The sequence below is a fragment of the Gobio gobio genome, assembly GCF_949357685.1.
Source record: "Gobio gobio genome assembly, chromosome: 9".
Lineage (NCBI taxonomy): Eukaryota > Metazoa > Chordata > Actinopteri > Cypriniformes > Gobionidae > Gobio > Gobio gobio.
The window spans coordinates 9,872,994-9,945,082 of NC_137115.1; the positions used below are offsets into that span (position 1 = coordinate 9,872,994).

General features: G+C 39.6%; 1 protein-coding gene across 1 annotated transcript; it reads left to right on the forward strand.

Annotated features, from left to right (window-relative positions):
- Positions 1–8,392: 8,392 nt before the first annotated feature.
- Positions 8,393–56,832, forward strand: cdon (cell adhesion associated, oncogene regulated). Its single transcript, XM_079825355.1, has 19 exons — positions 8,393–8,784; positions 25,248–25,387; positions 25,560–25,838; positions 28,191–28,337; positions 28,430–28,573; positions 28,826–29,116; positions 29,580–29,849; positions 33,182–33,465; positions 34,086–34,260; positions 36,631–36,744; positions 37,905–38,111; positions 39,186–39,367; positions 42,303–42,408; positions 45,787–45,909; positions 49,056–49,247; positions 50,527–50,822; positions 52,472–52,551; positions 55,653–55,915; positions 56,146–56,832. Exons 2-19 carry the CDS (start codon positions 25,315–25,317, stop codon positions 56,298–56,300), a joined length of 3,381 nt encoding a protein of 1,126 aa, XP_079681481.1. The 5' UTR covers positions 8,393–8,784; positions 25,248–25,314; the 3' UTR covers positions 56,301–56,832.
- The last annotated feature ends 15,257 nt before the right edge of the window (positions 56,833–72,089 follow it).

The window sequence follows — 72,089 nt, forward strand, 5'->3', positions numbered from 1 at the left end:
GGCTCAATCCGAGGGGCGGGATAAACGGTTGTCTTTCAAACTCCCTCTGCACGCAATAGGATAGCGCTACAACCAACCAGAGCAACGAAGAAGGTGAAGCGGAGCTAGTTGAGAGATTAAACTTTTGCCATATCCGGTCGGCAAAACTCCGAACACATCTTCCTTTCTTAAGAATGACTTCAGTGCCGTTCTTTGTTCTTTTCTCAAAGAAAACCTTAACTCCAAGTCTTCCAGAGTCACGGCCAAAGCCGATTTGAAAGACCGCTGTTCGCCAGCTTCTTTGTTTTCAAGTAGCACGCGGAACAGCCGCAACTCTGCCGTCATTATGTTAAGCCCACCCACCGACTCTATACACGATGTGATTGGCCTGACTAGAGTTTGGTTTTTCCAGCTTGCAAGCCAACGGAGAGTTGCTAGACGCCCTGGCTGTAAATTATATTTGCTGGCACTAGGGTGCGTCTACATTTCTAGGCTATCCTAAAACAGCTGTCAAATACAAATGTTTAGTTTAGCTACTTACATCTTGCACTGTTTACTGTTGCACGACTCACGTGCGAATTCGCGCTCAGCAGCTTCTGTGAACATAAAGCCCACCTACTTTAATTTGATTGGTCAATGTGTTAGTACTGTATTAGTCAATTATTTCACAATATTTATTATATAAACCTTGGAAAAATACAGAGGTCCGGACCACGTTGACCTCATAACTGGCTACGGCCATGCTAGTACAGTGTAAAATGTGTTTTAATTGGGGGATATCAACTTCTTTATGAGCTTATTAGTATATTAACACTGTAGTGTAGTATTTTTGTTTTTGTCAATTAAGTAATTTTAGTAACCTTAAAGCCAGAATTAAATGTACTTTAATACACTTTTACTGTGCACAATTCATTATCCCAAAGAAATGATTTGCATTTGTAGTGTTTTATCAAAAAGTAAACAACTTTCTCTGCCTCTTTGATTTTCCTTCTTGTCTGATATCATTTTTGAAACCCTCTCGCCTGACCACCTGTTATTAAGTGAGCAATTTTAATGATCTAATCAATTTAACATGGATAAAATCATGAATATGCTGTTTCACAATGCAAAACAGATAACATCAGATTGCAAAAAGGACATGGCATTGAATGGCATTTTATGTTTATTTTACCCATTTCTGCTGATGCAACGTTACACTTTCCCTTATTTTTGATAAATGACGTTTATTCTATTCTACTCTAAACAATGTATATTCAAAGTAACTTTATATTATTGTGTTCAGAATTCATAAACATTGAAATCCCGTACAGTAAGGATGAGTTCTTCCAGACAGGATTTAATAACCTAACCTTTGACATAATGACACACATTCCTGTGTGAGGTTGAGGATTCTCCCAGGTTTGATTTAGCTGTGTACTCTGACCTCTGACCCCTGAGTCTAACCCAAAGCCCTGATGGCACTCCTGCTATCTCTAATGACCTTTTGATAGTGGGAGAGGAGGAGAGACAGTGGAGCATCACGGCCCCCGCTGGAAAAGTCAACACTACCCTGTCTTGCTTTGCAGCTCGTAAACACTCTGTTGACAGTGATCAGATCCTGATTATCCCGGGACACACACTCACACAAAGCAAACAATAAACAGGACCGTGGGTTGAGCACCTGACAGAAGGGGGTGTGAGGTTTGTGATACAGTGGCTAATTTTAAGGTCCTTGGCATTAGGAGATGGAATCTGAAGGATCTTATTTTTGGGTCTGTTTGTGTTTTACTGTTCCACTAAAAAAGCAGCGGTGAATCTCAAATTCATTGAATTAAAAGTAAAAGAAGAAAAAAAATCAAACGAATAAATACATTAATTAATTAGCATAATATTATTGCAGTACTACAAATAATAACATAATGTAGTATAAACATTTTACATTTTTAAGTAGCCTACACTTCATTGTTTTTTTTTGCATTACTGTAATGACAATTGATTAGCATTGTGGGAAAATGTGCCTAATTCTCATGAAATATAGGCTACAATTTCAAGGCATTTTTTCCTGTTGATACTAGGGTAAAATATGACCACAAAAGGTTTATCTCATTTGCATACACACTAAAAAGAAATTCAGGGGAGAGGACCTAATATCAAAAAAAAAATTTAAAGTTGCAAACATTATTTTGAGTTCTGTTGAAATTGTAATGTTTATATGATCAATAAGTTATGACAACATGTGTTTTTATATTACTGTACTCATCAAAATAAGTCAAGCAATTTGTTATAAGTTATACAAGATTCAACAATTTTTACGTCAGTTTAATGTAATTTAAGTTGAAATATCTTAAACATCCAAGTTGTTTGTACTTTTTTTTTCAGTGTACATCAACATTTCCCTGAAAATTCTGCATTAATAGTTTTTTATTTTTTAAATAGTAACTTAATGAAATTGTCTGGATAACTTAAAAATCAGCCGGTGGATTTTTTAATTCCCAGCATGCTTTGCATAGGACTGGATAAGGAAAATATATGTTGAAATGAAGGCCCTATTTTAATGATCTGAGCACATGGTCTGAAGCACATGGCGCAGGTGCACTTAGAGCGTGTCCGAATCCACTTTTGCTAGTTTGATGACGGAAAACACGATCCAAAACATGGTCCATGCCTGGTGCAAGGTCCAAAGGGGTTGTACTTAGTCTCTTAATGAGTCATGGGTGTGTTTTGGGTGTAACGTGTAATAAACCAAATTAGAGTCTCATCTCCCATTGCCTTTAAAAGCCAGTTGCGTTCACACCATGGCGGATTCGCTAAGAAAGCCTGAATGCTTTTCCAGAGAGGAATCCTTTTATTTATAATATTTAAAAATGTTTGTGTGCTGCTGCGCGTCCCTGTGTTTGTAATAAGCAGAGTGTAAACGCGTTGTGCACCTGCCTATAGGTGCATATTACTAGCGCACCCTTTAAATAACACAAAAAATACTGCGGACGTTTTCAGTTGCCTCAAAATAGCAATGCACCAACAATGTGCCAGAACACACCTCGTTTTCAGACCAGCACACCCATAGGCGAAGAGATGGGCACGAGTGCATTTGCTATTTAAACAACATGGCGCTGGACGTGAAAATGATAACCGCGTCGGGTCAAAAAACACTTGCGTCACGCTTGATGTCGCATTGCGCCGGGTGTATGATAGAGCCCTAAGTGTTATTTTATGTGCTTTTAGTAAAGGGAAAGACTTATTTAATTCTGTAAAAAATGTTGTGGTTGTCATTGAGCTGAAGAGTAGAGCTCATGTTGTGAGTGGCTACATAAAAGTGTATATTGAAAATATGAGGGACAAATAATACTTGTTTATTAAATTTGCATGCAAGTGACAATTGGCATGTGCTATAAGTTAACAGTTAATTTGAACCGATATAGATCAGATTAATTGGTTCCAGAGCCAACACTCAATTATGTCCATTTTTTTTGAGTATATGCTACAAATTATGAAGTTCCAAAGCATTAGTTTTTAAATTGAAAAGTCACTAAAAAGTCACAACATTACCAAACACTGATTAGTTCAGAACTCATAGATATGTATAAAATAAAGGCTTTTCAGAAGCACACATGGCCATCATAATGGTTACTCATTCTGAACTGACATGTTGGTATGAGAAACAGAGACTGCAGGACCAGAGGGGAATCTCTGTAGCCGGCTTCACTTCCCAGCATGGCTCCGGCCTCTCTAAGTCTCTCACTGCTGTGCCTGACCCCCTCCAAACTCTTTTGTATGAAGACCCCTGCTCGCTGTGGACTGCCCGCTTTCTGGCCTTTCACATGAGACTGTGTCAAATTATTCCCCTCGAACACCCCCTCCTCTGAGCAGTAGCTCTCTCTTTCTCACGTGCACGCACACACTCCCACCAGCCCAAAACACAAAGCCAGAGAAAAGAAGGGCAAAAGAGAGGTAATGAACTAGAGGAGGAAAGATTTCCGACCTGAAGAGAGAGATGTAACATACATGACCAATGTGTGGAAAGGTCTACATCTGCTCTCCAGGAGTCTGGTTCATGCGAACACCTTTGATTTCATTCCAGGACCTGTTGAATCCGTGCAGCCCAATACAGAGGCCTTTAGAACCAGCGCAGGGCTCACGGGCAGCATGCTGCTCTTGGCTTGCGCTGAGCTTTTTTCCTTGACAAAATCCCATTCAAGAAGACGAAAAGCTCAATGCGCTGAGCTACAGAGAGGTGAGAGGAATGGAACTGCTGGGGCAAAGGCTGATAATATGGGCTGGAAATCATTTTAAAATCAGATCCAGAAGCACAATGTGTGAGGATAAATAAAGCTACATTCTTAAACATAATGGTTCCATTTGGTTGTTTTCGCAGCAATGCCATAGAATGAGCAGTTTCGGTTCCTCAAAGAACCTTTAATGAACAGTTATTAAAAGAACTCAGTATGAAGAATAGTTTAATAATCTAACAAATGTTTTCCCCCCCCCACTATGAATAAGCTTTTGTGGATGTTAAAGGTTCTTCACTGAACCATAGATGCCAATACAGAACCTTTATTTTTAAGAATGTAGATACATTACACATTAAAGCTAGATGCTTGTTGTCGCCAAATTGTTGCCATGTGGTCACTAGGTGTTCTGAGTGGTTCAAAAGAGCCCACCTCGAAATTATATGCTATTCCTAATAATAATTCATATATATGGCTCAGTTTCCATTAAGGGGTTAGTTCACCCAAAAATGAAAATGATGTCATTAATTACTCACCCTCATGTCGTTCGACACCCATAAGACCTCCGTTCATATTCGGAACACAAATGAAGATATTTTAGTTGAAAGCTGATGGCTGAGAAAGGCTTCAGATAGGCCTCCATTGGCATTCAGTACATTTACACTCCCAAGACCCATAAAAGGCACTTAAAACGTCGTTACAAAGTCCATCTCACCACAGTGACTCAATAATTTTACGATGCGACGACAATAGTTTTTGTGCGCAAAAAAAAATCAAAATAACACCTTTATCCAACTTGTTCTTGTCTTCCGTGTGTGCCTCCACGACGCATGCGCCTATAAGAGACTTCTTTAAAAACGTTTAAAATAAATCTGAATTATTCCAAACTTTTGACTGGTAGTGTACACCGATCAAGCATAACATTATGACCAGGTGAAGTGAATAACACTGATTATCTCTTCCTCACAGCACCTGTTAGCGGGTAGAATATATTAGGCAGCAAGTGAACATTTTGTCCTCAAAGTTGATGTGTTAGAAGCAGGAGAAATGGGCAAGCGTAAGGATTTGAGCGAGTTTGACAAGGGCCAAATTGTGATGGCTAGAAAACTGGGTCAGTATCTTTCAAAAGTGGTCCAGGAACAGTGGTGAACCGGTGACAGGGTCATGGCCAAGGCTCATTGATGCACGTGGGGGGCGAAGGCAGGCCCGTGTGGTCCGATCAAACAGACGAGCTACTGTAGCTCAAATTGCTCAAGAAATTAATGCTGGTTCTGATAGAAAGGTGTCAGAATACACAGTGCATGGCAGTTTGTTGCGTATGGGGCTGCATAGCCGCAGACCAGTCAGGGTGCCCATGCTGACCCCTGTCCGTGTCCACCGCCGAAAGCGCCAACAGTGGGCATGTGAGCATCAGAACTGGACCACGGAGCAAACACTACAAAAACCTATAAAGTCATATTTAGCCTGGTTATTATTTACTGAAGTATAATAATGCTTATTTTCTCTATCACTACCTCTGATAAGCACCATGCTCTACCACATTTTCTTTATATGAGCCACTAGGAAACTAGTTCCTTCTGAATGCAGCTCATTTTTCAGTTCATATTTATAATATGCATTAACATTCAGGTTAAATAAAAAAAATCTCTATTATTATATAAAAAAAACTTTTAGAATATATATTATTTTATGTGAGGATTGATCTGGTCATCTGCACTTCAACACTCACAGCGTAATAATAATAATAATAATTCAATATACTAGGTATGAGCAATAATAATAGTGATGCAACCACCACTAAAAAGTTCAAAAGATTTGATCATTATTTCACAATATGGATTGACAACAGCTGTAAATCTGTTTCAAATAAAAATCAAAAGGGAGAAATGCGGGGAGCTGGGGGCATGTTGGCATGTCCAGATCCTCTCAAGCAGAGTAAAAAGCAGCAGTTGTCAGATAAGAGAGTCTTCACAGTCCAACAGCTCTCTCTCTCTCTCTCTCTCTCTCTCTCTCTCTCTCTCTGGTGTCAAGAGTCTATAGGCTGCTCAGCTCGGCACAGCACGTTTCTCAGCAGACCTGGGAGGAATTGAATCACACCTTCCACTGGAAAGTGCTGTCAGAAGGCAGGCAGCACCTGCTGTCCTCCGGTCCGGGTGGGCCGTCCCATCACTAGCCTAGTCCAATGATTACATGTGCAAAGATGATTACGTTATTTACACATGCCCATGCACAGAACAGATGACCGTTTCTCGCATAAGCTCAGGCACACTGTTGTGTTTTCATGATTTACGGGGACTTTCCATAGACTTAATGCTTTTTATACTGTACAAACTGTATCTTTTATCCCCTCACACTAACCCTACCCATCACAGAAAATGTTCAGCATTTTTACATTTTCAAAAAACATCACATAGTATGATTTAGAAGCTGTTTTCCTCAAGGACAAGGATTTCGGATATATTGCATCTTTGTGGGGACATGTTGTCCACATAATGTAGACACACACAAACTAGCCAGCCATTCCTCCCACACCTGAACTTCTCCCCACACACCCTCATCTCACAAAATAGTCCCAGCCAAACAACATAAGCTACATCCAACCAATGATCCTGAGCCCAGAAATTAATCCACAGGATGTAGTTATACTCAAACAAGGCACAAACACACTCATTTTAACAGGCGCTATAAAAGCAAATGCAATAGTTGCATGCTGTTCTTAATCCATGTTATGGTCTTTTAAAACTCTGTCCTTTTTTGTAACTGTCCTTGTTGGTGAATGACCGAGGAATGCGCTCTGTACAAATATATCACATTCTTCCTGAAAACTCCTGCATTGCTGAGGATTATAGAGGCATGCAAACAGGGACACCACCTGCCAATCGCAACAACATCTGTCTGAATAATGCTCAGTAAAAGTTCACCTTTCACAGGTTTAGAGCAATGGGAAAAGATATGAAAGGAATTAATGAAATCAGCTGTAGATGTAAACTGATAGATCAGTGAAATTTTAAAACATTTAGTTGCATGACGAAATAAATAAATAGTTATTTTTAAAATACTTGTGAGCAATGTTCTATTTTTATTTGGACATTTGTGCTTGTCTGTATAAGGACTATTCTGTTCTTCAAGACTATTTAAGCTTTTTAAAGTTTCAAGGCTTTTTCAAGCAAGCCAAACACACTTTTCAAGTTAAAAATTATGTTTCAGGCACATCATTTTCTAATCATTTTAATTCTGCTTCTTTTAAATACAATATGTATTACAATTATAATTCCTGTTTCATACCGCAAATAAAATTCAGGGATAGAATAGGAATTTGAAAGACATTCTCAGTTCAATTCAATAGGGCGCACAACCCAGACAAATAAATAAATATATATTTTTGTGGAAACAATGATACCATTGAAATCTTTGCGTTAAGATTAAAAAGAGAGAGAGAGGAATTAATATTTTTATTCATCAAGGATGCAATGAATTGGTCAAAAGTGACAGTGAAGACATTTACAATGTAACAAAAGATTTATAATTAATAAATACATTTATTTTAAATATGCATTTTAATTAAAAATGCTTAAATACTGTTCAATTGACTTCCCAATAAACATAGAACGTTCCCCTAACGTTCCCATATGGTTCCCGTTTGGTTATTTTTGAAGTAAAAAAGAAATTTCTATTCATCAAAGAATCCTGAAAAAAATATATTTTCACTATTTCCACAAAAATTCATTCAACATTAATAATAAGAAATGTTTCTTGAGCAGAAAATCAGCATATTACAATGATTCGAATGAGTAATGCTGAAAATTCAGCTTTGACATAGCCTACACATTTTAATATAGCCTATTCAAATAGAAAACTTTTAATTTGTAATAATATTACTGTTTTTATTGTATTTTTATGTACTTTACATAAACCCTACATAACCCTTTACATAACCCTAATGAAATACCCTAGTTTTATTATTTTAGTTAAAACCAAATATATACATATCACTATTTTAAATGCAAATAAATACTGAAGTGAAAATAATTTTAGTCAAATGCAGGCTGAGGATGATAGGGGTAGTAGGGGTGCAGAGCATGGGTATGTTTCTAATATTCATTAAGTGTACACACACACACACACACACACACACACACACACACACTGAGGCAGTAGGGCAACCCCCTGCATACTGAAGCTCTGCCCTGCTGCTGTAGGGCTGGAACATTCCTACTCTGACGAGCTGCTGAGCAATATGATCCCCTCTCTCTCTCCGTGTGTGTAGAAAAAGACAGTAGTAGTAGAGAGAGAGAGAGAGAGTGAACGTGTGCAGGGAAAAGAGAAGACATAGTGAAACAGTTAGACGAGTAGGGTTCACTTACTACGAACTTCACCGGGACCTGAAGGGTTGAGTACGTACTTTGACTCGGCGGCGGTCACGCGTCTGCAAGTCCTGGACAGAAAGCAAGCGAAGCGGCATATCGTTACTCTTTTCCCCCCGTTGTTTTGCACTTTGCGCCCGCGTCTAATGGAGGGCCCCGTACGGATCTGCCATCAAGAGAATGTGTTTCACTGCTAGTGTGTCCGGCTGCCAGCAGCTTTTGCCCTCCTGTATAAGGTAAGACAATTACCGCCGTGGACATGCAGAAGAGCTTCTTCCGCTCAAGTGTGTAACAGACAGTGCGAAGAGTTCATGTGTATTCACTTATTTACCCTGCACGAGACGCAGCTGTCTGCACAGCAAACACCATAGATGATGATGAGAGAGTGTAAAGTGCTAAACATTATTTTTGTTCTGGAATGCATGGAGATACTTTTCCCCTCAGAACGCGCAGATGTGAAAACAAAGTTTTACACCCAACTCGACCTCACTGTATGTGTAGGTTACATGTCAAAATGTAATGTATAGGTAGCCTATATAGTTCCAAGTGAATAAGTTTTGTTTTGACATACATAAACAACTCTCTTTCGAAAATGAATGTACAAACAAAGTTTAAAGTGTAGAAATCAAGTTTCAAGAGTTAAAACAAACTATTTGAGTGTTGCAGGATGTACTACCACAGAAGAGTAGACCGTGTAAGTTAGAAACAAAGTTTAAAGATGTGAACGTAGTTGAATGTATAGGGTAAAGGATGTAGAAACAAAAATGTAAAAGAAAGTTTAAAGTTCCTAAACAAAGTTTCAAGAATTTGAAACAAAGTTTGAAGTGTATAAACCAAGTTTTGAGTACAAGTTTACAGAGTGTACATTTAAAAGTTTTGTTTGTTTGTTGGAATGCATAAACCCCCTTTTTCCTGAGTGTAACGTTTCTAGAGTCAGACTGTTCAAACTGTGTAAAAGTGGCAAGCGTAAAAAAACGTTCTATCCCATGAATGAAACCACTTCAGTTTTCCTGAGTTGACTTTAATTTCTTTCCTGACAGTGACTTCAATCATTACTGTAACCGTATGAACACAACATGATGTTCTTGTTGGCCTTGGGGGCGCTCAGATTTATCGGTGTAAATATGAAAACATGAAACTATTGGAACTGTTTTCCTCTGTGACTAGTGTTTTGTTTGTATTGTCAGTGTGGCCATAAGCTCGTGTGTGTCTTATAGGGAAGGTTTGGATGTTGAATGCGTAAATCACTTAACGTAACACTGCTTTTTGTTGGCATTCCTCTGAAGTGTCTAAGTTGTCATCCACCTTATGTAATGAATGTATTTCTAATGGTACGTCTTAACTAACATGGAAAGAAGGTCATTTCTACACCTCTGCGGCTTGATTTGAGCCATTTCTTGATGAAAACAAACCCGACAATATGTATTAGTCAGACCCCAAACACTCGGCTCTTTGAAATGAGATACCTGTGAGACAGAACACGTGGGTTTTTTTGTTTCTGGAAAATAATACAACAGAAAAAGGAACAGAGAATCCACAGAATTGGTTATTTTACAGTTGCATTTTAAATATCATAACCGACATAATATAGTTCAATTGCTGTATTTGCAGATGAAATGTTTTTAATCTATCACATCTGATTGAAATATGCTTATTTGATGTAAATGAAACCGATTAGTATTTTTAAAGAGACAAACTTACTAATATTTCAAGGCATGCCATGATTAGTTGGTTTAATATCTTGGGTTGTCATATCTTTGGAATATTAATTTGAACTGCACAGGCTTTTGTAGATTATTTGAAGAGAAAAGAAATATTGTTTATTTGCATACTGATGTTTATGATTCCGAGAGCAGATAGAGGTTTGTATCTCTGTATTGTTCCTCCTGTGGGCGTAATGACTCTTTTGATCTTCTGCTTCTAAAGAGGCGTAAATGGATGCCTACATGTGGCATGTGAGTGGCTTTTGTGTGATCAAGAGAGGTTAGGACAACATGACTGCTGGGTAACAAAGCCCTCATGCTTTCTGCTCGGGAGAGAAAGAGACAGAGAGATCGTCTCAAGATACCAACACAATAAAAGATTTAAAAAGCGCTTTCCAGGAAAAGGCAAGTGTAATGAATGAATGAACGTAAGAACGTGATTGAAATTTTTGCTGCGTTCACAGCCTTTTACCAAACCATACATTGGGCTGAAAATTGCTGTGCAGTTACGCTGCGGTATTTTATGGGACATGTGAAAGGCGTAGCGAATTATGGGACGAGAAGACAGCGGAGTGAACTTTTATCATGTCTTTATTTTTGTCCAGGCAGGAATGTTAAGCTTGGTCATGTATAATCCAGCTTGTTCTCTTTCACCTGTTGGCTGTCATTTTTTTCGACAATTTTCTCTGAATAACGTATGGCGATAAAGACAACTGTGCTGATGGGTTAAACATATGCTTATCATCTCATCATAAACATAATCACAACACAATAAAATCTCACTTTGCACAGTTGGAGCTGTCTAAATTGTTTCCTGTCGCTCTGGTTAGAGATAAAACAATGTTTAGGGTTCATAACCGCAAATATATCCAGCTTGAGTTGTTGTGTTTTATATGTATTGCTGTGGTAGAACGTTTCAGTTTTGTTGTTCCGGTCATATTTTTGATTTGTTCTCAATTTCATTGTGACTGTACAGTTCAGGATGTAATTTTTTTCTTATTTTTTGTCACATTTTCTTTTATCAGAGCTAGTAGAAATGTAATAACTTAATTTTTCAGTATCTTGACAATGGCTCAGCTGTTTGACTTTTGCAGTAAAGACTTAACAAGTAGCTTTGTATTGTGACAATGTGTGATCAATTGCACACATAGCTTTAGAGCCGAGTGAGCTGAAATAATGAGTTTTTTTCACATAATGTAAATGAACACATCTAATTTGAGTCCCCCTTTCTTTATCTGTTAAAGTTTAATGCTGTCACTCTTTTTGAATAACCCTTATTGTTTTGTTGCCAGAAAAACACAGTTCTGATAAAATAATTGCGTAGTTAATATATATATTTATAAAAGATAATGCCGCTGTATGTACAAGTATTACTAGGAAATCTTGGAATATACCTTCATGGTTATGTTTCACCATTATTATTTTAACAGCTTAAAGAGAGAAGGATGAAAAGGAAGTTTTCCGGTCCTCTTCCCCTGTCACATTTGATCGTTTACTGATAGTGTTTATTAAGATCCCACATCTCAGATGAGATCTCCATTTTCTGCCTGGTACTAGAACGATGCCCGTATGCCTCCACTGTTTCAAACTGACTTTTCTTACATAGGGGCTGCACTTAGAATCTAGAAGAGTTGATGTTCCAGAAAGTATCCTGAATATTTTTCTTCGACTCTTTGGGCTGCAGATGGGCACCTTCGGAGAAACCATGCTCAGAGACTCTCAATCTGAGTTTTGCCCTTCTGCAAAATGAGAGAGCATTTCCTGTCAACTCATCCTTCTTTAGTTGGAGAATTACTAGTTTCTAAGGTCACTCTTTTCGCACAACTTTGCATTTATCTTCTTTAGATCATTTGCATAAAGAAGTACTCTTCTTTAGCTTCCCCAATTTGTTTCTTTTGACATTTGTGATCAAAGCCCTCTTAGCTTCCTAATTTAATGACTTGATGACATTTTGTGATTGTAAAGTCATGACCCATCAGTGTTCCTTTGCTAATTACGAGCATTTATAAATCATTAGAAGGGCATCGGTTATCCAGTGCAGACTGGAGCTAAACGCTGCAGTTCTATTTAGAGCGCTAGAATAATGTTTGGCCGTTTAGAGAGTTCTGAGTAATGATAAACACATGGGGCTGTTGAAAAGGTATGCTAAGTGGGCAATTTGAATGTAAGCATGTGTAATGATTCGGACCTAGTGATGGCCTTTCCAGTCATTGTGGTGGTCTGTCGTATTTCGTCGCAGTTTATGGGTTGGAAACTCTGCTTTAGATCAATACACGGGCAGGCACAAACCTTGTCTCAGTAGTAAGGGCTGTTGTTGTGAGAGATCAGTCTGGGGAAGAAGAGGCGGGCGAGTTTTCATAAATGTGGATTGAGGAATCAGATGCTATTTTGTTTGGGCTGTGGGCAGGATCGAATGTAAATGCCCATTAAAAATGAGTGATGAATGTGTTTGAGTAGCTTTGAGGGGCAGTCTGGGTGTGTTGGCGTGGGAGACTTGAACGAAAGAGAGAAAGTTGGAGAGTCAGTATGGGCACTCGGGCTGTTTTTAGAGAGTCATCCTCTGCCCCTGCCTCTGTTGCCCAACAGATGTTAGGCAGCTTTTTTTTTACCCCCACCCCGGGTAGGGATGAAAGGGATTTCGTAGGGTTGTGTGGCTGAAGGTTTATTTAGCTTCGGGCCATGAACTTTGCTCTCAGTGCCATTCTGAGATTAGCTGTTGGTCATAGATGGTGAGATGAAATTATTTAGTTTTACATGGGGTTGGGAATCGAAAATCCAATTCTGGAATCGAATACTTAAGGCCAGGAAATTCGATTCCTTTGTGTGCATTTTAATATGACTTTACACGCATACAAAGGGCGCTCACAGAAAAAGGGATTTAATGTGACTTTAAAGGGGGGGGGGGGGGGGGGGGTGAAATTTAGTTTCATGCATACTGAGCTTTTTACACTGTTAAAGACTTGGATTCCCATCCTAAACATGGACAAAGTAAAAAAAAAAAAATTGGACGTTTGATGGAGTATTTCTGTGCCAAAATTACTCCTTCCGGTTTCTCATAAGTTTCGGAAAGTTTTTTCCGAGTATGGGTAAATGTGACGTTGGATGGGGCGGAATGTCCTTGTACGGCTCTTCTCCTGGAAGGGCGTCCGCGCGACTAGAGCGAGAGAGCAAGCCGGCTGCGCTGCAGTCACAGGACTTCACAGAATCAACAATGTCTCCAAAGAAGTGTGTTTTTGGTTGTCATGGCAAGACAACCCTGCACAGCTTCCCAAAGAACCCAGCGTTAATGGGACAGTGGATGGAGTTTGTTTTTCCGGAGCAGCAACGGAGTTGTGCAAGTGTTTGTTTGTTCCCTGAATTTCGGCTACGATGGTTTAAAAACAAGGTACAGTTCAACTCCGGATTTGTAGCTCGTCTAATGCTGAAAGATGGAGCGATCCCAGCGATTAAGGTTCATGGTCGTGTGTTGATAGCAGGCGGTGAGTAAAACTGCTTCAAATGTCTATGTGTTCTTTGCTATCGATTCCTTTGTTTTTCTATGTAAACATGCATAGCTCAACGCAATAGCTGCGCGCTCGTCATTCTGTAGCTCCGCCCGAACGATACACCCCCAGCCACTCTGCTTTTTTCCGGAAAGACTCGGTACAGCGTATCTTTCTTTTATAAATATATAAAAACGAAAGACTTTTCGGAGATATGAAAGATGCAATACTACTCTATAGGTACTCAAGATTGACATGAGATTGACTGAAAATGAGTGTTTCACCCCCCCCCCCCCTTAAAACATTTACATTTATGAGTTTGGCAGTAACTTTTATCCAATGCGACTTACATTGCATTCAAGGTACACATTTTACATTTAGTCAGTTCTTGCTTTCCCTGGGAATCGAAACCCATGACCTTTGCTTTGCAAGCGCCACGCTCTATTGTTTAAGCTACAGGAAAGCTATTAACAAACGAAAGAACAGATTAGGTCACGACAACGGGGGCACCCATTCATGCGCAAGACCCGTGCACTTTTTTTTGCTCTGTTTCTGTGCTCTGTTAAATATCCTCATAAACAGTCGATTAAAATGTATGTGTGACAGTATATTGGATCCGTGCATCTCTTAAAGTGACAGCAGTCTAATATTGCTGCTACCGTCCCTATAATAATGTTAATCAAACAACAAAAGACAAAAAGAAATTTCACTTGCTGCTGTATAACTTTTGTAACTATATTTGTAATGTATACTGTATATTTTATTCATAAAGTGCAGTGTTATTTTACATTTGATTACAGTTTCTGTACCTGAATACCTGAAAATCTTAAAACACTGTTTATTTAATTTGTATCTTAGTTTAGTTGTATTTATTTGTGTGATTGCTAATTTTTTGATATGTTCTTTTTAAATTACTGAGTGTTTACTTGTCTTTAATACTGCTTGAAATGTATATTAGTTAGGCTAGTTGTTTTTGCTGTGGTAGCCTGTTGATTTTTGTTCGTGCTATTCAGACAGCTACAATTAAATGTTTTGCAATAAGACTTAGAATAAATGTGAATGATACCTTTTTGACCTTATTGGAATTGAAATTAGGAATCTCTAAGAATAAGAGATTGGAGATCTAATTGGAGATTGGATTAAGCAGAATTGGAATCGGAATCAAAATCATTAAAATTCAAACAATACCCAACCCTAGTTTCACATAGGGCTCTAATTTGTAAATATTTTATCATTGGTAACCAAAATACACTGTGTTGCTTAATTTTATGAACGTCATTGTGAGTAGTATATGGTGGATATTTAATATATTTCCCTGCCCTCATTCCATGCAGACAGGACAGATGTGGTCATGCGGTGTGGCAAGCATACCGTCACACTGCATACTTAATTGGCCCCATTCTGATTAGAGGAACCACCAAACAAATTTGAGGTTATTTTTAATTGTGACCGTGACGTCTGACTTCGAACGGAATAAAGGATATTTCATAGTGTTGGAAGAATTCATGATGGTACATTGCACATACCATAACTGTAGTGATACTGAGTTGGTCCACCACCCGGAATAATTGCCTTTAATCCCTGAAGTCCAGGTCTCATTAGTTCGGGTTAGCTGACAGCCGCCATCCTTTCTGGAGTGCCGTAGGAACTGGAGAAGGATTACGGCTGGCTGCTAAAGCTTTGCTGTGATTTAAGGCCCTGGTAGTGGTGATGGATACCGTCCAGCAGTTATGTACATCGGGTGAATGGTATATTGCACAGGTTTTGCTTCTCGCTCAACAGATTGTAACAGATTAGAGCAAGTTTTGCTCTAAAAAGATGATCCTAACACAATGGAATTCATTAAACGCCAAGGTCGTCTCCCACTGGTCTGAGGCAACAATAAGAATTTGTTTCTCGTGATTCATTGCCCATCAGAGTTTTTAATGTCCTTGGAGTTAAACAGAAAATGTAGACCCATCCTTAAAATCTACTCCCTAGATTTCATGTATAATTAATAGGCATACTCAACAGAAAAGCTATACTTTCTGCTCACCTATGAATATTTTTCTCTTAAGCTTTGTCATTACACCTTTGCGTCACTGCAAAGACAGAACTAAAATAATTAGGACTTTTATCGAGAGCAAGGAATGGGTGCAGTCTATTCCAATAGTTTAACTTTCAGAGCACTTTTTGTACTTTGACCCCTGTATGTAAGTTAACAACACAACTGTAGAGGAAGTTTATTCCTGTGATGGGTGTTGTCATTTAAACAAATTATGTTTCATTGTGTGTGGTAGGTCTATGACTAAACATGTTTTTCATTAAAGAATGATTATATCTTCACTGTAATCTAATCTTATTTGAACAGATTGTTGAGTTTCTGTGACATCTGACATTGTTTAACAACTTTCTTTAGAGACATTTCCAAGCGTTGTTGCTATACCTTTACAAAAGGAGACAGCTCTGTTTTGTCTTTTCAGATTAGTTTGACAGGTATTTCTTATTCGAAAAAAGTTATAAATTCAAAACAAACATATTGTACTTATTGAGAAGAATTCATTTCTCAGGACGTTGCATTATTTAATAATGCACTAATCGACTTTCCCAATATTTGAGACAATTTGAGAATCCTCACCTGTGGCAATGTTTGAGATTAATTTCTAAACTTCACTCACCGCTGATAGTTCCCACATTTCAAAAACACAGGAGAGACCTGACCTTGTGCAGATGTAGGAGGGGTTTTCTGCATCCTCAGCACCTTCCTGTTTTTAAGATTAATTTCTCTGATACTTCCTGAACTGACCCTTCTTCACCAGCTCCTGTTCTCAGTCCAGCCTCGAGAGAAGTCAGAACTCTTTCTAGATTTTTTTTCCCCCGACTTGTTTAGTACCAGCCCAGCCACACCGCAACTTTCTATTTCAGCTTTCTACTGCAGCCTATAAGCAACATCTGACATGGGTTTTCTCTACAGCCCAAGTCAGGCAACAGATCAGCAGGACTATATTAAGGCAAAAGCGGCCACGGCTGGCTCCCCCTTGCTCCTGACAAACAGACTGTTTGTTTGGAAGGTCTGCATAACTGGTGGATCAGAGCCTAAGGCACTGTGGGTACTACTACTACTGTAGTTGCCTGTGGTTGCAAGTGCCATTTTGAGCTTCGCAATGCGGGAAGAGGCAGCCCCTCTGGGGAATGGAGTTAAACGGTCATTTATAGTCTTTTTCAACTGCTTCAGGAAACAGGAATTAATTACAGGGTTAGCCCAAAGAAGGCCCTGCATTGTTACTCCTCTGACCCATCTCTTTAGAACAGCCCAGATTAGATTAAGATACAGGATGGGAGATGCATAATATTTATGATTCTGGGATAGACAAGCTTCCTGGTCTGTGTCCGTAAAACCTAATCCATTTGTACTCTGAATGAGGCCTTTTATACGCTTTCCCAATCTGCTAAAACCAATGTGCCACCACTGTCCTCCCAGTAGTGCGAAGGTGTTTTGCAAATGTACTGAATGCAAGCTGTATTATTGTTATTTTGACATTTTATAAAGGTTATGTTGGTATTGGCACCATCTGATGCCAGTGTCCAGAGTCTGCTCACTCCTCCAGGTTAAGAGAACGGCTGAAGTCCAACATGACTGAGAGTTTAACAATCTGACATGAAGCCAGTGATAGCAATCCAGACAAGCACGTTTGTTGAACTCGCACCACACAATTTGTTTTGTTTTTTTGGAAGCGCTAGAAAACATGACCTCTTTGCTTGCAGAGGACTACAAGACAAGACAGATAAACATTTAGACAACCTAAATAGATTCAGTCAGAGGCAGTGTTTGTAGTGGATATTTATTTCAGAGCCCTCAAGCTTGTACATACAAGGGAGAGAGCTGGCCTTATGTTTTTATGGGGGGTTCAACACACTCAGAAAGAATAATTCGGCCTTCACAACCTCTTAGATTTTATTTGTTTTTGTTCTATGAGGATAATTTTTCAATTTGGAAAAACAAATGGTCGAAAAGGCACAGTGCTATACCCTTACCCTAATCAAATATTCACAATGAATCTTGAAAAATATTGAGTTTACAGTACATATGTCTACTTATCTCTCACAGTCTTGGGTCAGCATGAATGTTAGAGTGCCGTTCCTGATCTTCATTATATTCCAGTGATGATTTCAAGTCCTGCTGTCATCTTGTTTTTGTTTTGTGCATGCTCTAAATTTCAGCTTGTAATATATATCCCTGCCCTGTGAGTGCTTTTGGTCCAAGGCCAAAGACCTATCGTCGGGATACTGAGCAGGACCTGTTGTGTAGCTGTATGTCCAGCTTAGTTGCCATGGTGATGGGAAGGTGATGGAATCCAGGAGGGCGAGGGAGGACTGAATCTATGCTGAACCAGAGGGAGAGAGAGAGAGAGCGAGGAGAGCAGAGATATGCAGACATTAGATGGAAAACCACTAGCTGCCTCCAACTTTTCTGCAGTCGTTGTCCTATTGAAAATTAAAGTCTGCCTTTAAATTTGCATAAAAAGTATGTACAGAGAATGCGGTACAGTCCAAATACAAACCTGCATTTCCCACATGCGCAACCACAGCTCAACATCCCTGGAACATGTGCAAACAACTAGGCCACAGCTCTGACATGTTACTTTTTCTCAAGTTAATACTTTTGGAATTTGAGTGCTTGGCATCTACTGGAGAAGTCATCTAATGCTCTGCTGACTCTAACCTCCACACATACACACTCACTCTCATCCTCCACTGCTTGCCTGATGAATCAGACACTCTTGGCACAGCCTGCCGATCAACTTTGTCTCTCAGCATACCCTCTGGGAGGAACCGCTGTCTCTCCTGTCTCTAACATTCCACCTCTCCATTAGAATTACCTTTCCTGTGTGCAAACGTCCCCTCGAGGGTTCTGAGTAGCTGTGAACTCAGCTGGAAGGATATTCTGTAGCTCCCACAATTCTGTGGGTGTTGTTAGCTATGTGTGTTGCTTTGCCACAGTTTTAGCTGTGGCCTTGTGTGACGGGATACCCTGAGATCCATTTCCAGTGTCCGAGATGACCCTATTGAGTTTCAGTCCTCTGCCTAATCCCTGTTGTTGAAAACCTTGGGAAATGCCCCCCCCCCTTACCTCTGCACCCCTCCTCTCTCACTACCTCCCTTTCCACACTACCTCCTCCTTCTATTCCCAGGCAAACAAGACGCCACAGAACAAACTCCAATTAAGAGGGTTCTTCTGTACTGTACTGAGGCTAAGGGTCTCCCTCCCACCCTGTCTCACCGGTAGATCTGTGTGTGGAGTGTTTGTGACCAAGGCCAAGCAGCCCGAGGCAGGAATTAGCACTGTCTCCCTGGTCTGAGGCCTGGCACTCATGGGAAGGAGGCGGAGGTAGACAGGGTTGTTGCTTCTGAAAATCCCCCGGGAGGAGAGAGGAGGGAAGGAGATGTGTGTTCTTGGTAAACAGTGCTTTGTTAGAGGTGACTGTCTGATCCCTGGGGCCTCTGTTCTCATTCCTCTCTTCTCTCCTCCCATCTTTCCTTTCTCTGTTACTCACAGCGCGGTCTCCCAGGCTGTGCCCCGTAACCCCACGAGCATCTCACCCCAAGGTCGCCCGCACTTTGGAGACTCTGATGTGATTTCCTGTCAACAGATAAAAGCTGCGTTTTATGGCTGGGGAGGCCAGTCCTGCGAAGTAGCATCAAACTCCTTACGTAATGGCTCTCTACACACATACATGCTGACCCACTCTTTAACAAAGCCAAAGAGAGCAGTTGAAAGTTAACGTCTGTTTGCCTTTTCTTTGGCACTGCAGCCTTTTACTGATAGGCACTGCCTGACTGTAGTCTGATTCCCATCTCAGTTCACGGTAAAAGAAAGAGCAATTGCTCCAATTTTAATGCTTAGTACCTTACAGATGTCTCTGATTCTCTCTCCTGTTCCTCTTCCTCTCTCTCTTTCTTTTTAATAATGTCTGCTCCCTTTAATCACTGCTCAGTTCAGAGGCCCAGTATTTCCATTCATTAGTCCCATCTGCATGGCCTGGAGCTGCCCTCATTCCTGCCACTTGGACCAATAGTAGCCTGTTATAGCCCCACTCGGGCCATCCATACTGTGTCTTGGTTCCCACCCCCACTTCCAGTCTCTCAGTGCTTCTCCATCTCCTGATCTATCTTGCTTGCCAGGTCTCTCTGGTTGCACCAAGTCAAGACATTGTACTGTCATTTGACTAGGAGGATTACAAGCAAGGTTCACACAGTATGAGTTTGTCTGTCAGGCATTATCTGGGGGAATGAGCTGAGGTTTGGCAAGTATTCACCTCCCGATGAATCTCTTTTTTTTCACTGGCCCTCCCTTCCTCACAGTCTCCCTGTTCTTCCTGTCTCACTTTTGTGTTGTCTTTCTCTCACTGTTGAGGGGCTTAGTCCATTCCCTCCCACCTCTTTTTGTTTCATATTTTTCTTATTTTATTTTTGTAACCTCTGTACTGCTTTATTTTTTCTCATTCACCTCTCTTTCTCTCTCTGTGGAATGTGTGGAGAACGGCTCCTCTGTCAGCGTTTGTGGGGGGCAAGTGTGGACAGGTTTAGGATATGGCAGGAGTATCAACCTCACCACATAGGGTCAGATCAGACTATCAGAAAAGATATTCACTCACTCTTGTGCTCTTCTCCTGGTTTCACGGTATCTTCTGTTCTTTGTCTTTCGGCCTCTTTCTCATTATGGTGCCCCTCATGTTTTTGCTGCTTTGTGTGTTCTATTTTTGGTTTTTTCCTGTAGTCCCTAATGACAATAGCCACACCACTTATTTTTTGTTAGTTCTTAAGACAAGCATTTGTGTTCATTTTGTGAATCTTCCACTGCTAGCTTTCTTTGTTTCCTAACTGTGAAATTCAGGCCTCCAGTTTTGTACCAGTCATGACCTGTTCGTTAAAGCCTAGTGGGGTCTTTTGTCCATGTTTACTCAATATGACAGGAATCTGGGCAGAGGACACTAAAAGCACTGCCTGCAGAGAAAGTCTATTCTCGCTCACACCTTTTTTTTATAGGACTGCAGGTGCCACTTCCCGCCCCTTTACACACACACACACACACACACACACACACACACACACACACACCTAGGGTCTTGTCAGAATGTTTATATTCTTTGCTGTCATCCTGTGTCATTTTCTGCTTACACAACATCCAACTTGCTGCAAGAGTACAGCAGAATTCAGCAGAATGTTATTCCAGAGGCTATGTGTCACAAACAGATACGAGGATATCAGAGACGCATTTTAATTTTAGGTATTCTACTAAACATGAAATAATGTCTGGAATAGTCTTGGTAAAACTGTTGAAGATATAGCCTAATTTTTAAGGACAGATGCTTTTAGACATCCTGAGGAGATGAGTCTGTCTTCCTTCCCTGCACTTTGGCAGGATCTCAGGTATGACCCTGGACTTACTCCCTAATTTCAGAGAGAAAACAGAAAGGAAAAATAGTTTTTGCTCTGACAACTGATAAGGATAGATTTATGATCATCAACTGCCTGTGGGTTTGTTGGACTGCTGTTGGATCAAGCTCTCTGGAAGCCTCTCAGAAAAGCACTCAGTGTGTGTGAATCTTCTCGTCTGGCTTGAGAAAGTCCTGACTCAAGTTTGTAAATCCAAAAACAGAATGGAGAGGCATGTAGGAGAGGTGTTCCACAACTTTGGAAGACTCTAGGGTAGCAAACAGGCCAGCGATCCATCCCTGTAAATCAAATACCCTACTGACCAGCATATGTTGTGTTTTGGGATGGATGGGATGAGATGCTGGAGGGCTAGTGTCCCCATCCGGCTTCATAACTAGCTTAAGAAAAGACTTTGTTGGTCAACCAGCTTCACAACCTAGAGCTAGTTGGAAAACCGCATGCTCTTGCCCACTAGCTTCAACCAACATGAACATTCATGCTAGTCTCTTTTCAGCATTAAAACTCTGGACATCAGCAAGGAATGGATGGAAGAGTAGAAGTGCGCGATATAACCAAATTCTTATTTCACGGAAAACTATAAATATTATGATTAGTTATTTTATCTAATTTCTGTTATTAAAAATAAGAAAAAAGAAGCAAATTACAAACAATAGGACAAATACAATATAACAAAGAGAGTAAAGCTTACTCAGTAATTGGTTCAAGCACTGGATTTGCGAGCATTTTTGCTCGAGTCATCAGTAGTTAATTGATATTACATAAATAGCTCTATCAGGTTAATAATAATTCTCTCTGTTTGTTAGCCCCTTACCTCCTTCTGCAATGATATCCCTTTGCCCTTAATCTTCTCTTTTGATGTGGCCTGTATGATGAAGATCTTCTGCAGGTATAGGGGACTTCCCTTCCTTTCTGCCATCAAACATGTCTCGGCACTCTCTGTCTCTCTCTCTCGCTATACTTATGTCTCTGTTATTGAAGGCTCTAGACTGCTCTAATTCCCTGCTGTCTCTCTTGCCTGCATCTAGTTGTAGCTGCCTGTCTCTCTCTCTCTGATGGAGGACAGCAGATATCCTACAAAGTGTCTCTCTGCCCTGAGCCTAGCACATACAGGCGGATGTCAAAAGAAAGGCAAAGAGATAAAACACAGGAATGATGCTTGTGTTTCCTCGTCATGCCAGATCTGTTGCAGAGATAGCAAGAGGCACAGCGTTACTCCTCACAACAGTTATCTCGATCCAGGGTTATACCCACCCCTCCAAGGGTACATACCATCACCTTCTAAGCACACACTCGTACACATGGGGCAATGTTGCCCATCTTTTTCTGTGTGTTTCATTCAAGGCTGTCGTTATTGTTGTAATTATATATTATTATTCTGGGAGTGAGAAGATTGTTTCCACTGATGGCATAGGGGCACTGCAGAGGGCTTGTTGGGACTCATGGACAAAGACACGCTACACTTAGAATCCTTGGGCTGACGAACCATGCACACACACATATTTATAGCCACTGCATGCACATTTACTCTTTAGATTAATTTAGACTAACCTTTGTAAAGTTTCTAGAAATTTCAGAAGTGTGTAGATTTATTTAAGGCCTGTCTATGTTGCGTCCCTCTTGCCTGTTGTGGTGTATTTTGTGTTTGTCAAGTGCAGACACTGCCCTCCTTTTCTCACCCTGTTTTTTGGGGTGACCCCAAGGGGTGGGGCTATGACTGGCTGACACCCGCTGACTTTCTGCTCTCCGGTGACCCTTGACCTCTGGTTTAGAGGGGGCGTGAGCAGGAGGCTGGGAGAGTTTATTATTTCCTGTGTTTCCTACTTCGTCTTCCTCTGAGTGGTCCCGCGGGGGAGATGATATGTATGTATGTGCATGTTTGATGCTTGCAAGGAGTGTTTTTACTTCACATTGTAGCTAAAATATATGTTGGGAAGGTAGATTCATTCAAAATGCAACAATTAACTAGATTTTTACGTCTTATCCACTTTCTGTGTCACAATGTTAATGTGTTGAGCGTAGTTGGCAAGGCATTGCAGTGTAGTTGCTAATATGTGTTTTTAGCACATTGCTATGAGGTGTTTGGGGTGCTATGAAGTCGCTAGGGCATTGTTATGTGGATTGTAGGGTGTTATGAGTGGTTGCCAAGTGGTTGACAAAAGAGCCTACTCCCAAGTTTGCTCTTAAGATATAACCAAGATATAAAATGGGATTCTTTTTATTTTGCTCTTTTTATTGTCCAATTAATTAGACACTAATTATTCTCAAAAAAGTGCAGAATTTGAGCTATCATGTCTTTAGCACACTAGAAGAAATAGTAGCTAATAATGATGCTTGTCATAGCAAGCACTGCTAATGAACATTTTTGAAGAGAAATAAGCACAGGAGAAGGGAATTGTATGCTTGAGTGTGAGTAAATTTGAGCGTGTGTGTCCTGTCACAGACCTGTTCAGCTCTAGTGGTCCCACCCAGACATCACCCTTTTAATTTGACCCAGTCGAGTGGCCTGTCCTTTGGGGTGATGTTGGGCCGAGTACAGAGCACCATGGCACCCACAGTGTGAATATCACAGCTGGGTGGCCATTGTCCGCCAGCCCCTGGCCCAAACTACACTCACAGACCAGGAGCCTGTGATCAAAGGCCCTCCGGATTAACGCAGCCCAGATACAGAGGACTGGCGCTAGGGGAGGGATGGGTTCAAAAGCAAAGAAGAATGCTCCTAATTACGCTCCTTTCACTCCTTTCCGTGTCTCACCATTTGGGTGCTCCCCTTGTCTTCCTTTTAGGGCGTTTGTGGTTGTGTGTGAGTGTGTGAACGCCATGTGTAGACTCTTCAGGCTACAGTGAGTCTGTGAGAAAGCAGTGCACTGTGACAGGATAGTGATATTAAGAGTAGACCACAAGCAGACCCCTCGAGTGCAGTCCATCAGAGATGGGTAGAAATGAAGGGGGCAGAAGAGAGCAAGGGAGAAGAAGGATTGTAGGTTGAGGATGGGTGAGAGGGCATAGAGGTTCAGGAATTTCTGTTTCACTGGAGAAGCACTCTGGGAATGGGTCATAGATCAGCAGAAAGAAATGTCTCATTGGGGGAAGGCTGTGTGAGATCAAGGCTTGTATAAGGGGATGTGTCGTAAAGATTATTGAAAGTATTGTTTGAGATTAACTGTAAAATGTTTGGTGTTATAATGCCTACAAGCTGCACCCCTCAGCCAGCTACAGAAGAAAGATGAAAACAGCGCTACTCGATATCTGTATAAAGAGTAGGGTAGCTATAGTTATTGGTGCTTGTTCACTCAAATTTTAGCGATCCGAACAAACCCCTGACCCTGAGTATTAAACTTCTGCATACTTTATCCTTCACCATTTGTACTTCAGTCATGAATGTTACATTCATTTGTGCTTCTTTTTGAGGAGAGATGTGCTCTGACCTTTCTAAGTGACCAGACTTGCTATTTTCATCTGGTGAATGATAATATGAACTAAAAAAAAATCCCATAGGCTTGCATTGAATGAGCCAGGCATTCTCAACCCTGGTCCTTGAGGCCCACTGTCCTGCAGAGTTTAGCTACAACCCTAATCAAACACACCTGAAACAGCTGATTAAGCTCTTCAGGATTACTAGAAAGCAGGTGAGTTTGAACAAGGTTGGAGCTAAACTCTGTAGGACAATGGGCCTCAAGGACCAGGGTTGAGAACCCCGGAATGAGCGACCCAAACCATATCTTGGGAGAGTATCGTAAAGACCTGTTAGCAATCACCCACAACACCATATCAACCACTACTTAGAGCAACCGTAATTTAATATGGACATTGTTTTATTAGTTATTTCTTTCATTCTTCCCACATTAGGACTTTTTATTATTATTTCTGCTAGCAATAGTTCTCACAGCTCTTTGATGCATTTTACAGAATTATGAAGATTTTCCTTCACAGTCAAAACAAAATGTGGCAAAAGTCTACAAATTCTATGTTTGGCTAGTGACTGCCTTTGTTGTCATTTATTAATCCTGTTTAACTTTTCAGTGATTGTATTGACCATGAATGTTTTTTTAACATTTTTGAATTCTTTATGTGTTTCAGGTGTGGAGTGTGTTTGGAGGGGGTGTGCGTTAGGCCCCAGATTAGTGCACAGAGGTGAAACAGCGTCATGGAGGACGTTGGCCTGAAACTATTGTCCGCTGTGCTGTGTGTGTGCCATACCCTCCTCCTCAACTGCCCATGTGAGTAACACACTAAAAAAACATTAGCACACACCTATGTCAAGCAATTGGAATTGAAACCATGTACAGTGATCCAAATTAGTCTTCTCAACTGGCTTGAAGGAGGAATAATTATGGATTATGGTCTATTGATCTATTTCCTTTCTTTTCTTTCTCTGTCTCGCTTCTTCAGCTGTTCTGTCGCTCTCTTTTCGTGTGGAGCCTCTCTCTGTGGTTCAGAAGCAGGGCGGAGCGGTCCATCTGCGTTGTACAGCGCGTCCAGCTACAGCCAGACTCAGCTGGCTGTTTCAGGGTCGACCACTAGACCCCAGCCACAAGTCTGGAGTGGAACTTAGTCCAGGCTCCCTCTCACTGTCATCCCTCCAACCAGCTTTCACAGGCTCCTACCAGTGCTTGGCTCACTCCGAGACAGGCTCCATCATTAGTCGTCATGCACGAGTGCTCATTGCAGGTAGGTGCATATAATCACGCGCATAATATGCTGACAAATACACTCTCAGCACAGCTGTAAGAGCAACACTCCTAAAAGAATTCACATCAAAGAGGTTGCTGGTGAAGAAAGACAGGAAGTATCAGAAGGCGGGTTTCTCGAGCCATTAACACTGTTAGAATGGCCAACCATAGATGAGTGTTGGAAGGGAAGGAAATGGGTCTTTCTTTTCAGTCTGGCATTTATCCAGACACCTCTTCAGCAGTATCCTTAATGAGTCCAGGATCTTCCTGTGTCGTACTGAGAGCTGATGCCGGGAAGGGCGACCTATTGGACGCAGCCCCTCTGCAGTCGACCCAGGGCCAGATCAGGGTTGCAGATAAGGCTGTATTATTCAGTGGAAAGCACACGTTCTCTGCCACTCACGATCCAATATAAACACCTCATTGACAAAAGGTCTTTGTGTGAAGTGCTGCTGCTACGAATGAATATACCAGTTTATTATACAGTTCTCACAAATGTTTGATTCTGATTGGACAGTTGCCACATTTTTTGGTTAGATATTTTGTATAATGATTGCTGAACTTTATAATTGACCGTCTGTGCTAGTTTCATACCTCTTATACAACCCCAAATCAGAAAAAGTTGGGACAGTATGGAAGACGCAAATAATAAAAAAAAGTGATTTCTAAATTTACTTTGACTTGTATTTCATTGCAGACAATATGAACACAAAATATTTCATGTTTTGTCTGGTCAACTTCATGTCATTTGTAAATATGCATCCTTTCCTGTCATTCAGACCTGCAACACATTTAAAAAAAAGTAGGGACAGTAAAGCATTTACCACTTTGTAATGTTGCCATTCCTTGTCACAACACTTAAAAGATGTTTTGGGACTGAAGACACCAAGTGATGAAGTGTTTCAGGTGTAATTTTGTCCCATTCTTCCTGCAAACAAGTCTTAAGGTGGGCAACAGTACAGGGTCTTCGTTGTCACACATTCTCTATTGGAGACAGGTCGGGACTGCAGGCAGGCCAGTCAAGTACCCGTACCCTCTTCCTCCGCAGCCAGGACTTTGTAATGTGTGAAGAATGTGGTTTTGCATTGTCTTGTTGAAATATGCATGGACGTCCCTGGAAAAGATGTCTTCTTGAAGGCAGCATATTATGCTCCAAAATCTCTATGTACTTTTCAGCATTAATGGTGCCTTCACAGAAGTGCAAGTTACCTTTGCCAAGGGCACTGACACACCCCCATACCATGACAGACCCTGGCTTTTGGACTTGTTGCTGGTAACAGTCTGGATGATCCTTTTCTTCTTTGGTCTGGAGCACACGGCGTCCATTCCTCCCAAAAAATACCTGAAATACTGATTCATCTGACCACAGTACACGTTTCCACTGTGTGATGGTCCATTCCAGATGCCTCCGAGCCCAGAGAAGTCAACGGCGCTTCTGGACACTGTTAACATAGGGCTTCCTTTTGGCACAGTACAGTTTTAACTGGCATTTGTGGATGTAACTACGTATTGTGGTACTTGACAAAGGTTTGCCAAAGTAGTCCTGAGCCCATGTGGTGATATCGCTTATAGATGAATGACGATTCTTGATGCAGTGCCGCCTGAGGGATCGGAGATCACGGTTGTTCAGCTTAGGCCTGCGCCCTTGTCCTTTACGCACTGAAATTCCTCCAGATTTCTTGAATCTTTTAATTATGTTATGCACTGTTGAATGTGAAATATCCAAATCTCTTCCTATCTTTCTTTGAGGAACATTGTTTTTAAACATTTCAATAATTTTCTCACGTATTTGTTGGCAAACTGGCGATCCTCGGCCCATCTTTGCTCCTAAAGGATTAGACCTTTCTTGGATCCTGCTTTTGTACCAATTCATAATTACAATCACCTGTTGACATCACCTGTTTCAAATCACATCATTATTTAGCCATTTTACCTCATTACTAGCCCTAAATTGCTCCTGTCCCAACTTTTTTTGAAATGTGTTGCAGGTCTGAATGACAGGAAAGGATGCATATTTACAAATGACATGAAGTTGACCAGACAAAACACGAAATATTTTGTGTTCATATTGTCTGCAATGAAATACAAGTCAAAGTAAATTTAGAAATCACTTCTTTTTTTTATTATTTGCGTTTTCCATACTGTCCCAACTTTTTCTGATTTGGGGTTGTATAACTCAAAATCAATATTTTATGTTCATTTATTTGTTTACTTCATAGGTAGTCAATCTAAAAAGCAGGATAATGTTCAATCAGCTGGTCATCTTGCAAAATAAACCCCAGAGTTATTTTACACATTGCTGTGAAGTGATTGACTACTCAATCTTTTTTCAAACAATTTTTTCATTCAGATATTGAGGAGTTTGCGGACACCCATCGGAGATCATTTACTGTAAATAAGGGAGACACTGCTGTTATCGAATGCCCACTTCCTCGCAGCAATCCACCTGCTCTGCCCCGCTTCCGGATACGGGGGAAATGGCTGGAACAGCCTACAGGTACAGGCGAGACAGACTCAAATGACCCTCCAGAAGCACATGTAGATACAATCAAACAATTCTAAAGTTTGTTTCTTTTGTCTATTTTTCAGATGAGTATTTAATCCTGCCCTCCGGGAACCTTCAGATTGTGTCAGTGTCTTCTGAACATCAGGGCATGTATAAGTGTGGTGCTTATAATCCTCTAACCCGAGAGACTCAAGTAGAGGCTCATGGCACTAAACTCATAGTCAAAGGTTGGTTGAGCAAACTCTATTAGTTTTTTTTTCTCTAGGTATTACAACATTTTGAGAGTTACACTTCAGATTTTCCCACATTATGCTGCTGAAAAAATATATTCTGAGATGTTTTCTTTCTATTGTTAGATATTGGGTGTGTACTGTAAATTAAAATTGTATGTAATGAGGAATTATGTATTTAGTAGAACAATCTTGCAAATATGATGGGAAGTTGACTAATAAAACTATTGCACTCTTTCTTTCATGTAGATTCAGAAAGCTCATCACCTGTAAGGATTGTCTATCCCATCACCCCTCGCAATCTTACAGTGGACCAATCTGGGTCTCTGACCCTTGAGTGTGTTGTATCAGGAAGTCTTTCTTCAAAAGTCAAATGGATTAAAGATGGGGTGGAGCTTTCGTTGAGCTCCAAATGGATGTTGTTGCATAGCAACCTGATGTTGAATGACATTCAACTGAGTGATGGAGGACATTATTGCTGCTCTGTTCTGACTGACCATGGAGCTGTGGTTAGTGTCAACTACACTGTGAATGTGCTTGGTAAGGAATTATTATTAATATCTTGTCAAGTTACCAAGGTTTAGGGCAGCTTAGTCCATGTAGTTCAGGTTCCTCTCAAGTTCCTCAACCATTTTATATGGCTTTTTCAACCACTGGGTAATGCTCACTGCATGAAGTGCCTTACCTGGGGAAAGTCAGAATTTCCAATTTCCTACTTGGGAAATATGCAATAAAATGAGACATTATGTAAAACCTAGAAACTTGTGCATATTTGGTCAGTAATAAAACCTATTTAGCAAATGTTTGTACAACTGCACAACAAATGGTAGCATTGCCATTTTGTTTCTTTATACATCATTTCTGTGCAATGAACAACAGAATGATCGGATTACGGTAATATTAAGAAGGAATATCCCACATTCCAGCAGTAGTAGTTCATGTGGAGTAGTTGTATTATTTCATTATGTGTATAATAAATCCAGCACGCTTCTCCTCTTTACAGCGCAAGTAAGCGTCCTGCGAGGTTTGTCAGATCAGGCTGTGACTGTGGGCTCCTCTGTGAAATTTACCTGTGCTGCCAGTGGTAGTCCAACCCCCAACATCACATGGCTCCACAACTCAGCCCCTCTCTCATCTTTACCCCGCATTCAAATCTCTGGCCTCTCCCTTCATATATCTTCAATAATGGTTCAAGATCAGGGAATCTACCAGTGCCTGTTTGACAATGGCATTAGCTCTGCACAATCGGCGGGAAGACTGAGTGTTCATTCAGGTAAGACGATGCTCCAATGCACTCTATAGCAAGTTAGCAACCATCCAGAACACCCTAACAACCTTGTCAACTACCTAGAACCATTGTGATGGGTTTAATTTATATATATAAACACGTTAACATTGACAGCCCTAATATATTTATGTATACACACACACAAAAACCACATTTTACTAGCAGAAGATACAGGTTTACCGTACAGTTAGCTGAGACAGTATATCCTTCCAGCAGGGCAGAGAGTTTAGCTAGAGTTTGGTTGGAGAAGGGGGAGCTGGGGTGGGTGTATTTGGCTGGCAATGAGAAGGCTGTGAGAGTGAGCTTTGTGCGTGCTGTTGGGGATAAGCTCTTGGACAGCGGAATGTAAGGAGTAACTACACAAGGTTATGACGAGGACCAGACCACCCAGCTGTCAACATCACACACAACTAGCCCTATATTTATTAATACACATCTCTCACACACACAGCCCTCCCCTGCCCTCCTTTGAGGCTATTCCTCAGCCTTGCTCTGTGTCTCCAAACATGATTGATAAGCTTAGAGATATGCAGACTTCAGAATAGATAAAACATGACGGAGGTCTTTTCCAAATGTTGGCTCGTATCACTTTTTTCCTGGCTCAGCTACAAGGGGGATTTATTTTGCGCTGATAAAATTCAGGTCAGTGTAAAAGCAGAATTGTTTATGTTTAACGGCAAGATTTGAGATAGATATGTGATCCGTAGGCTGCTGGAAAAGGAATAAACAGCATTAGACGTGATCAGCTGTTTTGCGTAGGATGCTGATTGGACTTGTGTTCTTAAAGACCCCATAAAATGTCTTGATGAGCGCAGTTTAATTTCCTGTTCTTGAAGCTGTTTAATTTCCTTGTTTTTTATAGGCTTTAGTTTGTCACAACCATGAACTGTGATTTGCTACTTGGTGTTGCTATTCAAAGGCAGAGGGAAGGGCATTATCTTTCTATAGAGCATTTGATTGGACAGAAATTTGTATATGCTCCTGTGAACAAGATGAGTCATCAATATTTTTTGTTTGTTTTCCTAATGTACCTGTCAGTAAGAGCTGTGCGTGTAAACCTCAGTCCCCTGATCTCAAGAGGCGCTCTAGCGACCAATACTAGAGGCTGCGGTCTTAAGCCTCCTTGTTAGAGCGCCCACAGAGAAGCCATGGTTCGAATTGAGTAGAACCGGTTACACTAGTAGAGAATTTAATATTTAAAAATGTTAAGGCCTCCAATGAGGCTTCCTGATAGTGGGTGAGTCGGGATGATGTACAGCCCGAGTGCAGTCTGAGGCCTGACTGTTCCTCTTAAACTCGCTTTCTTTGTCTCTGCCTCTCCCATGTAATGTTTATACGCCAATCATTAATGATCATCCACATGTGAGTCACAAAGGAGAAAAACCTACTGTACAGAAAAAGAGAGAAGATCAAAGCGTCGGAGCGATATTCACTGTTTCTTGCTTTCATTAGTGGTATTTTCTAAGGCACACTTCACTATTACTATTGCTCATACTTCCGATTAGGGATTTGAACAAACCCGTAACTTAAGTAAGTATAACCTAAGATTTGGCTCCAGTACTGTTTGTGCTATGGAAAGGAATAAAACCTCAAATGGCCATGGTAAAAAAATTGCTGCGGTCCAATCCCAATACCCACACTTGCAATCTTTGCACTTGACCACTTGTTTACATACATGTAGTAATTAGGACAAAGTGTTCAAGTAGCTGTGAAGACCACATGTGTGTAGAACTTTTGTGGATTTAGTGTGCATTAAGGGCACTGAGCTTCTGCGTTGTCTGACCTTGGACAGTCCTGAGCACTTGCTTCCTATTGCATGCATGCACTTTTTTTAAGTGGCCTCAGCAGCAACTGTGGGTATTAGGACAGGCCCATAGACTTTCTTTGAAGGAAGAACTGGAGTCAGACCAGAATACCATAGAGACTTGGAGGTGAGCGGAGTGACTCGTGTCAATAAGCAGCTATACAATGTCCCAGTAGCAACCAGGCAGATCACCCTAGCGCAGGGATGGGCAAACTCAGTCCTGGAGGGCCACTGTACTGCAGAGTTTAGCTCCAACTAGCTCCAACTTTAGCTTCAGGATTACTAGAGGGTTTTATCTGGGTTAGATCAAAACTTTGCAGGACAGTGGCCCTCAAGGACTGAGTTTGCCAATCCCTGCTTTAGCAACAGCCTGGCAACCTCAAACATTGCTAGTATCTCTCAAGAAATATTTCTTGAGAAATATAAAAGTCTAGTTCTGTTCATTCTTTTCAAATGCCAGGTGTAAGACAGTGGCTTACCCTTAAAGAATCCAGGGCTTGCCCTATGGCTCAAACAGGACATGATATGAAGGTGGGCATGTTGAGCTGGTGTATTCGCTCTGGTATTTTAATGGCCGATGGGTGGAATGTGTGGTGGCTGGCGGCAGGCCCAGTTTAAGCTCTAGTGTTACTGACTCTGGGGCTGTTTGTTTTGTAAGGTAAACCAGTGCCACACACCCAACAACTGAGAATGAGTCCCCAAGAACCAGAAACAAACCTCACCTCTCCAGCAACTGCTTTTCAGCTGTTTAGCTGGGATTATTCAGTTGCTATCTGACTCTTACTTTGCGGTGACTTGAACATTTTAATGTGTATACAACACACACACAGTGCACGGCTACTCACACATAAAAGAAATCCACATATGTGCGAGCTTGTCATCTTTCACTAAATCCAAGTTCACAAAAAAAAATTCAGATGACTGACTGCCAAGCCAGTGTCAGAATTAATGTTGCTTCTAAGTAGCATGGATTACCAAGTGGACCATTCTGGTGGGGTTTAATAAAAATAACTCAATTAATAATAGAATGTTATTAATCATTCCTTCGCAGGTTCTCTGCATTTTATTTTAATGCCAGAGGAAAAATTTAAGTTGAAAATGTAAAATATAAAGCCTTGCATATTGCAAAGTACTAAGCATGTGTTTAACAATTCTACATACAGTACAGGGCTGTACTAATACTTGAAAGGTAAACTGGTAACACTTTATTTTAAAGTACTTACTTAAAGTACTTAATGTACTTATAGTACTATAGTAATAACAGGAAATTATACTTAAGTACAAGCAACTAACCTTAAACCTAACCCTATCCTTAAACCTAGAAGTATTAGGTAGTTAATTAATATTACTCAGTAATTATTTGTGTAATTACACTGTCACAATGACCAAAATGTCACCTGTAAATAAAGTGTAACCAGTAAAATGAACTAAAACATAAATTAAAAAGTACGCCTGTATTTGGAAAAATAAAAGATTTATGACCAATATTGAAACCCTTTTATTCCCTCTACAGAACCCCAGTCTAGTCCCATGTCTGGAGTTCCAATGGAGACACAACCTTCTGTCCACCCTATCCAGAGTGATGAGGGTGATGAACTGTTCCTCTCCATGCGTGAGGAGGGGCTTGGAGAAACTATAGGACAGCCCCCTGAGAGAATCAACGACAAACCTACGCCAGAAGCACCAATCATAATCAGCCCACCGCAAACCCACAAACCCAACATGTATGATCTAGAGTGGCGAGCAGGTCGGGACTGGGGCATCCCTATCAATGCCTACTTCGTAAAATACCGCAAGGTAAGAAATCAAAAAGCATGCTTGTATATTTTCCGTTATTAATCTTTTGCTGATGTGCTTCTTAAGTGGGGCAAAAAATGTAGACTATTATTACCCTGTCAAGAATGACTGAATCTCGCTCCACCCTCTTCTTTTCCCTTGGCGTTAGTTATAAGGTCAGATTTATAGCTATTAGATTTGAGAATGAGCACATACTCATAACAACGCCCTGTGCCGTTTACTGCGAAGTCAGTGCTAACACAATTCAGCAGTCTCTGCCAGCCAAGAGCGTTTTGGTAAGAAGTTGGTCATTTCCTCTTTAAAAGCCTGTGTTTTCTTCAATAATAAGCTCCCTTGACTAATAAAACTGCTCTGGTTCTTTTCAAGATTGCATTGGCAGCGCTTGTCACATTGGCTCAGGAAAAAGTGACATAGCGTGTGCTCTCAGGAATAGTTGAGTGGGTTGATCTTTTGTCATGATTCAGAGTAGGAGAACAAGAAAGAAGTTACTGTTCTTAGTTGAACTTTATGTGCAAAGTCAAACACGAAATATGTGGGTTAAAACGGAACGGCCGTGAGCATTAGATCTCTACATACGGTAGGCTGTTACCTGATTGCGCATGTGCTGTATGCCCCTGTAGGTGGACGACATGGGGAATGTGGTGGGGAACTGGCACACTGTGCGGGTGCCTGGCAGTGAGAAGTCTCTGCCCCTGTCTGAGCTGGAGCCGTCCAGCCTGTATGAAGTTCTGATGGTGGCCCGCAGCGCTGCAGGGGAGGGTCAGCCCGCCATGCTGACCTTCCGCACCGGAAAGGGTGAGAACACAGTCTGCATTCCGCCTAACTGGAGTTCATTTTCACTTTTCTAATGCTGTTTTATGAAGATAATATACAGTTATGTGCAAAAGGCACTTTAGTATTTTCACCAAAATATGTTCACACTGCCCGGCCAAAAAAAGAGTCGCTGTTCGGATTTAAATAGGCCAATGCTATGATTGGATCATTATTGCAGTGATTATTACATTTATAGCATGTTATACATGTTTGGAAACAGTTCTTCTAGCCCTAATTGATGGAGTGTGTAGCTTTTCATTTCTTAAACAAACATGTAGGAAGACACATCATGGCTGTATTCCAGGATGACAATGTGAAGATTCATCAGGCTCAAATTGTGAAAGAATGGTTGAGAGGGAGCATGAAGAATCATTTTCACACATAATTCGGCACCTCTGAGTCCAGGGGCCTCATTTATAACCGTTTCGTATGCACAAAACAGGCCCTGAAAGAGGCATACGCCACTTCCGACGCATAAGTTGTGATTTATAAAGACAAACTTCACTGGAAAATTTGCGCACCTGCACGCAAACTCCTTTACTAGAGTGAGAAAAGTAATGAAGTAAGAACAAATGTAAACTCTGTTTTCATTTTGATATACACATTTACATTAATGTTCCATTTTCATCAATGGCGATATGCACTGAAATTACAGTCATTACTCAGAATTTAAACAAAAATTATATGAATTTAGATGCGGATGTGCTACTTTTGATCATTTTTCCTGTGACACGCTTTTTTAATGACAGCAAGTTTTAAACATAGGCTAATTCCAATAATTCCTCTTTAAACTAAACTGCAGATCTCATGTTATGACAAAATATGTTTTAGCGAGAACGATGATCAGTGATGCACACTTACTTCGATATTACAGCAGACACTGCATGATTCGGTGGTTGAACGGTCCATTATCCAGTTTAAATAGTCCAATGATAATAGCTTACTGTACAACCGTAGCTGCACAGACACGGGGGTAAAGACATCTTCACAAAATTATGAAAAATACCACTGTATTTGAAGGATACAACTTGAAGAAAAAGATAAGATTTGCACGTTTCCTTTTTAAAATACGCACCGAGTCAGATGATTGTATTTACACTGCAATAGGCATTCAAAATAGCCTTTACATCCTGTGTGTTCACATTACCAGCAAAACTTCATGAATTTTTTTTTTTTTTTTAATTGTTTAAAATGAACAAAATATTTTGAATTAAAATACTGTTTGGTCCGTGTAAATGAATGAATCAACTTTATTCTAAAAATGATTTGAGAAGTATTTTATACAATTTAGTTTTTATGGATATTTTGATGTATTTATTCTAAAACATAAAAAGGATATTAAATGATTTTCAGCAATGTAATGTGTAAGGCACAAATGGCATTTATAGTCCGTATTTAATATTTTTCAATGTCTTGTACCTTTGACAGTGTTAAACATGGTGTCACCTGGATGGGAATATGCATGGAAATGTAAAACTAGGCGTTGTAAGCTCCATATATGGTGATTTCGGGGAGGAGACAGGGTGGAGATGCACTTACGCACAATCTACTGCTGGCTGGGATTTATAAAGGGATTTTTGCGCAGGTTCTAGTGTACACATGGTTTTATAAATTTGATTTAGCTTTTGTGCGTACGGACACTTTTAGGATGAAATCTACGGAAATTTTTATAAATGAGGCCCCAGATCTTAAATTCATTGATATCATTGGGATGTGCTGGAGTAGACCTCTTGTTGTGATGTTATTTCCATCAAGAGGTGCATCAGTTATTGGTGAAGATTCTTTTTTTTTAAAGAAATTAATACATTGATTAAATTGATCAAAAGTGACAGTAAAGATGTTACAAAAGATTTTTGTTTGTATACATTTTTTTTTTATTAATTCATTTATTCACTTAAAAAGTGTCATGGTTTCCACAAAAATATTAAGCAGCACAATTGTTTTGATGATTTATCAATAATAGATGTCTTGCTTATCAAATATTGGAATGATTTTGGATCATGTTGCATGCGAGCTTTGCCATTACAGGAATACATTACAAAATATATTAAACCAGAAAACAGTTGTTTTAATTTCACAGTCACAATGTTTTCTGTATTTCTGAGCACATATATATGGTGATATCGGGGAGGAGACAGGGTGGAGATGCACTTACGCACAATCTACTGCTGGCTGGGATTTATAAAGGGATTTTTGCGCAGGTTCTAGTATACCATTACTGAGCATAAGAGCCTTATTTCAAAAACATCAAAAAATCTTAACTTTGAAAGGTTTTATATTATTAATCTTAGTGATCTTGCTGTATCGACATTAAGAATCAAATTGATTTTTATTGATTTCTCTCCCTCTCAGAAAGAACTTCCCCCAATAAGAACCCCTCCAAGGCTCCAATTGTGTCTCTTCCAGAGAAAGTTCTGGAAGATAAAACCACTAACACTTATTATGGAGTGGTCATACATGACAGAGGTAAGAGGACATCCCAAAACCCCATTACACCACTTCTGCTTCATAATTATCAGTGATGTACTTGAGAAAAAACTGTAAATCTTGTCATATGTCTTCTGTAGAACATAAAAAAAAGATATTTTGAAGAGTGTTCATGCTACTTTTTCCCAATATAGTGTAAACCTATCGTGACCAGGGCTCCAAAAAAGCTCCAAAAAAGACCAAAAATCACTACAAATTTAGTCCACACCACCTATGTTGTTTATTTTGAGTCTTCTGAAGCCACGATAGATTTATGGTCACAATAGAGTGGTGGAGGGACATCAAAACCCGGAAGACTAATTCACCCGGAGCTTTCCTGTGGCTCAAACAGTAGAGCATGACACTAGCAACGCCAAGGTCATGGGCTCGATTCCAGGGAAGAACTGACAAAATGTCAAATGTGTACCTTGAATCCAATATAAGTCACTTTGGATAAAAGCGTCTGCCAAATGTAAAAAGTGCATTTAAAAAAATGCATAAATGCACCCCTCGATCTCTCGTCCAGTTATGTTTACCACAGGCTTTAGGTTACTCATAAATTGAAAAAAAAAACCACCATTATAAAACCCCATAGAAAAATCTCATGGGGACCAGTGGTGAATTTACTCTTCCGGGTTTTGACTTCATCCCTGCACCACTCTATAAGAAGAGTGCATAAAAGTTCTTCAAAATCTTTTCTTTTGTGTTCCATTACAAAATACGACATGAGGGCAAGTAAATGATGACAGAATCATTTTGGGTGAAGTATTCTTTTAAAATACAGATGTGTGAGATGTATTTATCTAATTAGAGTTTTTTTGTGTGCGCGCGCGCATGCATGCACGTTCAGATCCTAATGAGTTCGGGCTCACTGTTATTTGCCACATAAATTTTGCTCTCTTTCTCCCTTTGCTTGCGTCTCTGTCTATGGCTTAGAGCCCATTCAGTAAGTACTCAATTGACTCTGGCATGCTGTGGATCTCTTGTTGTGTGTGTTGGTTTATTTTATCTTTGTCTGCTCTTTTGGTCTTTTCGCTGATTGATGTTGAAGTTACATTTTGCACTTGACATAAAAGCTGCTGTTTATTTTTGGAGAACAGAATAATTATTGTTTAGATTGCGTTTTTCCAAACTTCTGATTGGTTGATTTCATCCCCAAGTTCCCGAGGCCCCAGATCGCCCAACTATCTCTATGGCGACAGAAAGCTCTGTCTATGTCACATGGATCCCACGAGCCAATGGTGGCTCCCCAATCACGGCCTTTCGAGTGGAGTACAGGAAGCAAGGCCGCAGTGGTGACTGGATCGTTGCAGCCGATAATATCTCACCACTTAAACTGTCTGTGGAAGTGCGTAACTTGGAACCAGGTGAGGTGAACATTTGTAAGAACCTGGAAAAAGTGTGTAATTAATATTCTTTAAATGTATTATATTTATAGTTTTGTAATAATAATTGTGGTAACACTTTACAATAAGGTTCATTAGTAAACTACATTAGTTAACATGAACTAATGATGAGCTGCACTTATAAAGCATTTATTTATCTTTGCTAATGTTAATTTTAACATCTACTAATACATTATTAAAAACTTGTTTACATTAGTTAATGCACTGCGAACTAACATGAACAAACCATGAACAGCTGTATTTTTTATTAACTAATGTTAACAAAGATTAATAAATACAGTAACAAATGTACTGCTCATGGTTAGTTCATGTTAGTTAATACACAATACATACTAATGTTAACTAATGAAACCTTATTGTAATTTGAATATTGTTATTTGTATTTATTATATTGTTATCAAAAAATGTATTTATAAATATGAAAAAGTCACGGAAATTAAATTTCGAATGCTTATTTGTATAATACTAGTTATAGTTTTTTTTGACTAGAGAATTAGTTAAAAACGATGTCTATGTGTAGATCCTATTAAAGGAACACGCTGACGTTTTGGGACTTTAGCTTATTCACCGTATCCCCCAGAGGAAGTTAAGTCCATACATACCATTCTCATCTCTGTGCGTGCCATAACTCTGTCTGACCGCTAGCCTAGCTTGGCACAAAGACTGGAGGTAAACGGCTACATCAAGGAACTTTGTAACTATACACATCACAACATGTAAATAGGAAAATGTTGGCATTATTTTGTCACTTATTGAGCAGTAGGCTAGCTGGAGCCATTTACCTCCAGTCTTTGAGCTAAGCTAGGCTAGCGGTGGGTGCGTCAGACAGAGTTATGGCACGCACGGAGATGAGAATGGTATGTATGGAATTATCTAACTCTGGGGGATACAGTGAATAAGTCCCAAAAAGTCAGCATGTTCCTTTAATAACATCCAAATCTGTATAAAAGTGGTTTACTGGGGACATAAATGTATGACGGCCATACTACAGAAATCTAAAAATCTTACTTGGCTTAATAAATCTTTCCATGACAGGTTCCACATACCGTTTCCGTGTCATTGCCATGAATAACTATGGCGAAAGCCCTGCTAGCGCCACCTCCAGGCCATACCAGGTCTCCCTGTCGAATCCACCCGTCTCGAACCGTCCGGTCACTGGCCCTCACATCTCTTCCACTGAAGCCATCAGTGATACTCAGATAATGTTACGCTGGACTGTGAGTATACTTGTAAACGCACACGAATGCAGTACAATCACATTGTGTAACTGCCAAATAATCTAAATCTGACGCAAAACCCGAGCTGCCCATCTAGCTTTTCAAGCAGCACATCATAGGTCCACTGTTGACACAAAGGCTTTTGCTAACAGTAGGCAACAAAATATGCTACGAAAATAAAGGCAGCTGCTTATAGAGGCAGTAGACAGCGAGGCAGCTCACTAGGCTTTGGAAAAGTTTCTGTCAGGCACTCAATAACTCATTACTGAGTAAACTATGAGTTTTTCTATCATTCCATGCTTCTGTATGTGTATCATTAGCACATTAATCTTTGAAAGGGCCTCACCACTTGTACAAACAAATGTTGTTTCTGTTTCGGACCTGTTGAAGGAATAACGCTGAACCTCACATTAGCAGCTCAGGGGTTTAAACTAGTGTGTGTTAATGTTTAAGACATATGCCTTTTATATCTAATGGCCAATTTAATTATACTCACATTTCACGCTTAATTCGAAAATGAGAGTGTAAAAACTGTCCAGAACCAACCACATAACAAGCTCACCCACAACAAGCGTCCCCGGTTTGTTCTTCTCTGCTGTGCCAGTTGTGCCGAAGTGTTTTTCAGCATGTTAGCAGAGTGTTTGTGCGTGCACTTTTCCAGGCGCTGTGTGGTAGCTTTCCCATCAGCCCCCGAGAAAACACCCCAGAATGCGCAATCAGACTTATAATTGGCAGAGCCTGGTGCAGTTTTGCTGGAAAAAGTGTGTGTGTGTGTGTGTGTGTGTGTGTGTGTGTGTGTGTGTGTGTGTGTGTGTGTGTGTGTGTGTGTGTGTGTGTGTGGCGGTGGTGGTGGGGGGGGTTAGTTCAGTACAGATTAGGAGGCCTTATCCAGCTCTAACGAGTGACTGAGATGAGCTATTTTTAGAAGTCATGCATGAGAAAGAAAAGGTTTGATGTGTCTTAAAGGAGTAGTAGGAGTAAATAGCATTGTGCCATTTACTCATCTGTATTATTCCTATTCCATTTGACTTTCTTTTGTGGAAAAGAGAAATAATTTCAAGGAATTAACTGGTCGATATTTTCACATGCAGTTACATTGACTTGTATTTGAAGCTTTCAAGGTTCAAAATGATATCATACAAGACAAGTATTCAACTTCTGCAGTATATTCCAGGTCTTCTGAAGTCATACAACAGCAAAAGTCATTATTTACTGAAAACCTGGAACCTGGATTGAATCCAGAGTTGAACTTAAAGGCATAGTTCACCAAAAAATGTAATTCTGTCATCACCCTTATGTCTTTCCAAACCCGTAAGACTTTCGTTCATCTTCAGAACACAAAATAATTAATATATTTTAATGAAATCTGAGATATTTCTGTCTGTCCATTGACAGTCCATGCAACTTCTACTTTGATGAAGTTCATAAAGAGATCCTAAAACTAATCCATATGAGGGGTTTAGTCCACATTTTCTGAAGACACACTATCACTTTATTTGATGAACAGATTGAATTTAGGCTTTTATTCACAAATAAACATTCATCAACGCACACATTAGTTGCTTAAGCATGCTTGCTTGAAGTGTAAGAACCAATGAGGTTAATTCTCGTGTTACACAGCACGTTTGAGCTTCTGCAAGAACCAATGAGGTTCATTCTCGTGTTACGCATTACGTTTGAGCTTCTGCAAGAACCAATGAGGTTCATTCTCGTGTTACGCAGCACGTTTGAGCTTCTGCAAGAACCAATGAGGTTCATTCTCGTGTTACTCAGCACGTTTGAGCTTCTGCAAGAACCAATGAGGTTCATTCTCGTGTTACGCAGCACGCTTGAGCTTCCACAAGAACCAATGAGGTTCATTCTCGTGTTACGCAGCACGTTTGAGCTTCTGCAAGAACCAATGAGGTTCATTCTCGTGTTACGCAGCACGTTTGAGCTTCTGCAAGAACCAATGAGGTTCATTCTCATGTGTTACGCAGCACGTTTGAGCTTCCGCAAGAACCAATGAGGTTAATTCTCAAGTTACGCAGCACGTTTGAGCTTCTGCAAGAACCAATGAGGTTCACTCTCATGTGTTACGCAGCACGTTTGAGCTTCTGCAAGAACCAATGAGGTTCATTCTCATGTGTTACCCAGCACGTTTGAACTTCTGCAAGAACCAATGAGGTTCATTCTCGTGTTACTCAGCATGTTTGAGCTTCGCAAGAACCAATGAGGTTTGTTCTCACTCACCAAGCAGGTTTGGTTGAGCTTTTGTTTTTGTTTGCTGATCAATGTTTATATGTGAATCAAAGCCTAAGTTCAATCTGTTCATCATATAAAGTAATTGTGCCTCTTCAAAAAATTTGGACTAAACCACTCAATTCATTTGGATTAGTTTTACAATCTCATTATGAACTTTTTGATGCGTGAACGAAAGTCTTGCAGGTTTGGAACGTCATGAGGGTGAGTAAATAAAGACATCATTTTTGGGTGAACTAACCCTTTAAGAAACAAATTGTTTTTTGTTTTCATTCTGATATTTTTAAGGTGTTTTTTTGTAGCGTTCTTCCAAATTCACTTTTATTGTATGGAAGAGAGCACCATGGACAATCAGAAAAACATCTCCTTTTCAGTTCCTTGAAAGAAATAGTCATGCACGTTTGGAACAGCATGAGGCTGAATAAATAAAAACAGAAATTTTATTTTTGGATAATCTAACTGTAGCTTTAAAAGATTAGCTAAAAGGTTAGTCAATCATAACAAATGCCATTGACATCTAGAAGTCTTAAAGGTACAGTAGAAAAAATTTTTTTTTTAAAGTAAAGCAGTATGTGTCTTGATTCTAGTTAACCTTTTGTTAGGTTCTTACCTTTGATGCCATAATTGTTAGCGAGTGTATATTGAGTAAACAAAAAATTACATAATTTTGCTTTTTTTCACTCTCTTTTTATAGTACACTCCCTCCAGCAATAACAACACCCCCATCCAGGGATTCTACATCTACTATCGGCCAACCGACAGCGACAATGACAGTGATTATAAGAGAGATGTGGTGGAAGGTGAGATCATGCTGTCTGTCTTTGCTCTGTTGTTTCTCTTATTACACGGCTACTTGCACAATAAATAAATAAATGGACATGAAATTTCATTATGTGAGAAGAAAGACTCTTCAAAAAAGATATGAGGGACATGAAACACACACAGCTGTAAAGTGCATTAGTGCCTGCCCACATTTTCAGCAGCATTCATTCTGGAAGTATTTTTTTTCCATAAATTTTTCCCATATGGGATTTTTTTTTAAGTCTTTGTTAAAGTATTATAAGCCATGAACCAAACCATCTAGCTATGAGGTGAATCACAACATTACCAACTTTTATTTGAAGCAAATAGACAAAGGTACAAGACTGTATACTTTGGTCGGCTACTTTAGTGAGCGTCATTTACTTGCGAATGACGATGATGAAATTTAAAGTTGTTGATTATATCAATAAAAACAATATATTTTAAGTTTCTTTGAAAATATTCATATATATATATTTATATATACACACATATTTAAGTATTTTGTGAGCGTTGGGAGGTTAACTTGAATACTTAATTCACATGTTTCATGGGAGTGGGCGGAGCTAAAGAGCTCTTGTGGCTTAATTTGCTCCCCACAATGCTCTGATTAGTGAAATTTTCTATACAGCATCATGGGTAATGTAGTTTTCACCATGAATTGTACTGTTAAACATGATTAATTTTAAAATGGGTTGAAAAAAATGTGGACAGATTACTTGAACAAAAGCTTATACCATCGATTAACAACCTGCGAACTCACAGTAGGTCTGACTTTACATTACATTACAAATCCCTGAGTTTTTACTTCTGGAACCTGACTGTTACACTATACAGGAAATCGGTTGCCTGGGACAACGGTCGGTTATACAGTTTTGTAGTCATTACACACATATTTGACAGATAAGTGCTACGATAGACCAATCAGAATGAAGCATTGCAGGGAGCCATGTAGTATGAGTGTGTAATGTATATTCTGTCTCGGAGGGGGAGGGACAAGGAAAGCGTAATCTGTTGATTGATGTGTAGTGAGTCCTGCACTCAGAGTAATGAGTCAGTGTAAAATGTGTTTTTAATAAATGGCTGCCGCACTAATGGGCCTGAACTGAAACCCAACACTGACCGCTCAGAGTGGGATTCGAGTTTCTAAGAGGAATGTTAACTGCCGTCGCCTCTCCTCCGCCTCCTATTTTTACTTTTTACCCCCTTTCTCTCTATTCGCATTGGCCCCGCAAACCTCTTCTCCTCGTCCATCCAAACAACAAGCTGTCAGAAACACGCTGGGCAGATAAGATGACCTCATAAGTCTCAGCTTTTAGGGAAGTTTCTCAGGAGTGTGTCCTACAACCCATTTTTACAACCCATTTTGCTTGCATAATCTGAAAGTTCTCAGCTCTCAACATGATCAAAACCGAAAAAACAACTCACAATCTTGTACACAATCTACTACATGCCTTCTGTCATCTGATGGATAGTTTATAGGCCTATAAGGCCTTTCAGTATAATTGTAAATACGTTTACCTTGAGATCATGGTACACCTGACTATTTGCTGTGAAATTTTACAGATTTTTAGTAATGATAAGAATCACTTTTATATTGTTAGTGTGTATGTGATATATTCTAACAGTCTTTAGACTAGAGCTTAGATCTGGCCCAAATCAAGCATATCATGTACATCAATTCATATTTATGTTCAAATATTATAATGTTATTTTAAAATTTCTTCTAGGCTATATTGATTATGAAAAGTGCAAAGATGCGAGTGGGTCAGAAATTATTTTGACCACTTCATTAAGTTTTGTTCTGTAGAAAGCCTTCCTTTAGAGTGAATTTTGTTTTGTATAAATTGTATCTTAATTTTAATCAATGTTTCATCAGCCAATTGCCTGGATTTAATAAATAAGAAGCGAATAGGCTATAGCAGACAATAATCGTGACATGGAGACCCCGAAACGATCACTTGCATTGCTCTTGAACATGTCTCATAGCTACTTGCCTCACAGAAATGAGAAATATGTGTATAGAAAGCTTGAAATGTCTACTTTTAAACAAAACAATTCGAAACAAAAATAAATAATTAAGCAAAGCGCACCGTTCACGCGAGCAGCTCATGACTGGCGTCTCAGAGTGGTTCTGTTCAGAATGCTGCGCTTCATCACTGCATGTGCTGTGAGTTTTACACACATTTTTAGACTAATCCTTGTGCTATTTTGTACACATTTGTTTTTTAGTTGTAGTATTAGTTCTTACTTTGCTAAAAAAAAAGAAAAAAAAAATATATATATATGATGCTTGATCAAGGGCCCAGCCCGGCCTGAGGACAGTGGCAGCAAATATATTGTCCCGACCAGGCTCGGGCAGAGAATCTAAACTCTACTTTAGACGTTGTCTTTTTTTAAAAAAAAAGTGTTTTTTGTGTATTCATCCATTCAGATGTAGCTGCTTTGATTAGATTTGGTACACTGTTTCAGACCATGTGAGTCTTTTTGACCGATTCATCAGAATCTGTTCACTAGAGTAATTTGTTTCTGAATCAGTCTCCACTCGCTGTGCTGTATTTATATGTATTGAGAACTGCCATCAAAGACAATGCGCAAGAAGACATTTCAATTTATTGTATAGTTTAAGGTACTCTTTTTTTTCTTGTTTTTTTATCTCATCACATTCACTTCTGCAGAATTTCTATATCATTTATTTTGTCATGCCACAGTTGTTTTTGCCAGCACCACTGAATAGCTGTGCAGGAAACACTGGTATATTGTGTGTGCAGGGAAAAAAACTGCACTAAACAGCCTGTGATGCTTTTTACATGCTTGTGTGAGTCTGTAAGTGTGTGTTTTGTGTTTTTCTCTTTCATTATGCAGTACAGCAGCTGGTCGTTTACTGTACAGCATGCCTTCACTGTATTAAAAAGAGAAGTGAGCTACACAAATAAAATATTGTGGCGCAAACTGTAATTAAAGAGCTGGCTCTCAGCATACGTGTGAGAGAGACTGCGGCGAGCGGCTGCTACGATCTGTGTGTGTGTGTGTGTGTGTGTGTGTGTACACTGGGCCCTGAATGTGTTCAGTGGGAATACTGGAGCCAGGCCAGAACAAACGTTAAGCTGCCTTATAAGGAGCCTGTCTGCAGCAAAGCAACTGTCTGAATCCTTCTGGGACACTGTGAGAATGAGAGTGCGAGTGTGTGTGTGTGTGTGTGTGTGTGTGTGTGTGTGTGTGTGTGTGTGTGTGTGTGTGTGTGTGTGTGTGTGTGTGTGTGCAAGAGAGAAAAATGAGATTGAGCAAATGAATTGTGGTTTGGAGAGAACAACACATGCTTTGAGAAAAGCCCTTCTCATTCAATATAGTCTTCCTTTTCCCGCCTCCTCCCCCAGGCTTCAAATTCAGGCATATGATTGGTCAACTCCAACCTGAGACGTCCTACGACATCAAGATGCAGTGCTTTAACGACGGCGGCGAGAGCGAATATAGTAACGTAATGATCTGCGAGACCAAAGGTGAGAGGCTGAAGTACCATCACAGGAATGCTATACTTAACATGGAGACAGGAACCCATAAAGCCCCTGCGGTAATGACAGAGGAAAGCGAGCTATCGTTTTATTAGTAGCTAGACAAAGAGAGACATTGTGCTGCGTCTACTTGACATCATTCACTGATAACTGCCCTTAATGCAACACTGTTGAAATCAAACCAGAGCGTCACTCACAGCCAGAGCAAATAAAAATCATGGAGTGCAAACAGACCTGCTGCTACCACAAACTTTAAGACTGACAACAGAAGCATTGTTATATGCCAGCACTTGTTAGTGGTGCTTTATTATTGCTTATACTTGGGGTTAAAGATTTGAACAAACCCTTAATCCTAAGAATTAAAGCATTAGTATTAAACGGTACATCATTTATCCCACCCCATTAGTTTTACATACATGAATGGTACACCAAATTGTGCAGCTTATTGAGGAGAGATGCACTGTTCTCAGCAATTGGAAGGAAAAGTAATCCAAAGAGTAGAATATTATAGAGACTTGGGCTGGGCTTTCTTGTGATTTAGAAAACACTCATAACACCATAGAAATCCTATGGTAATTGTGCTAAAAATCACTCCAAATACCCTTTGCGACCACCTAGAACACCTTAGAATCTGCATAGCAAATCTCTTGAAACGCTACAGTAGGTTAGTAATGCCCTAGCAACCACCCAGAACACACAGTACAGTTTTTTCATACATTTTTCACTTAGGGATTTGTTTCCGAGCCATGAACCAAACCAACCAGCTATGAGGAGAATCACAATGTTACAAACTTTGATTTGACGCAAAAAAAGTATTTGAAAATTGAACAAAAAGACAAAGGTACAAAACTGTACACTCAACGGCTTTAATGAGGGAAAGATCGACAATTGAAAATTATGGAAAAATATCAAACTATTGATTTAAAGGTCTTAATTATGTATATAGAAACAGCATATTTTGTGTTTTCTGCATGATATGTAAAGTAGTTTGAGAGTGTAGGGAAACTGACTCTCTGTATCGTATGAATATGGGTAGAATGAATGAAATAGTAGTTCTACATCTGCCATGTTATTACGGTCTCGGGACATACCAGCGTCCGTTGCGTTGCCATTCATAAATCCTCTCCCGTTGCCTCATGGTATAGTAAAGTGTCCTTCGAATAAGCCCCTTCAGAATCTCGCCGGAGGTAGTAGGTCATCCGGGGACATTTCACCTACTGTTTATTGAAGATCTATGTACAGGGAGTGCAGAATTATTAGGCACGTTGATTTTCTGATCATATTTTTTTTCCAGGCACATTTGACCAATTCCAAACCACAGTAATCCTAATAACTACTATTGATTTAGTATTTAATAATGTATAAGTGATATATAATTGTTCATGAAGGCTAGAAATGAGAATCACCTTATATTCAGGTGTGCAGAATTATTAGGCATGTTTTCTTTTACAGATAAATTGAGCCAAAAAAGAGATTTAACTCAGACTGAAAAGTCAAAAAGTATTACATGCCCATGAGAAGGATGCAATACTAATGCAATACTAGACATTGCAGTTAAGGCATGACCATTTGACAGTGAAATGCTCGTTGGGTCAGCAGGATCTGACAAAAACAGGTGGTGAAGAAAAGACACCTGTTAACTGCAAAAGAATTAAGAATTAAGGTGAAGAATTAAGGGTGAAACCATCAGGAACCCTTTAGTCTCCAGCACCACCATTTTCCAGAGCTGCAACCTACCTGGAGTCTCCAGAAGTGCAAGGTGTCAGGATCTCAGAGACTTCAGTTAGGTAAAGAATCCTAAAAAATGACCCCCACTAGATAAGAATCACAAGCTGAAGTGTTGTCAAATACATGAAGAAGGTTTTTTTTATAGGCTTTATGGACAGATAGGTTGAGAGTGACTCTTGAAGGACCAGCACCACATCCTCTAGTACCACTGTTTGAAGAATTCATCTTCCAGAATCTGGCAGTACGTTTTGGGAGTTCATTTTAGTCCATCCTGAAGTCCGTTTTGCAGAGATGGACTAAAATGAACTCCCAAAACGTACTGCCAGATTCTGGAAGATGAATTCTTCAAACAGTGGTACTAGAGGATGTGGTGCTGGTCCTTCAAGAGTCACTCTCAACCTATCTGTCCATAAAGCCTATAAAAAAACCTTCTTCATGTATTTTACAACACTTCAGCTTGTGATTCTTATCTAGTGGGGGTAATTTTTTAGGATTCTTTACCTAACTGAAGTCTCTGAGATCCTGACACTTTGCACTTCTGGAGACTCCAGGTAGGTTGCAGCTTTGGAAAATGGTGGCGCTGGAGACTAAAGGGTTCCTGATGGTTTCACCCTTAATTCTTCACCTTAATTCTTAATACTTTTGCGGTTTATAGGTGTCTTTTCTCCGCCACATGTTTTTGTCTGACCCTGCTGATCCAACGAGCATTTCAGTCTAGTATTGCATTAGTATTGCATCCTTCTCATGGGCATTTAATACTTTTTGACTTTTCAGTCTGAGTTAAATCTCTTTTTTGGCTCAATTTATCTGTAAAAGAAAACATGCCTAATAATTCTGCACACCTGAATATAAGGTGTTTTTCATTTCCAGCCTTCATGAACAATTATATATCACTTATACATTATTAAATACTAAATCAATAGTAGTTATTAGGATTACTGTGGTTTGGAATTGGTCAAATATGCCTGGAAAAAAAATATGATCAGAAAATCAACGTGCCTAATAATTCTGCACTCCCTGTATTCTGTTGGCGTATGCGATTTCGGACGCAACGCTAATCATGATTCTCTGATTGGTGGAGATATCTCTGCAGAATCATGGGTAATAAACAGTTAGTTTAAAAAGAAGTTGAAGTACACACATACTGTGCTGCTGATGAAATTCACACCATGCGTACTATGCGCATACCGTAACATATGAGTATAAAAACGTAGTATACTTTCTTTGGGATTTGAATGTCATGACTGTGGCTTTTGCCCGGGCAAGCATCATTTCCTTCTGTAAATGTAAAAAATTAAAATAAATCACTAACCAATAAATTTAGAGCTTGTGATATATTCTCTTGAAAGACATCCAGATGTTTCATCCCCTCAAACTCACTTTTTATTCTCTTTCTTTCCCTCCAGCCCGTCAACCTCCAGGTGTGCCCAGCCAGCGCCCCATAACCCCTCCAGGCTTTTACCCTGCAGATACACCCATCCAGCCGGGCGGCCTGCTCTACCTGATCGTGGGCTGTGTTCTGGGTGTCATGGTGCTCATACTTCTGGTCTTTATCGTCATGTGCTTGTGGAGAAACCGCCAGCAGAACAGTCTCCATAGTAAGTGACACACTTCCTGTTTATTTCCTAGTTTTTGTGTGCTTTTTGGGGCCACCGTCTAAAAAAAACGTTGAATTGTTGCGTTCAAAAATCATTACAATATTTAGTTTCCTCACGATGTGTATTTTTATGGTGGAACGTTACTCTTTTAAGTATTTCTTTTGCAGCTACTGTTATTATATTTAGATATGTAGTAATGAGACCAGCAGTGCTGTGTTGTTTTAGTTTATGTAGTATTTCTGTAAGGTTAAGAGAGGTTATGCTGTGTCAATAATGTCTTTATGAAATTGAGTTAGAATCCACCTCCTGATCCAGGCCTGGTTTTCATTGCCTCTCCTCGACTGCCGGCCCTTTGAAGTTTTCTTTCTTTTTCTCTTTTTTCCTCTCTTTTCCTCTCTCAATGAGATTGAGTAACAGAGTAAACAGTGCTGGCCACAGCGGTGTGTATAAGTAGTAACACAGACACACCTCCCCCTGAAATAGGCCACAAATGGGCCTGCTAACTTTCATCACACACACACTCCAGTTCTCTGCTAGTCAGTTTTTCATGTGTTTGGCAAAAGCGTTATGTTATGTTTCATATTCGTGCAATTTTTGTACAATATTGACTGTAATTTCTATGTATATTTCCTGCATAGTGTCTACATTGTCTGAAAAATGTCAGGGTTGTCCATGTACTGTTCAAAAGTTGGTGGATCGATAACATTTTTAAAAAGTTTTTGAAAGAAGTCTTATGCTCATCATGGTTGCATTTATTTGATCAAAAATAGAGTAAAACAGTAATGTTGTGAATTTGAATTACAATTTAAAATGGCTGTTTTTTTTTTTTACTTTAATATATTTTAAAATGTAATTTATTCCTGTGATGCAAAGCTGAATTTTCAGCATCATAACTCCAGTCTTCAGAGTCACACGATCCTTCAGAAATCATTCTAATAGGCTGAATTGCTACACAGGAAACATTTTGTATTATTATCAATGTTGAAAACAGTTGTGCACCTTAATATTTTTGTGGAAACAGTAATACTTTGTTCCAGGATTCTTTGATAAATAGAAAGTTCAGCATTTATTTGAAATAGAAATCATGTACAGTATTATAAATGTCTTTGACTTTTGATTAAATGCATCTTTGCTGATTACAATTTTATCATATTAAATTATTTTAAAAAATCTTTTGAATGGTAGTGTATAATAATTACAGAAGAATTTGCAAATAGTTTAGCACATCACACGTCAACTACCCATTAAAAATGTACTAACGTAAAACTATTCTCTGTAGAATACGACCCTCCAAGTTACCTGTACCAGTCTGCAGAGATGAACGGTCATGTTCTGGAATATTCCACACTGACTGGCTCCAGCCATGTGAATGGAAGCATGCACACGGGCTGTGGACACACCGCTCCCATGATGCCCCAGACCTGCCATCACCTCCACCACAAATTGCCCAATGGCCTGGCTTTGCTGAACGGATCAGGAGCCCTCTACCCTCCTGGGCATCCCCACGCACATGACGCCTCTCTGCCCCACAACACCATGGAGTACGATCACCCACACCCTCATCACCTTCATAATGTGAGTAAATGTTTGATTGGACACATAAGCTGGAAAGTGTTTTCTCCTTCCTTTTGAAAGTTTATATATATATATATATATATATATATATATATATATATATATATATATATATATATATATATGAAATGTAATTTTTTATGTTTTTGAAAGTTTCCTATGCTCACCAAGGATTTTATTTAATCAAAGATACAGTAAAGTACAGTGGACCAGTGGTAAAGTACAGTGGTCTTTTTTTTTAATTGTTGAAATTGAGATTTATACATCTATATATTATCTGAAAGCTGAATAAATAAGCTTTCCATTGATGTATGGTTAGTTATACAGAATATTTGGCCGAGATACAACTATTTGAAAATCTGCAAAAAATTTAAATATTTCTCTAAATATTGAGAAAATCGCATTTAAAGTTGTCCAAATGAAGTCCTTAGCAATGCATATTACTACTAATAATACATTTTTTATTATATTTACAAAATATCTTCATGGAACATGATCTCTACTTAATATCCTAATGATTTTTGGCATAAAAGAAAAATCAACAATTTTGACCCATACAATGTATTGTTGGCTTTTGCCACAAATATATACCTGTGCGACTTATGACTGGTTTTGTTGTCCAGGATCACATATAGTAATTTATTCCTGTGATGGCAAAGCTACATTTTAGCATTACATTACAGTCTTCAGTGTCACATGATCCTTCTGAAATCATTCTAATATGCTGATTCTTATTGGTACTCAATTATTAATAATAGTTAATTGTAATAATATTTAACTGTAATAATACAATATAGTTTGTTAATGGGGGATGGGGGTATTTATTATAGATTATAATAAATGTTATAGATTTCCGTGAAATGGTTTCAAGTTACATTTCGCTTACAACAACCTATTCATCCCAGCATAAACACTGTGGATAAATTATATTGTTATTAAAGTTATGTTAGATGTTGTACTTACCATTGTTTATTTGAACAGAAAATCAAGCATACTGTATGTGTGTGAATGTGTGATTTGGCATGGCAGCCAATACATATAATAAATAACAATCGCCTTACATAATGCGCATGCGTTTGGACCAGGCCCGGTTCCAGAATCAAATCACAGAGTGCTTCTGAAATTAGTGAGGGTATTTTTGTCTCGTCCTTTTCTATGGTTATCACTATGTCTGTCATCGCAATTTTGAGAGTGAAATGAATCCTGCATTTATATGCGGATGAGCCTATGTATTAAAGCATGTACGGGGCTGCTTGTCAAGCATGGAAAACAAATGTTTTATTCAAATTCTGAATATTATATTAATTATATATCGCCTAGGCAGCGAGCAAAGAGTGCTCCCTTTATAATCACTAAAAAGCTGTCACACAATAAATATCTTATTTACATAATTTCTACAATTTGTTAGTGAAGATTTGCGAGCTTGCAGAACTCAGCACTGGACAAAAACTCAAGTGAGGGGATTCTAACTCAAACACCCGTGATTGGCCATTGCGTTCAAGAAATCAACAAACATGTCTGTGATAGGCTATATTGCTCACCATTACGAAAGCCCCTCGGCCCCCCCTCTGGCACCGGGCCTGAGTGAAGTGTTTGATAAATGAGAAGTGAAATATGGCTTTTGTTATATTTGTTGTTTGTTGTGGCAGGGAGGGGGAATATACACGGCTCTGCCCCAGAACGACTCGTCGGACTGCATGAGCTGTCAAAACTTCTGCAACAACAACAGGTGAGAGAGAGGAAAATGTAATACTTGAAAAGTCAAGCCCAGTAGCTTGTTAATGTTTGGTGTTTACATGCCGGCAGAATTATGTTTTGCTCAGCACGCCTCCAGTCAGCAAACCAATCATCTGCTCCATCTGGTTCTCATTTCACCCCTGACCTGAGCTTATTCTGTTCTGGGCTAAAAACACACACATACACGCATGGCAACTTTTCTCGACGAGGCTTGTTTGTGTACTCTAGTGTGTCCGGCAGTAACAGTTTACACTGAACGCACCCTTGCTACAGTCTTAATGAGCGGATTGTTTATTTAGCCGCGGCCGGCGGGGGAGCAGAGGGAAATCCTTCTGAATGGAGCTGATATCAGCGCACTAACTAACTGTGTGCATCTGTGTACACTTTATATCCCCGATTACTTCTCGAGTGAGCATTCAGTTATCTGCATGTGTATTTATGCTCTCAGGTATTGTTTGTTTGTGTGTTTATGTGGAAGTATGTGTGTGTTGAAGCCTCTCTGTCTTATCAGCATGCACAAACACACAGAGACACAGGCTGTTGAGTCTGGTCAGGCAGCGTAGAGACTTGCGGAAATAAATCTGTGATCTCGGATGCGATCAGAGTTTGAACATAGCAGAGATGCTTGTTTCAGCTGGTGCACAGGCTCAAGCTGTTCTGTAAAGATGAAATTCATAGAAAAATGTAAATGCTGTCATTTACATATCTCTTACCAAACATGTATGACTTTCTTCCGTAAAACATAAAAGGAGAAATGTTGATGAATGCTCGTGCTGCTCTTTTCCATACAACAAAAGATATTGTGATAAGAGCTGTCAAACTCCAAAAAAGCACCTTTAAAATATAATAAAGGTAGGTATGCATGAATTAAGTAAATTATTTGTTTACTTTTGCCATCATCAAATACTTAAAGGAAAGTTCACCCTGAAATGAATATAAAGCCCTCTTTTACTCATCCTGCTGTTGTTCCAATGCCCTATGTCCTTCTATCTTTTTCGGACCTCAAAAGCAGAAATTTTTTAAATAGTCCTGCGCGCGCTCCTCCATATAATGGCAGTGAATGGCGACCAGGCTAAAACTTTACAAAAAGGATACAGAAGTATCACGTAACGATACATTGAGACGCGTGCCATATATGGAAAGTGTTCAGGAGGCACACTATAAGGTTTTGCGAGATAGAAACCATATTATTCAGTCAAAATACTGAGCTTGGCCGTTACTCTGAGCGCACTCCTGTGAGTGTGTGCGAGCCGTCAGCAGCCGCTCACGCAATGTTGTCATGACAACCGGTACACAACATATTCACTTCAGGAGGTTTACCTCATTATTAGTATTTTTGTATTATTTCTTATCATTTACCTTATAGAAAAGAGGAGAGTTGTGTTTGTTTCTATTGAGCCTGGTTTCTCAAAATGGTGCATGTGTGTGCTTATCCTTGGTTTCATGACAACAGTGAGAGTTATAGTAAGCATGAGCGGCTGCTGACGGCTCGCACACACTCACAGGAAGGCACACAGAGTAACGGCCGAGCTCAGTATTTTGGCAAAATAATTTGGTTTCTTTCTCGCAAAAAATTATAGTGTGCCTCCTGAACACTTTACATATATTGCGCGCGTCTCAATGTATCGTTACGTGATACTTTTGTATCATTTTTGTAAAATTGTACCCTGTTCACCATTCACTACCATTATATGGAGCAGCGCGTGCAGGACGTTTTTTTTTATTTCTGCTTTTGAGGTCCGAAAAAGATAGAAGGACATAAGGCATTGGAACAACAGCAGGATGAGTACAAGATGACTTGATTTCCATTTCAGAGTGAACTATCCCTTTAATCTTTATATAACTTTAATAACACTGTTAAATATATATATTTTTTAATGCGTAAAATGCAAATCTCAAAATGAACATAGATTTTTCATACTGTGCATTATAATGTTGTAATGCCTAAATTCCAAAATTGACTCCACTTTAGCATTTTAAACAATTGGTTTTAGTTTTTAGGGTTTTGTTCTTCAATTTATTTACACAAAATATTATAGAATTTTAATATTGTTCATTTATTGGTTATTGGTCATAACATGAGAATAATTAACGACTTATGATATTCAATATCATGATGTGTCACACCAGGTTTGACACCAGTCTGTTAAAACCATAAAAAAAAAATGTTGTTACTTCAAATAAAATAAAACATATTTTATTCCTTCTAGTTTATGGAAACATGATATTCATTTAGTTTTAACTTGATGGACTAAAATGAAAACTGAAATAAAATTAAAACTGAAATAAAAAATAAAAAGTTAATAAAAACCATATAGACAAAAACACAAATGTTTAATTATTAATAAAAACTAAATTAATATCTTTATGATATTAAAATACAACTCTTTCTTATACGAAAAAGACTTAAAGGAGTAATTCGCTTTAAAATGAAAATTACTCCATGATTTACTCACCCTCAAGCCATCCTAGGTGTCTTCTGATGAACACAATCAGAGTTATATCAACAAAATATAATTTTGCAGTGACGGGGTCCATTGCATTTGCGTTCTAATCATATGTCGTGCCTGTTACACTTTTTCTGTAAGAAAAAGAAGGCGGTCTTGCGGAAGCTACATATTTTACTTTATAAAGTTTTAAATATGGTTATTTTTCTTACAAAACTCGATGGATTCGCTTCAGAAGGCCTTTATTAAGACGTGTGGAGTATGTTTATGATGGATGGATGCACTTTTTGGAGCTTCAAACTCGTGAGCCCCATTCACTGCCATTATAAAGCTTGGAAACATCAGGATATTTATTAATATAACTCAGATTGTGTTCATCAGAAGAAGAAAGTTATATATACCTAGGATGGCTTGAGGGTGAGTAAATCATGGAGTAATTTTCATTTTAAAGTGAACTACTCCTTTAAGTCATATGCACTACTTTCAAGGTGATTATTGGTCAAAAATATGTCCATGTAAGATTTGAGTAGAAATGAGGGCACTTTTATAGCTTTGTTTTCATGGGAATGTCTGGAAAATGCTTTGTTTTCAAAATTTGCAGTGGAGTGGCCATCATTTATGTCTTGCGTTTGTGTTTTGTGGACAGGTGTTACACGAAAACCAATGGCACTTTCTCAGGCGGGACTCTCCCCCTAATGCACCGCGTGGCAGCGCGCCAACCTGACGGGCTGGAAATGATGCCCCTCAACCCCGTTTTTTCTCGCTGCCATGGACGTGACAGCCCACAGCTCAACAGCTCCCAGGAGAGAAATTCAGCCGTGGAGGCGGAGGAGGGCAAGACTCCACCCCTTTCCCAGAATTCCCCTTGTCTGCCTGTGGAAACAAAGTCCACCCTCGAGCAGCAGAGAGGTGAGAGAGTTTCAGCACTATAAAGAGCTCTCTGATTCACTCTGCACTCCCTATGAATGAGGAAAGTCTGTGTTTCCTCTTGCTGTTCAGGAAATTACTGCATTGGCAAACTGTAAATTACCCATCATGCAATATTATTTTACCTGACTAGACTGCTGCATACTGGAGCTGGTGCATAATTTTTTTTTTATCTATTTGTGTGTGTGTGTGTGTGTGTGTGTGTGTAACAGGAGTTCAGCCCGTGCAGCATGAAGACTCTGAGGGTCCTGTGGTGTGTTGGGAACGGCTGGGACTGCCTGATCTGGACTGTAAGGAAAAAACAGCCTGGATCTCTACTGGAAGCTTGACTGGAGATCTCATCCAGCCTACAGTGCAGGAGATCTGAACACGTTTAAAGCAGAAAACGCTTAGCATACACTCTAAATACAAGAAAGAGCATGAAAGAAATGTGGAACATGGAAACATTTAAAAAAAGAAAATGGCCAGTGATGGAACGGTCAGAGACATTGTGTGACTTGAAGTGGACACAAAGCTGACTGCTTACAGAGCTGGTGAAGAGATAGGATGGAGATGAATAGAATGAAAAGAAAGAATGAAGAGACTTTTATGCAAGGATGGTGGAAAACTCAAAGGCTGAAACGATCCCATTTGTGGGAGGACTTTTAAAAGTAAAAGCAAAAACTCTTTAGATGACTTATTTATTTTTTGTAGTAGTAAAATATTATTTCATATGAATGTATCTGTTGTAAGAAAAAAAGTTTGTCTTTTATATTATTTATGCTTTTTTTTTTTTGATGAGAAACTTATTTTTGTTGTTTATTTGACTTTATATTTTTTTTGTTTGTTCCACACAGTGTGGAGTTTAGCCATTGTATATGTAAAGTTTTGTTATAATATAAAGAGAAGATTAAGTATTATGTCTATCCATATCCTTCTCTAATGCTCATTAAGACAATGTAGGGCTCTCAAACTACCGAACATGGACAAATATTAACAGATTCATATGGCCCCTCAATTACACCCCTAAAGCACATATGGATATGCACAATAGGAACAAGGGCTGCTCGATTAATCGAAATTAAACCAAACGTGATGTTGCAAAGGCTGCTTTTTTTATACATAGCTTGTCAGTGAAGCACAGCTCTGTGATCAGTAGTATTCATCTGAAAGCCAGAGGGCGCTTTCGCGCAGAAACTCTGAATATGCCCTGCAGAAGTAGATAGTGGTCGTTCCAGGAAATCCCTATGGGTATCGCTGTAGCTGAATAAACAGAAGATTGAAACGCTTTGATTAAACATGATTACCCTTACGAAAATTAACAAAAGTGTAGTAACCATGTTTTTTTGGCTAATTGATTACCATTTATATAACCACATGGTTAAATACCATGGTTAAACTATGGTTAGAGTAGCAAAGCCATGGTTAATTTGTGGTTACCATGGTTTACCTATTAATAACCAAGTATATAACTAAGTAAAACCATGGTTCATTTTCGTAAGGGTAATAAACACACGACTACGACAATATATGGTTTATCTAAGTTCAAGCCTTCTCGGGTATTTTCCATCGACTGTAAAAAAATATGGACGTAGTGTCCGTGACGTCACCCATAGGATTCTGAAGAGCCGTTTTGAAGCGTAAAGAAGGGTCGAGCTGGCCGTTGCCATCTTGGCAGCGCGTCACTCCCGGATAATAGAAAATGGCCAAAGAGGCAGGACGTGGGCGGAGCTGAGGTGACGTGAAGACTAACACAGCAGACAAACGACAATCCACCTGTCACTCAAAGTGGCCACGCCCTTAATTATGCAGAACTTTAAGGCTTTATATAATGTAAACGAATGAGTTATAAAAAATTCACCCCCCTCACAGTTGTCATGAAGGGCAAAATAAGCCGTATAGACCAAAACCACAATTTGTACCAGACTGTAAACATGTCGATGAATTGCAGTTTAAGTCACTTCTGTATTGGCTTCAAGAGAAACTGGGGGGAGGTTGCCGCTTGGTATTTTCATGATAAAGTATATTTATACTTCAATGCTAATCGACGTAGCCGTTATCACTGTAGAGAATACTGTGAAATATGTTGGGTGTCTTATTCTGTGTAAGAAGCCTGTCTCACAGAAGGATGCTCAACTGTCATTATGAAGTGAGTTCGGACTAAAAACATATTCAATGTTGTCATAAATGCATGTTTTGAAAGATGTTTGGCGGGTGCTGCTTTTTCAAATGCACGCTATAAGCGACTCAAACTCACAGTGCTTTCAGATGGAGCAACGCTTACTACTGATCACAGATCCGTGCTTCTCTGACAAGCTGTGCACTAAAATAATAATCGGCAAATGGCGATTTTGATTAATTGCGATTAATCGTGCAGCCCTAATTGGAACCTAGAAAGAAAAATTTGATCGCTCTTACTATAATCGATAAAGCAGCCTGAATTGTTGGTGGCTGAGGGATATCAGAAATATCTACTGAAGTATCCAGCAATTGCAGCAGCTCTTTGAAGTTTTCCGGAGTCAATCCCCGCAGCCTCCCAGCCACACCTCCTATCCGCGTCTCTTTGTTAACCATAAACAAACACAAGAGTGCTTGGATGACCTTTGACCCTCCCAGAATGTGTTGAAGGGCACTGGCCGCGTTAACATCACGTGAGTGTTTTGTTTGGTTGCTTAGTGGAGCTCTTCACTGCGGTCTCCTTAGATGTGGTTTGTACTCGAGTTGACTGTCTACATGAGCAGACTGCCAAAGGGTGGATGGTGCATTGTCATGTTTTGCGGTCTTTTAACAGCTGATTTCAGGCAGGCACTGATGGGTGGCTGGATTAAGAAGATGTGTTTTCATCATCATTTTTCTTTTTCGAGATATACAAGCTTGATTTACTATGAAACGTACCGTAACATTCAGATCCCAAACATCCTCCATCCATTTACTGAAACAAATTTGCATTGACTTTTTGGCATCAATTAGATGTTTAACACATGACCATCATGCATATCAAGGACAGCTATTTGGTGTGCACTCAAGGTTAAGTGATAAGGAGGAAGTTGGACCTAGACACTTATTTCTTTAATGTTAAAAATCCCTCAGGGAACAACCATGATGATAAAAATGAAGTATATATCCCCTTTATGTGGATACCCTATCCACATAGTGACTCCAGGCTACACCCTTCCTGTAAAATCACATAGAAAGTAAAACGCAAACACTGAGAATGTGGTGAGATCACAGGCATTAGTGTGTGTTCTAATAAGTGGAGATGTCAGTGCAGCAGTTTGAAGATTTTATTTGTTTTGCTGTGCAAGCCACACATTTCTCTGTCATATAAATCTCCATCTACAGCTAATTAAAATAGACTCTTCCCATATTACAAAATAAAATGCAAACAAATCAGCTCGGGTTGCTGATATAAAAAAGTACATCAACTAACTTGTATTAATGCAAAAGTTATATTATGCAGGATTTTCAATTATGTGTTGCTTTTTCACTATTTCCACAAGGGGCAGTATAGCAGGAATTAGCACAAATGATGATGAGTTTTGTTTTTTTGCTGTTGTCAGAGCAACAGTTTGCAGAGAATCTTGCTAAACAAGTAAAAGTCAATGTTTATAGCAACGTACCTACAATGCAGACGTTTGAATGTTACTTTATCACACCCTAGAGTACTGAGGTTTCTTACTGCCAGAAGAACGCAAGAATACACATCAATCATGTTTACCCAGACAATGTGTTGACCGAGCGGTTGTGTTCACATATTTGTGTGCAGTATATTTCTAAATGTTAGAGCCTGAACCAAGTTTTTTTACACTGCTTTTCCACTCACCTACACTGAGTACTCAACATTGAACGAAAAGAACGATTGCACCCACAACTCACACTCATTCAATGTACTGTTGAATCTGTTTCAATGAATTTTGACATTTCACTGCTAATTCTGATGTTATTAATAAATCGTTGACGTTCCTATTGTAACTTGGAAATAAGCTAAATTCTCTAAAATGCAGAAAAGGGGATGATGGTATGTGAATTTAGGTATGGCTGTGTCCGAAAACTGAAAAATGCTGCTTTTGGAGGACGCCTTACAAGGTAGGAAGGCATCAAGGCCCGTCCGAATCCAAAGTAAGCTTCACTTCCTGTCTCCTGACCTTCATTTGTTTGATTTTTGAAGGATACATAGATGTATCCTTTGCTGCCTTTGATATCCCACAATCCTGTGCTTTCCGTTCTGTGACAGTTGTGCTAAAAAATAAAGATGGCGTCTGAAATTTGCGGTTGGTGGTCAGTTTGTGTGTAAATGTACGTTTTTGACCAATGTTTTCCACTTTTGGTGTCATTTCTAGAGAGAATGTACTATTATAGTAATTAAATATATGCTTAGTTATCACCAAAGCTTGCTTTATTTTGATATAGATCATTAAAACGTTATTTAACCATCATTAAACCTACCTCAGAAGTCTGTCCGTTTTGTGAGGTACCTTTGTGCGCAAATGCTGCCTGCAAAGTCATTGCCTGATAGGGCAGCGAGATAGCAACCTATAACTGAGATGTTGAACTTTTGTATGTTTTAGCCTAATCTAAGTTGAAGTAGGCTGATTGGAGTGGTTAACAGAGCTGGCGGCTTTTAGTCTCTTCCATTATAGTGCCAACACTGCCACCAGACATCCAGGCCTGCTGGTAATTCCCCACAAATCCTCTGACACCATGAAGCTTCCATCTGTCATTTTTGGTTGGAAAGAAAAATGTAGATGGAGGAAAGACGAGAGGTCTTGCTGTTTCCAGATTGTGGCAAACCGTTTAGCGCACAATCCAGGCCACTTCAAGGTGGTTTCTTGAATTCTGGCTGAGCTAACAGTGTCTGGACAGTAAAATATTCCTTCTGCTCCACTGGGCTTCAGCTGGAAAACCAAAGTCAGGATCTAAACAACAGGCAAAGGTAGGCCCAGAGATCTGAGTCATATCGGATCACACAATGATATCGAAGCTTATCCTCCTGGACCTGTGAATTTGCTTTAATAGGGTGAAGATGACTTTTAGAGCGGTGTCCTATGTAGCTTGAGCCATGAAGTCATTCCTGTAGCACAAATAGTAGAGGAGGATGCTAGCAACACCAAGGTCATGGGTTCAATTCCCAGGGAATTCAAGAACTGAATGCAATGTAAATCGCTTTGGATAAAAGTGTTTGCCAAATGTGCAAACGTGGCCACAGAACTGGTGATTCTGAAACCATTGGTTCATTAACCATTTAAGTCATATCCAACTGATGATTCCATGAGCGATTCTATACACGAGAGACTATCCATGAATTGCTTGGTGATGATTTTTTCCAGGGTAGGTCACCAGGGGGTGCTTCGAATTTGTGCATCCTTGTTTCCTTAGCTCCACCCCCTTAGGATGCGAGGGAAGGATATATCTGTGACTCCTCAGGAAGCTTCCTCGCTCTTCATTCCTCGCCTCCTCAAGGAGCAATTAGAAAATTGAGATGTCCTTCAAGATGGCTTTGATTGGTTTCCGGGTCACAGGCTTGAGAACGTAGTAGCGAGAAAACGAGGTAGCATCAATTTTAGTATTGAGAAGCACCCCTCGTTTCTTGCCTCCTCATGGTGCAATTAAAGAATTGAGATGCCCTTCAAGATGGCTGAGTTCGATCGGTTTCCGGGTCAGGGGCTACCATTAATTTGAGTTTTGAGAAGCACCACGTCTTTCCTCAACCCCCTCACATTACACAGCTTGGGACTCAAACACATGCATTCACACCCACGAGCAATTTAGCATCTCCGATTCACCTATGTTGCATGTTTTTGGATTGTGAGAGAAAATCTCCTGACTCAGCCGAGACTCGAACCGTGTACCATCTTGCTGTGAGGCAACAGTGCTTGTGTAACTGTTATAGGCCAGTAAGAGCTGTGCGTATACACCTAACTCTCCTAATCTCAAGAGGTGCTCTAGCGACTGACACTAGAGACTGCGTTTTTTTGCCTCCTTGTTGGAGCGCCTGCTCCCATGCAGACGGGCCCGAGTTCAAGTCCCGCTTAGAGTGGGCGATTCGAACCAGAGGGGCTACACCATCCACTGAGCCACTTTGCTGCCAACCATTTGATACTCCCCTGCAGGGATGGGCAACTTTGGTTCTTGAGGACTGCTGTCCTGCAGAGTTTTGTTCCATCTTAAAAAAAAAACACACCTGTCTCTGCAGGACTGTGGCCCTCCAGGACTGAAGGTGGCCATCCCTGTTCTACTTAGAAAGAGTCCAGAAACAATGGATGGGAAAAGGACACTGAGGAATAATAGGGTGACTGTGACAGAGAGAAAGATGAGTGGGGATGTTGACAGAGGTCTCGGGTCATTTGATGAGATGAAGATAAGTTTGAGGAGCTCCTGATAAAGACCTGCTTCTGTCTGAAGTCGCTCTTTACTTACCCTGCCTCCACCCTGTCCTTTTGCCTCCTCAACGGCACTCAGAACCCTTATTAAGGGCACCATGGGAACAAATGTGCCCATTGTCCACCCCAAAAATTCCTCCCCCAGTTTCTGAGTGGACCTGTTAGCGCCCTCTCCAACCCCCTCCTCCGCCCACCATTCTTCGCCTGTCACTTTGGCACACCCTGAATGAATGTAACACTCATGAATTAGGCTGTGTTTCTTTCTCTTTTCTTGTCTCTTGTTCTGAGAGTGGCCTGATTTGACTCAGCTTCCAAGCCGTTTATCCATGAGAGGTTACAAAACCGCACAAAGACTCTGGAACTCTGGCCCTGCCCCAGCCCTCTATTATTTTAGGCAAATGTCAGCCCCATAATCAGTGTTGTACAAATAAACTACCATTTTCTTGACCATGATAACCACGGCCAACAGGAAATGTATGCACGACTTACCAGGTCAGCTGATGATTGGGTTGTTATTTCATATGGGGCTTATATTATGTATGGCTATCACTAGATTTCTGTTATGTGGAAGGGATAAAGGTCCCGTAAAGTTAATTTACAAGCTTTCCGTCTTTTCTGAGGTCAGACCTGCATTCCCCGTGTCTGTTCTCCTGCTCATTATTAGACCAATGGCGACAAATCACTTATACATGCTGACAGGACCAGCCTTTACCTCAGTCAACCTTCACAACATTTTCCGGTCCCAACTGACGCTGTGTGAAAGTCAATTCTATTATTTTTTCTTACTTTGTGAGGTGGAAGATAGAGCAGCATGTCTGTCAGTATTGTTGTTTAGTGCCATTTTGCCAAGTTTGATATTATTGAAAAAGAAAAGGAGATCATTTAAAGGATTAGTTCACTTAAAAATGAAAATGTCCTGATAATTTACTCACCCCCATGTCATCCAAGATGTTCATGTCTTTCTTTCTTCAGTCGAAAAGAATGAACTTTGAGGAAAACATTCCAGGATATTTCTCCATATAATGTATTTCAATGGCAACCAATGGGTTGAAGGTCCAAATCAGTTTTAAAGGGCTTCGAATGGCTTTAGAGGACCCTGCACAATCCCAGCTGAGGAATAGGGTCTTATCTACTGAAACGATCTGTCATTTTCAAGAAAAAATAAAAATGTATATACTTTTTAACCACGAATGCTCGACTTCGGTGTTGTGATTCTTCACGGCGTGTTACGTCATTACGTCAGAAAGGTCACGGCCGTGACGTATGTGGAAGTACCGACCCAGTGTTAAAACGAATGTACAAAGACTATATCAAATGACCTTTACAAAAATAAAGGTAAAACAACGATATTGGGCGATTTTGAAGTTGGAGGAAAACATTAGATGGAGTTTTTCGGCACTGGGTCGGTATTTCCACATTTTTGGGGTGGGTTCTGAGGCGTGACCTTTCCGGTGTGATGATGTCATATGCCAGGAAGAATCACAACACTGTCGAGCATTCGTTTTTAAAACGTATATTCATTTTTTTAATTGAAAATGACCGATCGTTTCAGTAGATAAGACCCTATTCCTCAGCTGGGATTGTGCAGAGCCCTCGAAGCGCTTTGAAACTGCATTGATTTGGACCTTCAACCCGTTTGTTGCCATTGAAATACATTATGGAGAAATATCCTGGAATGTTTTCCTCAAAAAACTTAGCTTAGACATGAACATCTTGGATGAGATCGGGGTGAGTAAATGATCAGGACATTTTCATTTTAAAGTGAACTAATCCTTTAAATTTTTCACCCCAAAATTAAAAAAATTTAATTTATTACTCACCCTCATGCCGTTCCACACCCGTAAGACCTCCGTTCATCTTCGGAACACTAATTAAGCTATTTTTGTTGAAATCCGATAGCTCAGTGAGGCCAAAGGATAAAAGTGTTCGGAGTGCCAAAGTCACGTGATTTCAGCAGTTTGGCGGTTTGACACGCGATCCGAATCATCATTCAACACTGATAACGCTCCGAATCTTCATGAAGCAGTGTTTTAAAATCGGTCATCACTATATAAGTCGTTATTTCGTTTTTTTGGTACACCAAAAATATTCTTGTCGCTTTATTAATATTGAGCCACTGTACTCACATGAACTGATTTAAATATGTTTTTAGTACATTAATGGATCTTGAGAGAGGAAATGTCATTGCTGGCTATGCAGGCCTCACTGAGCCATCAGATTTCAACAAAAATATCTTCATTTGTGTTCCGAAGATGAACGGAGGTCTTAATGGTGTGGAGCGTCATGAGGGTGAGTAATAAATTACATTATTTTCATTTTTGGGTGAACTAACCCTTTAATGAATATCTGGTTGGATGAATTCCATACAGTGGCAGTATGTTGTGACTTTCTTTAACACATAATAAAGCTTGTGCTCCAAAAAAAAAAAACTATATTTAAGCAAATTTAACAGTAAAACTATGGCAGTTACCATTGCTTTTCTAAATGCTAGTTAGTGCTTCACACTCCAGTCCAGGAGGTGGCAGAAATGCACTCCTCATTCTGCATTCTTCTTTTGCTGCCATCAGCTTGTTTGGCACCAAAACTTCTAACCAGTGAGTCATTAGTACTTTTTCGCTGACAAACTTGGGTGTTTTTATTAAATGGCAAAGTGAAATCACAGTGTACTGCCACTGTATTGAATTTACCCAACCGGATATTTTGAAAGAATTTGGAATGACATGACGATGAGTGAATGATATTATAACTATTATTTTTAGGCAAACTATCTAAGGCTTATCAACCTATCATTTGATTGTGGGTTAAGGTTAGGGTTGCGGTTCTGCAATAGAGTTAGTATGTTTGTTGATTCAGGACCATCTTCTACAGTATGGCAAAATCACGTCCATCAATATGGTCAAATCAGAGGTAGCAAAAATATTGAAGAACAAACTTGTTTATAATTTGTAGACATATAATTTTGGATGTGCTACAATTGCGGTGCAATCCCATTGCTTTAGTATAGCAATTGCCAAGGCTGAATTCCTCATCATAAAAATAACTGAGTTATGTGACCAATATTTATATCGGTACTTCTGGTTTTCTGACTAATCTATTGCAGCATGGAAGCCCAGACATGCTGGTTTATGGGTCCATAACTCAAGGCCAAAAGCTGTTTATTTCCCACACTAAGGGATAGTTATTTTCCTGGTGGTGTCCTACAAACAAAATATTTAGCTACACAGAGATTCACAGACAGATATGACTGCGTTATTGGCACCTTGGATGGAATGACAGCTGTGTATGTGGTGGAGTCAGTTGGATGTGGGTTTTAAAGGGTTAGGGTATGCAAAATTCTATTTTATAAGGTGTTTCAACACAGATATGTGTCCACAGTGTGTGCAAACAACCAGCCTATAATGTAAAAATCCACCCAATACTTAATCCCCATCAATCATTATCAATCTCTCATAATGCCCTGTTTCATATTTCCCCCAACTTCTATGTAAGAGTAGGGAAACCCCGCCCATGACTGATGATGGTCTGGCTTTTTAGCATAGACACACCCCTGAGTGAGAAGCACAGAGACGCCATTTCTATTTACTTGCTGTATCAACTAGCTAGAGTATTACAAAGTCTGCGCCAAAAAACATTGCAAATGTTCTATTGTTGAATGTTCCAATGAACATATGAGTCTCCGTAGACTCCCGGCATCTGAGCCACTGAGGACACCGTCGAGGAATTTCATTTTTGAAGGAAGTGTGCTGAAGATTGTCGGTAAAATATTATATATTTGCGCAAATCTTTTTCAAATGACTGCTTCACCAACGAGGGTCAGTAGAACACTGGATTTGCGAAAAAGTTGTTTCTGAAAGATAGGTTAAAACCAACGCTCCATGCTCTAACTTCATATCCAGAACAAGCAAGGATGGCACTTCATATTTTGTAAATGTTTGCAAATTTGCAAATGCTGTATGGCTAATATGGCTAAAGTTACCATAGTCTCTGACTGTACTCACATTGCGTTAAGTTTTATCCCGAAAATGCTCACCGTCTGCATAATTCATAAACGCACAATTATTATGCAATATATATACAGGTGATGGATGTGTTACGTTCCCACCGATGCAACTATGCAACAATTTATAGATTAACATGGCGGTACATGCTAGTCGATGAGTTGAATCAACATAACTCCACAACAACTAACGTTACATAAATGTATCCACTAACCATTCAGAAACGTCCAGGGTCAGTCCAAAAGCGTCAACCTCTTCCTAAGTCTCTCATCTGTGTCCGACTCCGGTTCAAACATGTAAGGCTGCACTCCACAACTGGTTATTTCTGACATTTTGGCTGAGTGAGATTCGTTTTGTTGTTAACATTGTATCCGAAGCTTGTGTAAAGGAGCCGCTGGAAGGGAGCTGCAGCTCATTTGTATTTAAAGGGACACACACAAAAACGCAGTGGTTTTTGCTCACACCCAAATAGGGGTAGACTGGTCCTACCAGACTCTCGTACATTTAATTTGTACAGAGAGTCTGGCCACTCTCCATTGACAAGCTTTAACTTCCTTGAAGGCGGGTACACTGTTGAAGTTTAAAACTATTGGATCTGCCCAGAGCCACTCCGGATCTGCCATAACCAATCGCTAATGTTTGGTCGTGATGTATGTCATCTCAAACTAGCACACGACATCAACGTCATCGCTCTCTGTTCGCTGATTGGACCGGTTAACATTTGACCGAGAAAACCAGAGAATATAGGTTAAAATAGGGGCACATTTGACAAGCTATAGCCTAATAAATGATCTGGGTATTTTGAGCTGAAATTTTACAGACAAATTCTGGGGACACCAGAGATTTATATTACATCTTGTGAAAAGGGGCATAATATGTCTCCATTAATTACCATCATGTCATTCCAAACCTGTAAGACCTTTCTTCATCTTCGGAACACAAATGAAGATATTTTTGATGAAATCCGAGAGCTTTCTGACCCTACATAGACTGCAATGTTATTACCACTTTCAAGGTCCAGAAAGGTAGTAAAGACATTGTTAACCCTTAAATGCATGACTGTTTGGCCAATCATTCTTACATATCCGGGTCTTTAGCGACCCGGGTCTATAGCTAACAAGGATGGATCTCTACCTGTCGCGATAATATTCTGACGTTGACTGATATTAGAGTATCAATTACAGTAGAAGAAAATAAAACATATTTCGTTACCTTTTGGAGCTCGGAAGGGTTCAGTTTGAGCAGATGTTTTATACCATCATCACTGTCCTCGTCAGAGTTCATTTCCCAGTACATTCAGCATCTGGCTCATATTCGCGATATCAAACATATTTTCAAAACTCATTTTCAACGTCTTCAAAATCAATATTTTGATCGCTGACAGCTTCTTCACCAGATCCACCATCAAGTGACAGGTAAACTATTATTTGATTGTGTTCAGTACTTGCTCTGCAGTAAATCGCTGAGCCATTTCAAGTTTTGCAGATTATAATTATTAATGTTTTGTTTTCTGTCTGAGGTAACTATGCGTGAAACGTTACTTCATCAATGTGTATCAGACATTACCACCTTGTGGAATAAAGGTGAATTGCACTTATTTCGTCATTATAGATTAATTTATTGTTGTGCAGAAAAAAAAAAAGATGTACACTCTTACACACCTCGGGTCGTTAGTGACCATATACAATTTTTACAACAAAATTAATGGAAAAACAGGTATTCAGTTATAACTGTATTATTTTTTCTTGTTATATTGTTTATAATGAATTGATTGAGGAATACTAATAAGGGTGATGTCTAACAATAAATTAGGAGGAGGGTAGTGAATGTTGTCCTGGGTCGCTAAAGACTCGAGGTATGCGTTTCAGGGTTAAAATAGTTCATGTGAATACAGTTGTTCAACCTTAAGGCCCATTTATACTTCTGCGTCGAGTGTACGCCGTAGTGTACGCCGTAGGCTACGCGCGTAGCCGACGCCGTCGTGAGCATTTATACTTCTGCGCTGTTGTCTGCGTCAATGTGCAATTCCACATGCAGACACTAGAAGGCAGTGTCCTCGGGCATGTTGGTGTAATCAAGACAACAGCCGAAGAAGAAGCAGCTTGATGTGTAGAATCTGTACATTCATGTCGGAATATCAGCAGCAGTGAGAGAGCGGCTTTTCTTGCAGCTTGAGTTGTTGTATCTAATACAAATTAAGCATCTCTAGTTGATTAGTAAAGTTAAATAAGGCGATCTGGCGCTGGAATGCATTTGTGAAACCATGCGGAGCTCGTGGCCGCTGTTTTCAGCAGCGGTGGCTCAGCAAGCGATTGTTGTTGCGGAGACTTCATTCACCAAATGTACCCTAATGTGTCCCTGTTCTTGATATACAATTACTGATTAACATCTTTGGTTTTAATGAGGAAATAAATAAACTATATTCAGCGGATCTATGTATTTATTTACTACCATAAAGAATCGCTGGACTGCAAAATAGTGTGTTATAGCAGACGTAAGGAACTATCATCCAATTTCTGGACACACACACACACACTCCTATCGCAGATTTTTTATTTATTTATTGACCTGAGGGAAGGGTTCTGGCAGACCAATCACAGCGCTTGCGGTCCGCGTAGAATTGACGCGTTGTTACATTTTTGGAGAGGTGCGCGTCAGGCTACGGCGTAGGGTACGGCGTATCCAACGCGTCTATGCGTAGGGTACGCCGTACCCTCTGCGTGCACTCGACGCAGAAGTATAAATTGGCCTTTAATGGTATGAAGCGATTAGAATACTTTTTTGTGCAACCCCCCCCCAAAAAAAATAAATAAATAAATAACGACTTTATTCATGTGAACAGTGTGACTGACACAGAAGAGAAGAAATGGTTGAATAAAGTTGTTCTTATTTTCCTTTTTTTCATATTTCATCCATATTTTCTTAAATTTTGTTCTGAAGATGAACAAAAGTCACGCTGTAAAACAATATTGTTAGTTTAACTTAAAAAAGTAAGTAACCTGGTTGTTTTAAAAATTTTGAGTTCATTGAAATTAAAAATTTTAGTTAATACAATGAAGGAAATTGGTTTTATAAAATAAAAAAATAGCACAAATTGGCTATTTCACTGCATTATTACAAATAAAACACAATTAGGCAATATGCTCTAAAATCTTTTAATAATATTTGAATAAAGGGTGATGTTGATTCTCAAAAATGTTCAATTTCAATGAACTCAAAATTTTAATTTTAAATAACTTACTTTTAAAATATTTTTTACAGTGCAGGTTTGGAACGACATGAGGGTGAGTAATTAATGACATCATTTTAATTTTGTGGTGAACTAACCCTTTAAGCCTTGAATTTTAGTTTAGTAGAAATAAAATATGTTTTGGTTGAGATTAACACAGCAATAAACAGCATTTTATTTGTATTTAAAACTAATTTAATGCATTTAAATGTGAATATGTCTGTTTTAGGGAGTTGCCTCTAAGCCCAGGTGAAATGCAGTGATTACCTTTACACAAATATAGCATGCTGTCACAAAATACTGTATACTGTCCACTTTGAATCACTCTTTAAAAAAACTGTGATTAGTAACATTCTACTGTTCTTGTTAGTTAAACTGCCCCCAATCACTTTCTGGGGGTGGGGACCCTGACCCCCTGGATCTCTCTTCCTCATCCTGCAGATGTAGCTGGGTGTAGTAAAACGTAACTTTAGGCGGTTCATCCATATCATATAGGGCCTGGCAGGTGTAGACCCCCTCGGCCTCATCTGTGATCCCCTCAATGATCAGAGTGGTTGTGTTGGTGAGCAGGGAAATCTCTCCCAGGGTGCTGGCTAAGGCCAGGAGTTTGGTCCCCTGTCCGTAGTTGTAGGCCAGAGGCTCATTTCTCTCTGTGCCGGGCCTGGTGAAGACCCAGATGAACAGTGTGGGCACATCAGATCCACAATAAAGGTGCACAGTGCTGTTTACTGTCGCCTCCACCTGTTGCCTGATGTACTCGATTTCATCAGGGTCAGGGATATCTAGACCTAAGCACACACAAACACAGTCTAAATGTAAAGTTGTATGTTAAATTCCAAAAATCACATACACATAACTTTCCTAAAGTTTTGTGCCTAGTACTTTTGCACACTCACATGAGATAAAAAATCTCTATAAATCCCCCCTTAATTTGGTTCGCCAAATTGAGATTTATATGACCCGTCTACTTGTTTTATCTCGGTAAACCCCCATTATCGGACACTTTAATCTGCGGGAAAATTAACTCTTTTCTCGCCAGCGTTTTTGATCATTTTCACAAAAGTTTCATGGCCCACAGAATATTTTGTTGTATGAATATCTGAACATGAAATATATCAAAAGAAAGAACAGACCCTCTGCTAAAAAAATGTGTCTTATTCTAGCTTTTTTATATAAAAAAAGCAACATTTTGAGCAAAAAGCTGAGAAAATCATGTTTTTGTCAAAGACTACGTCTAGATCAGATTCAGGTTGATGATCAAAACATAGATGGAGTAGATCGAGTCCATTAACACCCCCAAAGCTTCACAGTATATGTATGTATGTATGTAAAGCTGGGGTCCGAGGAAGATGAAGACGAGGATAAGGTAAATACAAGCTTTATTTATAAAGAATAAGCCAACATGCGAAACAGTGTGCACTTAGCACAGACAATACCAGACCAGTAAACAGAAAACAAGCAGGAACTTAAATACACAGATGATGAACTAAAATGACGAACAGCTGTGATGAATGTGATCAGTGTCCATGGTAAAAGATTGTGGCGGGAAAATAGAACAAAGGAAGACATGTGACCAATGAAAACAACTGATAGTCCATGAAAACTAAAACAAACTGAACTTAACTGTGACAATATAGGCTATCTCGTCCTGGCTCGACATTTCATTCAGTAACATTAGGCAGAGTTGATTTATATGCTGTTTAATGTTGATGATCGTGTTATTTTACATATGCATCTGCTGTCGTTTGTTTCTGCTTCTTCACATGTCTTTTGATCTGGAGATTCAGTACTCTTTTAGAAGATGCCTAAAAGCGCCCCCTACCGTATAACAGTGAAAACACAGAAAGCCGGAAAATTCTGTCAATGGCAGGGAAAGAGTTAAGGCGAAAGTATTCTTCATTTTTTCCACTTAACGCGTACCGCCAGATTTTTGTAATCACTCGTACTTTGTACGCATATTTAATATATATTTTTTGCAGTATTTTTTACATGGGTTGTAACCAAGTGTGCCGCACAGGTCCTGAAAAGTGAAGCCACAATGTTTCGATCTCCCCCCGGGTGGTTGGTCCCAGTATAGCTCATAAACACTCTCTGTGTAATGTAATGGGACGTGGGACAAACTAAACAATCAAATTACACTTCCAATAATTTTTTTTCAATGATGGTTTCTGTCATTTTAGGTGGTTTTGAGAACGCTGATGTAAGCTCAAGTGTTCGTTTATTAAATAAGTTTGGTTTTAGATAGTTATTTGATGCTATAAAAACAGGGGTGTGCCATTATGATTGACAGCTTCTCTGAGCAAAGTTGTCACTGAGGCACTAACAGACTTTTTTCAGAATATTCAGGAGGAGATTGGAGCTTCAACTTTAAATTCTACATTTCCATAACTGTTTATTTCACACCAACATAATGAGTTGTTCTACAGTAAACTGCACTAACAAATACTGTGGGAGTGTGGGTGGAGTCTTGATCTTCCATGATCTTCACTTTAGAATACTGATCCAAATAATTAGTAATTCCTTCTAAAGGACTTGGTAATACTTGAGGCATTAACAAGTTTTGACATGCT

Bases quoted from the DNA above. Each gene is read 5' to 3' on its own strand.
- cdon (XM_079825355.1), top strand. From the start codon at position 25,315: ATGGAGGACGTTGGCCTGAAACTATTGTCCGCTGTGCTGTGTGTGTGC. The intron at 28,574-28,825 runs GTTGGTTGAGCA...TCTTTCATGTAG, and splicing joins CACTAAACTCATAGTCAAAG to ATTCAGAAAGCTCATCACCT. The intron at 45,910-49,055 runs GTGAGAGGCTGA...CTTTCCCTCCAG, and splicing joins AATGATCTGCGAGACCAAAG to CCCGTCAACCTCCAGGTGTG.